This window comes from Sparus aurata, chromosome 21, assembly GCF_900880675.1.
Source record: "Sparus aurata chromosome 21, fSpaAur1.1, whole genome shotgun sequence".
Classification (NCBI taxonomy): Eukaryota; Metazoa; Chordata; class Actinopteri; order Spariformes; family Sparidae; genus Sparus; species Sparus aurata.
The window spans coordinates 32,720,143-32,792,231 of record NC_044207.1 but is presented as its reverse complement, the minus strand read 5'-3'; the positions used below and the strand labels follow the sequence as shown (position 1 = coordinate 32,792,231).

Genomic DNA, 72,089 nt, shown 5'->3' with positions numbered 1-72,089 from the left:
CTCCAACTCACAGCTGTTCTGATTATTCACAACCAGGAAATCATTTTTCTGAGGATGATCGTACCTTTGCTCTATTTTACAACTCCTCTTGTCAATACGGAGAATTCTTTTGAATGTTTCTGTATCTTTCTTCTGGATCCAGTAAACATTATTACTGTTGTCACACTGGTCAGTTCCTCGACAGCTGAAGGAGACGTCTCCATCAACTCTCCTGGTCAATGTTAAATCCTCCTGAATCAGCTGTGCTGCCATGGTAACCAGCGCTGTAGAGAAGCAGACAGATAGATGAAGGTCAGTGTGACAGTGTTTGTTCCAGGTGGACTTTGTTGGCTCCTGATTGGCTGGAAACACTCACCTGAACACAGACAGCACAGAGCAGCAGCTGGGAGGAAAAGCATTTTGTGCAGTGGTGTTTCCTCTGGTGAACCTGGGGAGAAGTGGCGCTCTGACGCAGCTGAGGCCAAACCAGGACGAGCTGCCAGATCAGACGAGGGCCACGTGGTTTCTAACAGGTCCTCAGAGCTCCCATCAGCCCCTGCGGCTCACAGATAAGGCCGCCGCTGCCGATCGACGGCTCGGCTGAAGCTGCCGTGTGATAGAAATAGAAACCCACATTCATGTGAGCAGCAACACATTCAGGTTGGTGGTGAATTTAGTAGCACAGACTGTTATCTGTTGTTGAACAGCTGTGATGAAAAGACAAAAGGACAAATCCACAAAACTCCTCCACTGTGATTTGAAGCCTTAAACGTCCCCTTACATTTCTGTCATTTCACTGAATCATTTCATTTCTATGACACATCAAACCTTTTCCACGCACAGTGTCACATCTTTATTGTGTCTCCTGTTGTTCAGTCTCTTCATTAAAGCTACAGGATGTTTCACTGAGGGAAAGATTCAAAGCCAAGACTCCATCAAATGGAACATTTCAACATGTCTGCTGCATCATTTTACACACATTTCCCCAAAATCCAGCCTGACACATTCTGTATTGTTGTAAACTTTGGGATCTCCAGCAGAACGTCAGATAAAGTTCAGAGGGTCAGTTTGTAAAGACGAAGCCAGCGGAGGCTTCAGAAGAGTTGAAATCCAGCTGTGCTCCTCATATGTGAAGCAGTGGTTCTGGTTCTGTTCCCTGGAAGGAGCTCAGGGCTCTGCTCTCTACTTCCTCCATGTAGAGGTCAGCCACAATGGGAGACACTGGTGAAGCCACCACAGCTGTGCTTCTGCCTGTAAAAACCCTCCTGGGATGTGAAACAGGTGGTATTCAGGCAGAGGTCGGGTCCAAAAAGTGGTCCCAATGAAAAGAGACAATGTGTGGTTTGTAAGTGAGCTTTAAAACGACACATAGAAGTGTTTTCTGATGTGATGAAACTATCAGCAGGACCACATCATTTGTCTCTGTCTGTCAAAAGTGTCCAATAAGAAGACAAATCAAAATAGAAACTATAGAAGAGCAATTCAACTCCAACTTACAAGGCAAGCAGTACAAATACACACAGTACCCACCAGCAGAGATGTACTTCAACTAATACTGCAGTACTGTCTCAAGTGAAGTGACACAGAGCTGTGATTAGTTAGACTTCTATAGTTATAGTTAGTATAGTACATGTCAGAGTAATATGACAGCATCTACTGTAACAGGCAGCAGCAGAATAATATAGTAATAATATAGTTCATAATATAGTTGCAGTAGAAAAAGTATTTGAAGTATTTTTAGAAGTAGTAGCAACAATAATGCCAGTAATACTCCTCATTTACTGCTGTGTGTTTTCTATCCACTAGATGTCACTGTGGGTTTGTCACCAGTAAAATAAGAGGGCGGAGCGTCATGGTGTCGTCATGGCGACCGTCATCAGCATCACGTGGATGTCCCTGCACTTCCCGTGACTGACCACAGGGTGGTGGTGTTTCTCTGTGATGTTTAATGTCAGCACCAGCAGCAAACACAGAAATCCAGCATGTGATCAGCTTTAGTTTGAAATGTGTCACACAGCCGTGGTGGAAGAGCTGATTTATTGGTGTGACAGCGATCTAACAGCGTAAAGACACATGTAATGTCACACATGTGTTGTCTGCTGAGACAGCTGCAACATGTTGTCATTCTTCCAACAGTGTTTCATGGTGAAAATGAACCAAGTGTTCAGAGTTAGAACACACAGAACAGAACAAACATCCCTTCAGATGATATGAAATGTATCATAACTGTTCCTTCAGCTTCTTAAAGGAACACACTGACATTTGTCTGCTTTGGTTTGACGCTGTTATTCCATTTAAAGCAGATTTCAATCAGGAGAGACGAGTGAATGAAGTAAAGATCATGTTTATGACAGCAGATGATATGTGATCAGTGAGTCTGCTCACAAAGTCTTTGTCACTTTGACTCTACAGGGAGATTTTGTGATGGAGGGGCGTCTGAACAGCAGCAAGAAAATCTATTTTAGATAATATAATATGGTGGTAAATATATATTTGTGTCATATTGTGAAAGTGACATTTGTATGATCCAAAATGTATTTATAGTGTAAACAAACTTATTACAAATGGAATGTGTATTTTTATATACGTGGAAATATTGTGGAAAGTAACGTTTAAATGTTTCTAATCGTCATCATATAAAATATATTTGACATCAGGATTTTTACAGTTTGACCACCAAATATTTACCATCATAATTATTAACAAAGTATATTTACTACATGAATGTGTTTTAAAAATCAAACACCACTTTTACACCATATATTTATATATACACACATTTGTATGAAACGTTTGTATGATGGAAAATATAAAAATGAGGAAACAGAAAAATAATGAATATTTTATTTTCACTCTGATTAATTATATGGTGGTAAACACACTTCACCAGATAAAAAATAAAGAAAAAACGTATTTCAGTGTAAAGTATATTTATTCTCCCAGAAAGTAAATTCACATTTTCATATTTGGCAAATAACATTAAAAATATATTGAATATATGATTAATAGTTATGAATTTAACATATGTTTTGCTCTGCGTGTATTTATGTAGTATTATAGAGAATATATATGAAGAACAATTCTCTGATTTATTACAGAAGTTGATATTGTAGGTTTTATCTGATGGATGTTGATTTTATAAATTATTTTTCTTTATATTAAAATATTGACTTTTTAATCTGTTGAGGATTGTTTAGATTAATGAGTTTATTTCATGTGATTCATTTTGAACTGATGTTTATGTCATCAGTACTACGACCAAAAATCAAAATCATTCTTTAAAACGACGTCAATTTTTGTATTTGTGGCGACGCTGATGACGACATCAACCAATCATGCAGAAGGAAACATGTTGCATGTGGACGACATCTTCCTTCATTCTGATCATCGTGGTTCATTGTTGTTCTGATCCTCACTGCTGTCAGCAGTCTGGCCCGTGAGCATGCTCAGTGTGGTCGACCCAACACGGAGCCGCCGTCCAGAGACAGGAAGTGCAGCTGAGTTGTTTCACATTAAACTTGTTCATGTTAACTGTAGTGAAACAACATGTGGTCATTATGGTCATAACAAGGTCATTATACAGCAGGTAACATGTGTAACACAGTCACATATTTATATGTAATTTGTTGCATTATAATCACACAAACTGTGTAAATAGTTAAGAGTTAATAGTTAAGCTGACATGTGAGGCCTCCAGAGTCAACATGAGGAGCGTCTCAGACTCAGGTCCTGAACCGCTTCCTTCATTTCAGAGGGTCGTCCTGTATTTTATGTTTCCCACGTGAGCTTCTCCACTTTCTGCTGTCGTGCTTCACAGGAGAGGTAAGCTGCACTGTTGTCTGACACTTCTGTGTGATCGCCACGCTATTACAGGTGTGTTATCTTAAACTTGTCCTGAATATGCTGAAATATTTCTGTATCATTTCATTTGTGTAGCAGCTGAAGTTTAAGGGAAGAATTGAGGATTTTTGTCATTCACCTGTTGTCAGAATAAACGAAGATCACCTCCAAAGACATCCTGATCTGGACCTCTTCATCCAAACACAACGCCGACAACGCGAGCTACCAGCGGTTACACAGAGAACAAATGCTGATGATACAGATCAGATGAAGGAATGTGTTGTTGCGGTACTGGCAGGAAAAAGACTAAAAACAGCCCAAAACACAAATATACACTCCTCAACATCAGTGAGGATTTTGGGATAAAGGTATTGTAGCGGCAATCTTTCGTCCACTCCGTACTCCACCACATTACCACTAATATTAAGCAGTCATCTTGGCAATAAGCTTGACATGAAATGAATCTCTTGTGAGGCAGTAACTCCGTTCAAAAAGAACTTTACTTAAAACAAAGCAAAAAACAAAGTTACAAGATTCAGTCTTGGCTCAACTCGGCGTATTGTCAAAAACCTGTCTCGCTCATTAGGCTGCTTAACCTGGTCTGAGAGCCAAGTGGCTGTGATGTCATCAGCAGCTTGATTAAAGGAGCAGTTCAACATTTTTAAAGGAAAACTACTAAACTATTGTAAGCAGTATAAATATGGCTCTTACAGGTATATATAGTTTGCACAACAGTATATTTCCAGAGCTGGATGCTGGAATATTGTGTTATTTCTGGGGACCAAAGATATTCACAAAACATAAAATAAAACCTCAGATATGTCACAGAATAAACAGTGAAACATTGAAACATCCCTGACTCATGTTGAGTCGTGTTTATAATTATGGGGATGGCTCATTAATACTTGTTAATGATTAAAAAGTGACAATGAAACTGAAACATACTTCTTTTACTGCCTCTTAAGTCCCTGATGAAATGAAGTGGGACTTGGTGAAGGTGAACAGAGGGGCTCGGATATGAAGGGTCCAGTTCAGACAAACAGAAGAAACCTGCAGGCGCCGGGCTGATGAAAGGCAGCAGCACTCTGCACAAAGAAGCCCGGCCCGGATGCAGGCAACCGAGTGGAGCGCTGACTTTTGATCGTCACTCAGCTCGGATGTAGAACACTCACAATTTCCCTCAACTAGCAAAAAAAGAAGGACAGCAGAGAAATGTGAACAGAACCTCAACAGAGCAGAGGTTCTGACTGACAGTATGTTTGGATGAGGTCTGCACTGAGTCCAGGACAGAATCAGGAGGAGAATCGGACCGGTCTGGGTGTCGCTCCCCACCTCTCTTAAGCTTTCACAAAAGGGCAACGTCTCACCCTGATTGAGGGGAATTCCCCAAGCTGCTCTCCTAGTTAATTAGGAGTCACACCTGCAAAAGGGGATCTGAGTCCATCGTAGGCCACGTTTAGCCGTAGAGACATGTCGCCTGTTTGTGTTGGCGCGGTTTCAGATTTGACTTGACAGCAGCTTGGACATTTTTCAGATCAGGTTTAACCTGAGACGAGGCTCCACAGCTCTCGTTAAAAGTTCTTCAAATTTGATGAAAAAACTCTTTAAGTTGCTGAACATGAACAAGAATCTGTTTGCATGAACGAGCTCCTCCAACCAGAGAGTGTAACAGACACATCATCAGCAGACATGAACCACTGAGGCGTCACATCAGAAAACACTCACATGTGTTGTTGCAGAGGCCGCTGACAAAGAAGCCTGTTGTCAGTTTTTCTACGAGAACTTGTTGGCTCTCATCAACACCAGGTGTGAACTGTAAAGTGAACCTTTGATGGCTGAACTCACCATAAATAAAGTCCATGGATGTGAGCTCCAGGTGGGGGGTCACTGTTGGTCTCTGGGCTCAGTTCAACTTTGTGTGGGTGGAGGGCTCAGTGGAAAAAAGGCTTCCAGACAACAAGAGAAAAGACAAAGCAGTCCAGAGAGGGAGAGGAGTTGATGAGTGTGTACAGCAGCAGATATGAATCTGTTCTCAGTGGTTATTAGGACTCATAAAAAACTGTTGAGAGCCAACCAGCACTTCCTTTCCTGCAGCAGACGGGCTGTGTGGGTTTCTGCTCTGCAGCCTCCTCACCGTTAGCTGCACTTTTTCACATGAACAACACAATGACAGTTACAACAGTTATGTGCTCAGTACTCACTGTCTCAGCTTCCATCTGTCTTATTCACCTGGGAGACAAACCTGGGAGCTGAGAAGCTGAAATAAAAGATGTGTTGATACTGTTTGATGGATTCTGTAAAGGTGACAGTTTACTGACAGTTTCTGCAGCCTGACACCAACTTGGAAGGCGACAGATGAAGCTGCTGTGTGATCATTTTATAGCAGTTGTAGCTTGAAAGCAGCTCGCTCTGCTGTTTGTTCATGTGTGTAAACAACAGTGTCATCAGCGTAGAGTTTGACATCCACACTGACACAATTATAAAAGGGGCTCAGCACTGAACCTGGTGGCACAGCCACACCTACTGACTTGTATATAATAGCTATATGTTTCTGTTTGCTTCTCTTTCTTTAGCTTTGTTGTCCTTGTTTAGCTGTATGCTAATATTCACATCTTCCTCTACATTTGTTCTTGCTGCTGTGTGAAAGTATATTGAGAGCTAATTACAACCAGAGTCAAATGACTTGTAGGCGTCAACATACATGGTCCATGAAGTTGATTCTGTTTCTGATGATTTGCTCTGAAGACAAACTGAAATCCATAAAAACAAGACTGTTTCTAAAACACACACTGTGATTTTTCACTTTATTGAGAATGTTACACTGAAAGAATTGAACAAAGCTGCCACACTCTGCATAATGTATTAAAAAGAAAGACAAGAAGAGAAAAATACTAAAACAATCAAATATCTAGCAGACAGCTAATGATTCAGCTTCATGTTCTATTATTATACAAGTCGCAATTCAAAGTGGAAATAAACTAGAGGATGAAAATAACACTATAGCACAGAATTTATACTCAGTCACTGCAGATATATATGTGTATATATGTATTTATATATGTAGGATGACTGAATCTAATGTGTGCATCAAAAGATACATTTTACAACCAACCACAAAACATGAACATTGACATTTGTGAGTGCTGATCAAAGTGATCAATGAGACGAACTGATGAGATTTGATGGTGAGAAAAGGCGAGCAGAAAACAGTCAGTCAGCATGTGAGCAGTTGGTGGACGGTCCCTTGTTTCAGAGGATCCTCAGCAGAGAGAGTCCACAGCAGTACACCAGACTCTTCACTATCAGCACTGTGTAGAGCACACAGAGCAGCTTCACCCTGCACTGAGACTGGAAGGACACTGACACACACACACACACACACACACACACACACACACACACACACACAAACAGTTAATTTCATCAGAACATCGTCACATTTACATCAGTAGAATTTGGACTTTTCCAGACGGGACAACCATCTTTACATGAAGACAGGGGTCAGCTACAGTTTGAATGAAAGCTCAAAGGCTCTTATTAAATACAACAAGTCAGGGCCCCAACAAGCTTTTTAGGGGCGCTGAACAGGATTTGACTTTGTGGTTTATCAGGATCTTACAGTCAGCTTGCTGCAGAGCTGGCAGGTCTGCTGGCTCTCTCTCTGGAGGACAGGAGGCTGCTGCAGCTGCTGGAACCTCTGAAACAGAAAAGAGGCCAAAAGAAATGTCAGTCCTCTGCTCCTCTGCTCTCTTTGACAGCGTCTCCACATGAAGCTGAATCACTGCTGAACACAGTCACCAAGCCTTCATTACCTTGTTCTGTTTGGGCCTCCACTGTGCCCCCCTCGTGCTGGACGGAGCAGCGGTATTTATACGTGAAGTTAGCGTTCCCCTCAACCAGCAAGATGGAGGCGGTGCGTCCCGACTCTCTGAGCTCCAGCTGCTCTCCCTCAGCAGGGAGCCACTGCTCCTGATCCTCCTTTCGTCTTTTCCAGGAGAAGCGGACCAGAGGAGGAAACATGGCTGAGGCCACACACAGCAGGGAGCTCCTCCCCTCCAGGTGGGCTCTGGATGCTGCTGGGTACACGCTCACCACGGGCTTCACTACCTGCTCATCTGAAACTTGACAGCAGCAACAAGCAGCACAGACACACATTGACACAGTCAACAGCAGCTTCCAGCACTGCACTGCATTCAGTGTGATCCTGGAAACTACATGGACTCTGATCACTAAACTACTCATCAATACAGCACAAAGTTCAACACATAGACTGGATTCACCTGCACATCAAACACACTCATCATGTCATGTCATCATATGTTATATGGGGACAAACAACATCATGTGTTCAGCACTTCTTTCTTTCAATGTGCACATTCATCATTATTATGACTCTTACTAATAATAATATAACATCATATTTTCATACAATGGAAAATCTTCATCTGTATCATGATAAAAGACAGATTATAATAAAGGACATATTTACCCTCAAGTTTAATACACGCTGACATTTAGATGTTTATATTATCCACCAGATGTTATATATATTTACCATTATAACCTATTTGCATCTATTAAAAATGCATCTATAATCTAATATGTTTTTCATTAATATTTACACTTAATACACAATTACAAATGAATAAAGATTTAATTTTATATAAAAGAAGGTAAAACTTTGTTGGTACTTGCAGGAAAATTCATCTATATGTTAAAAAACATAATTTATTCTAATCTGATAAATATCGCAAAGTTTTAGAAAATTCAATATCTTATTAAATATTCTTAACATATATTTTATGATAAAATACTAATTTACCTCACCATAAAATACATTTCTTCAATACAGAATGTTACAGATTCACCAGCGTGTACTTTAGTTCAGACGCTAAAGAAAAACAAATCAGTACTTCAATAATTTCATCACCTTTTCTCTCAATATTTCCAGATTCATACACAATCACAATAAAATGTTCTGATGCGTCTAATATGAATAACGACTGCTTTGTAATATAATATGAAGAAAGTTTAGACTTAATTCATCTTTGAGAGGAACTTCACATATGATTAAATTAAATTTGACAATATAACATAACATGAATCAGTATAATACAATCTGCTCTATAGAAATCATTATATAATATCATCCACTGCAAATACATTTACTTTTAAATAAAATAAATTTAATCCAACTAAGTTCAGCATTGTTCATCTGTTTCTGTTGAAATTATAAGAGAAATGTTTTATTAATATATTTTATCAATTATAGTAAAAAATACATTTTTACATGTGCCGATTCATATCATCCTGTATCATTTTTCTTAATATTATTTTTTCTATATTTTAGTATGATGACTACATTTATATTTATTGTGTTGTCATATTCAGTATCTGTTTGTCTCCATGTATAATATATCTCACACCCAAAGAAAAATGTACCATCATATAAAATAAAATACAATCATCTTCCAGTTTGATAATTTAAATTCATTGTAGTAAATTTAATTTACAATCTAATGACTGTAGTATTATATAATATGACATAATTCAAAAATACAATATGTCTCAATGACATCACAACATGTGCAGTATTAATACACAATATTCACCATCATATGTTTACAAAATATTTTGACTTTGAAATATTTTAAATCATGTTCAACTTCATTTACTATTTCCTTTTATATTTGCGTTAACAGTGTTTTAACAAACAAACACATATACGTGTGTCAAAATCTTAGATCATATATTGAAACATTTAAGTCAGTATCCATACATTATATTTATTGTAACATATTCAGTATGTGTTTGTCTTCATGTATACATTCATCTCCCACTAAAAGACATATGTACCATCATATAAAATACATTTGACAATTTAATTATGAATTATTGATGATCATATAGAACATATTTAAAGTTATATGTTTCTCAAAGACATTTACTGACATATATTAAATGATGTTTAATATCATATATTATGTTGTTTTATAAAAACAAGAGATGGTGCTGAATTACTGAGAGGATCAAATACTGTATATTTGTAACATTGTCAATATCAAACTGTTTCTCTATGAATCAGTTTGATCTCCTGCAGAAATAAAGAATAACTTCAGCTGTGCAGTGAGATTTAAACATCTTTTCAGGAGTTATGAACCTTTTTATGAAACAATAGCTGCACGGCTGCAAGAATTCTCTACTAATAATGAACAAACTAACATGTAAAGCCTGAAGCAGCAGAAACTGATTAAAAACACATTTTACACTTGTTCAATAAAACAACTGAAGGAAAATGAAGCTTTATTCTTACCTGTAACAAACAGTTTAGTTCCAGAGCCGTAGATCGGGTAAGGCAAACTTGACCCCCACAGTGAGAAAGAGTAATACAAAAACCTGTGTGCTGTTGAACGTGTCGGCTGAGGTGAACGAGTCCAAATGATGAAGCAGGATCATGTTTCAGCTCCATGATGTGTTTCTCTAATGTTCATATCAACATGACTGTCTCTTCTTTTATTGTATTTTTAGACATACTAGCAGTGTTGCTCTGTGGATGCTAATGTCTGTCGCTCCACTACTTTAGTCCACATGGATTGGACCTGGACCAAAGGATGGATGGATGGACTGACATGACATTTTCTACACACATTCTTGGTCCCCAGAGGATGAACTTCATTCACTGACTTTGTTGATTCTGACTTGTTATCTAGCTCCACCAGCAGGTCCACCAGTTCCTGGTCCTCAGTCGGCGGCCCAGTCGACACCTGTTCCTGCTTCCTTGTCTGCAGGTCAGCAGACTGGCTCCAGAGCCGGACCGGCGGTCTTTCCTGATCCCCGTCCAGACCTCCAGCTGCCGGCCTCCTGCTCTGCCTTGCAGCAGTCCTCTGTTCCTGTTCTGCAGCAACCTGTCTGAGCTGAGCTGCAGCTGTCTCCAGTTCCTGTGCTGAATCAGTCTCCTGTGGCTGTGGTTCTGTAACCTCTTGTTTTCCTGACTCTGACAGCTCCACCAGCTCCAGTGGCAGCTCCTGCCAAATCTCTCAGGGGGGCAACTGTTGTGATGATGTCTAAGGTGACTCAGGTAAATGAAGGCAGCTGATATTGTCATGTTGAAGTGAACTATTTGTACAGTTTGGATGAACATTACACAGTTATCATCAACAGATGGGTCGACATTCATGAGTTCACCCTCAAGACCCCTTTAGATGTAAAGGTAACTACATGTTAGAGCTAATAAAGGACAGTGGCACTGGACCTGATAATGTGCAATTAATCAAACTATTTACAGTTCAACTGCTGAGGAGATATAAATGCAGTATGGGGATGTTTAATTTTAATTCAGTTGACTCACTTTACTTGAATATTTCCATGTGATGCTACTTTATGCTTCTACCCAGACGAAAATACTTTTTACTCCACTACATTTGTAACTTTAGTTACTTTTAACTTTTCAGATGACAGGTTTTCATCACCTTCCTGTCCCGTGAAAAACATGAATCTCCAGATGTGTTGACATTGAACGTTTGTGATGAACTGAAGGATGAAGTGTTCCTTTAAGTGCTGACTAAATTCTCCTCCTTCTTCAGCTGAATAAACTGTCAGGAACTCAGTACATACTTCCTGACAGTTAAACTTGCTCTGGTGTTTTTAATTGTCAGTCCATCCTGATAACTATGACGACCGAGCCGTATCTCTCTCAACAACACGATGGATTTCCTCCTCTGAGCTGTGGTAACGTTAGCTATGTTGACTTGACCGTGGTGTCAGAATAATCAGAGAAATGAGCCTCTGACTGTAGAGCAATATTTTAGTGGAAATCTCTGTCAACGTGTTGTTGAAACCATCTCAGCAATAACATTCATCACATCTTAGTGGAAATGTTGTTTCCACAATAGGACCTAACCAAGCAAATGAAATCAACAAAGTCAGAAGAAAAACATTCCAGGTTGGAAAGAGGACCATCCAAGTAAACATGTCAGTGCAGCCCCCATGATGCCACAGAGGCTGCACTGCTGTGAAGCTTCAGAATGGAAGTTGATCAGAGCGTCTGGGACATTTTCAACCAGACTGAAATCTCACTAAAGGGACAGACATGGCTTGATGCTGCAGCTCATTCAGAGTTTTAGTTTTTGTTTGTACTTGAATGTATTGTTCCATTTAAAGCTGACTTTGCACTACCCTGTCAGGTTCTGGAGCCACTGTGGTGTTCAGCAGCACAGACAAGAGTTGTTATTCTTAGCCAATAAAGTTTAATCAGGTCAGAACTAGAGATGCACCGATCGATCGGCAACCGATCACAATCGGCCGATAATGCCCCTATCGGTTTTGATCGGAGTTCTCAAAATAGATCAAATCAGGCCGATTAGATGACGTTTCAATATAGAGACAGTGCATTAACTGCATGCAGGGTGGAAATTTCACGGCGGCCATGGCTGCCGTTGCCCCGCACTTTGGCCTTGATGCAGCGTGAAAAAACATAAATAATCGTAGGCTACAGTGGCCTCTGTGCCCCTGGCCCGGTCAGCGTAGCGAGCTTGCCTTTAATTAACAGCCACCTGAGTGCACAGTAGTCACTCACAGTAACTTCAGAGAGTCTGCTGTTCGCACAGGTGGAGTCTCATCATCAAGATGATCTCACATGAAAGCCTCTCAAACAGCAGCAGCAGCTCAAAACAGAAGAACGAAACTTACAGAGCGTACCAAACGAGCGTCTGGACATTAACTCTGGTCTCTATGGTCAGCCGTCTGTGAGACGAGGGCGCAGGGACCGTCTACAAAGTGCAACACTAAAGACAGAAACTACAAAATATTCAATAACTTCACTATTATTCCGAGTGTAGTGTCACCAGAATCACTCCACACATCAGTGGTCTCCTGCTGGTTATTCTACATTTTTTTGTTTGGAAAAAATGTGCTTTGCCATAATTTTGGGGAATTTCTATTGGGAGAAATATTCAATGACACTAATATTCAGTGTGGTGTCACAAAGATCACCTCACCCTAACCCTACTTAACAAAAACTACTTTCTAATGTAACTTTAACTTGATTTTGGTATTAAAAAATATTTTAATACATAATCCATGTCTTATTATAAATTAGGATGTTATGGTATCAGTCTGAAAGGTAAATTAACACATTTTACTCAGTGGCCTTTGTGCCCTGTCATGTGGCCTTGGTGCCCCTGAAATGACAAAATTCCCTCCCTGACTGCATTCCCACTAGTAATCTACAGTTACTCTCTGTAAGCTGAGTCCAAGTTGTCTCTAAGAGTCTCTAGAATGTGAAATATTGCACATTGCCTCAGCCTGCAATAAAACGGTGGTCAATTCATGATACTTTCTCATCTCCTAATTTTTATACTTCATAATACAATGTCAAGGTTGTGTAAGAAGAATCATTAATTAAGTATATGAAAGTTACACAAGACAACAATATAGAAGAATTTATGGATTTGACACTGTGATCGGTGATCGGCAATATCGGGATCGGCAGATACTGCTTTTGGTGATCGACCCCAAAAATCGTGATTGGTGCATCTCTGTCAGAACCACAATCCAGAACCTGCTTTGATAGCACACATCAGAAACACAGCACAGAGTCCCAGGAGGTGTAGAGGGAGGCAGTGGGTGCAGAAGGAGTGGGTTACACAATCATTTTAATGTTGCTGTGATTAGTAACAGAGTGAATGGTGTCTCTGTCTCAGCCACTCCGCCCTCCTATCACTTGTCTCTGCATTATGTAACTGTGGTGAGCGGGTAGCATCACAGTGTGGAACTCAGTACAGCAGCACATCACACACAGCACCATATCACTGACTTTAGTCCAACTGGATCATATTTTATGGAGCAAATGTTTTCTGGTTTTCCCTCTGATGTCCTCCGGCCGCTCTGCCTCCACCTGATGCTAACGTTAGCAACGACTTAGCTCTGCTAGCTGACTCTGCTCGGAGCACCGCCGGGGAGTGTTGGTGTTTACACCGCTGTCACAGCAGCTTCAGACCGCCAGGAGGAGGAGGGGGGGTTTAGGTCCGGGGCCGAAACAGGCAACAGAACCGGGCTCAGCAGCCTCCATGGACATCAGGACAAAGGTGAAGAGACAGAAGAGGACGCTGACAGGAAATTAAGAGAGACAGAGACAGAGAGCGAGTCTCAGACTGGCTTTCAGTGGTCAGAGACAGCTTCACTAAATAAAAGTCTGCAGACAGACACAGAGCTGTGTTGTGTGAAGCACTTGTTCAAACTTTGAGAGCCACACAGCAAAAAAGTCCTGAGAGTTTAGTTTGTAGTCAAAACGTAACAATTCATTACATCTGACAAATTGTTACAGAAACTTGGAATTTGTATTTACACAGTTGTGTTGGCAAATCACACAAAACACAAATGTGTAAATATAGTTGCTATAATGCAGGTTACAAATGATCTTGTGGAGCTTTGATGAAGAAGTTTTCTCTGACTCTCTCTGGACCATTGTTCCTCTGAATCCTGCCATTCTGTCAGTCTGACAGGATTCTGAATGCTTTCTGTTCAAACTCGGGTCGGTCAGTTATTCTAGAAGCATTTTTTTTTTTTTAATAGAAAATCTGTGAACATCCCGACAGCAATCAATAAATCAAACACCCTGACAATAACAGAAAATAAATCCAGTATCTGTGGCTGCTGCAGGCCTCTAATAAGCCGTCCAATGGTTTTATTTGACCCGTATGTAATGATTGGACAGGCTACCTGTCTGTCTACATACGTACCTGTCTGTCTGCTCACACTCTGACCTTTGCACTCTGTATCGTATGACCGGAGTCTTCCACAGGCCAGGTGATGTTTTGCTAAAAGTGTGCCAAAGTGGTCAGTCAGTGCTGAGGATATATCACCACAGGACATCTCACTTAACCTCCTGGCTGTAATAAACTCAGAATATTCATATAAAGACACGATGAGGACTTCAGAACTTTGAGATCTCCTCACGACTGGACGTAGCCTAGAGATCTCCAGTCAGCTCTGTGGATGTGATCAGGACGACTACGCTGGTCTCAGGATCAGATCAAGTGTTTTGGTGGTAAAGAGTTCCTTCATGTCATTAAAAATGAACTACAGCAAAATCTGAAATGAAGAATAGCTGTTATCATTATTCACAATTTCCATTCGTGAGCACAGAACCAACAATCAGTCAATGAGTAATTTCACCTTTTTTTGGCGGAAATCAAATGGCCACAAAGTACACAGACTGACATGTGTCCAAGATTTGTCTTTTAAAATGTCCTAAAGTGAAATGATGTGGTGAAATGTGCTGAAAGGTGTTAAACAACAAGTGCTGCTGGAAGTGTTTTCATTCAGAGCACATTAGTGTTGTGAGGGACGGATGGACTTTATTCAGCAGCAGGACGTTGGGCTGTAAATATTTGATTATGTTTGATATCATTTTATTGAAAGATTCTGAAGTATGTTTGTTGTTTTACTGATTCATCTGGATTATGTTTGAGTTTGTCATTGAATTATTTTCCTCTTTATTTTCTCATTGTGTTTGTGTTTGTCTCCTTTTTCCTCTCTGTGTGAAACAACAATAAACCTGCTGGAATATCTGATGAAAATATAAATAAATAGAATATGAAATAAATCCCTCAGTTCAGTGTGTTTGTGACTGTGGCTGAGATGGAGGTGAAACATGTGAACCTGGGCTGTGGTTTACTGCTCTCTTCCTGTCACAAACACTGTTTGACGTCTGTTCATCTGTTGGTTTTTGTTCAGGCTGCTCGCATCATTTCTCACTGTGGGGATCTCTCTTCACACAGGAGCAGTAGTAGGTGGCTGAATGAAGGAGTGTAACGTTCTGGATCTTCAACTCACAGCCGTTCTGATTATTCACAACTGAGAAATCATTTATCTGAGTATGATTGTACCTCCGCTCTATGTTACAACTGGTCTTGTCCATAACCAGAATAACTGTAAATGTTTCTGTGTCTTTCTTCTGGCGCCACCCTACTTTATCACTGTAGTCACACTGGTCAGTTCCTCGACAGCTGAAGGAGACGTTTCCACCAACTCTCCTGGTCAATGTTAAATCCTGCTGAATCAGCTGTGCTGCCATGGCAACCAGCGCTGTAGAGAAGCAGACAGATAGATGAAGGTCAGTGTGACAGTGTTTGTTCCAGGTGGACTTTGTTGGCTCCTGATTGGCTGGAAACACTCACCTGAACACAGACAGCACAGAGCAGCAGCTGGGAGGAAAAGCATTTTGTGCAGTGGTGTTTCCTCTGGTGAACCTGGGGAGAAGTGGCGCTCTGACGCAGCTGAGGCCAAACCAGGACGAGCTGCCAGATCAGACGAGGGCCACGTGGTTTCTAACAGGTCCTCAGAGCTCCCATCAGCCCCTGCGGCTCACAGATAAGGCCGCCGCTGCCGATCGACGGCTCGGCTGAAGCTGCCGTGTGATAGAAATAGAAACCCACATTCATGTGAGCAGCAACACATTCAGGTTGGTGGTGAATTTAGTAGCACAGACTGTTATCTGTTGTTGAACAGCTGTGATGAAAAGACAAAAGGACAAATCCACAAAACTCCTCCACTGTGATTTGAAGCCTTAAACGTCCCCTTACATTTCTGTCATTTCACTGAATAACTTGTATCAGATTTTCTGTTGATGTAACTTGTAAACTGTGAATTGTTGCTCTTTTCTGTACACGCAACATCTATTGCATGTCTGTCTGTCCTGGAAGAGGGATCCCTCCTCTGTGGCTCTTCCTGAGGTTTCTTCCATTGTTTTTTTTGTTTTTTTTACCCTGTTAAAAGGTTTTTTTTTCCATCAACATGTGAAGTTTTTCCTCACTCGAATCGAGGGTCTAAGGACAGAGGATGTTGTTCACTGTACAGATTGTAAAGCCCACTGAGGCAATGTGATTGTGATTTTGGGCTATATAAATAAAATTGATTTGATTTGATTTGATTTGAATCATTTCATTTCTATGAAAAACAATATAGTAATGATATAGTTCATAATATAGTTGCAGTAGAAAAAGTATTTGAAGTATTTTTAGAAGTAGTACCAACAATACTGCCAGTAATACTCCTCATTTACTGCTGTGTGTTTTCTATCCACTAGATGTCACTGTGGGTTTGTCGCCAGTAAAATAAGAGGGCGGAGCGTCATGGTGTCGTCATGGCAACCGTCATCAGCATCACGTGGATGTCCCTGCACTTCCCGTGACTGACCACAGGGTGGTGGTGTTTCTCTGTGATGTTTAATGTCAGCACCAGCAGCATAAAATAGAGCCGGACACAGAAAAGTGAAGGGATGCACTCTGTGCTCCCCGGACACACATCAGGTGTTGTGGGTTCATCCAAGGCCGTCTGTTCAGCTGGATATCGTTTTGGGAAAATCTCCTTTGCTCAGTGTTTCTCTGGGTGAGCTTTAAACTGACTGCGTCTGTGACTCTGTCAGTCTCTGCCAGGGTATGCTTGGCGGATGAGGCCTTTCAGATGAAATCGGTTACCTCTGTTTACGCTTTGATTTTACCACTTTATTAAATTACACAAAGACAACCTTGTGTGAATCATGTATATTTGTTCACTTCTAAATAAGATTTTCCACCCCAGGGGAGAGCAATGACCTGCTTTCACCGACTGAACTTTCACTAGAGCTTCACCTGAGACAACACTGACAGAAAACATAAAATATTAAATCAGCTGCTGTTTGACTTCATATTCTGAGTTAAAAGAATTAAAAGCAATTTAAAAATGAGTGGCCAGAAGTGATCCATCATCAGTGTAGGTGGAAACACTCAGTCTTTCATTGTACAGCGCCGATTCACAACAGAAGTCTCATGACACTTTCCAAATTGAGCAGGTCTGAACCATATTCCCCTGATTTATGTATTTACAGGGACCGAACATTTCCCCCATCAAAAAGCACCAAATGTGGTGAAAAAATGTGCCTTTTATTAGAAAGATATCCTGAGCAGAACCGGACTCAATGGTGGTTCTGCCTCGACCGGGTGGGGAGAGAGAGTGAGAGAAGGAGTGGGAGAGATGGGAGAGGTTTGTACAACGACTACATTTTTACTAATTAAGATATAAGTATTAATACTGAAAGTATAACAACAACTAAACAACAACAACAACAATGATGATGATGATGATGATGATGATAGTAGAAGTCAAGCAGAATGTTATCCATACATTGGAACCTGCGAGACGAGAGAGGACCAAGACTCTGGTGAAGAAGCCATGTCAGTAACATGTATTAATGAGACATGAATGTGTACAGATAGACAGAAAGAGAGAGGAGCTCAGTGCATCATGGGAAAAATCCCCCATCAGCCTCAACCTATAGCAGCATAGCTAAGAGTCTGTGCAGGCCCTAACTATTGGCTTCATCAAAGAGGGAAGATTTAAGTTTACCCTTAAACGTAGAGAGGATTTCTGCCTCTTACGTCTTTAAGATATGCTGGTTCCAGGCCACTGAAGGCTTTTAATGTAAGGAGGAGGATTTTAAATTCAATTCTGGATTTTACAGGAAGTCAGTACAGAGAGGCTAGTAACGGAGAAATGTGTTCTCTAATATGAGCTCTTGTTAGTATTTGTGCAGCAGCATTCTGGATCAAATGGAGAGTCTTTACATAATTATTAGTGTAGCTGATAGAAGGGAATTACAATAATCTAGCCTTGAGGGAACAACAAGTGTGGACTAACGAATGTTCCTGATTTTAACAATGTTCCATAGGTGGAAGAAGGGAGTCCTTGGCATTTGTTTTATGTGGGAGTTGAAGGACAAATCCTGATCAAAGATAACTTTGAGATTCCGTACTGTGGTGCTGGAGGCCAGAGTGATGCCATCCAGAGTCACTGTATTATCAGATAATGTGTCTCTAAGATGTTTAGGTTCCAGCATGATAATTTCTGTTTTGTCTGAGTTAAGAAGCAGTAAATTGCAGGTCAACTAACCGATTAGTGTCATCTGGCTTAATTAATAGGTATAACTGTGTATCATCTGCATAACAATGGCAATGAATGGAGTGTTTTCTAATGATAATCCCTAAAGGGAGCATATATAAAATGAATAGTATTGGTCTGAGTACAGAACCTTGTTGAACCCCATGACTGACTTTGGTATACATTCATTGTTAACTGAGTGGTCTGAAATCAGTCTGATGAATAGGACTTAAACCAGCTCCATGCAGTTCTTTTAATACCAATTAAATGTTCTGTTTCTTGTAACAGGATGAGATGGTTAATGGTGTCAAATGCTGCACAAAGATCCAACAAGACTAACACAGAGACAAGACCCTCGTCAGATGAAATTAAGAGATCATCTGCAACTTTAACCAATGCTGTTTCTGTGCTTTATGATGCACTCTAAAACCTGACTGTAAATTATGTTCTGTTGACACTGCTGATTGGAAACTGTTTTTCTAAAGAATCTTAGAGAAGAAGGGAAGGTTAGTTACGGGTCTACAGTTGGTTTAAACATCTGGATCAAGTGTCATCTTTTTAAGTGGAGGTTTAAGTATAGAAGTATTGAGTAAATGTAGAACTCCTTTAAGCAATTTAGTCGGAATCAGATTTCACAGACACGTTGATGGCTTAGATGAAGAAAATAAGCCAGTGAAGATTGATGGCAATTCACAGCTGTTTCTGAGGGTTCCGTGTTAGAAGCTAAATTGATAACATCTGAGGTCAGAACATGATGAATTGTGTCTCTAAGAAGTAGAATTTTATCATTTAGAAGCCTTTAAAATCATTACTGTGGACTGTTGTAATACAAGGATCATTAGCGATCAATCAATAGAAGTCAAAGTGCTGTGAAAAGGCCTAGTGTCACACAGCGGCCTTATCTGTGAGCCGCAGGGGCTGATGGGAGCTCTGAGGACCTGTTAGAAACCACGTGGCCCTCGTCTGATCTGGCAGCTCGTCCTGGTTTGGCCTCAGCTGCGTCAGAGCGCCACTTCTCCCCAGGTTCACCAGAGGAAACACCACTGCACAAAATGCTTTTCCTCCCAGCTGCTGCTCTGTGCTGTCTGTGTTCAGGTGAGTGTTTCCAGCCAATCAGGAGCCAACAAAGTCCACCTGGAACAAACACTGTCACACTGACCTTCATCTATCTGTCTGCTTCTCTACAGCGCTGGTTGCCATGGCAGCACAGCTGATTCAGGAGGATTTAACATTGACCAGGAGAGTTGATGGAGACGTCTCCTTCAGCTGTCGAGGAACTGACCAGTGTGACAGTGATGTATATATAGGCTGGTTCCAGAAGAAAGATACAGAAACATTCAAGAGGATTCTGTATTATGACAGGAACAGTTGTGACATAAAGCACAAGGACGATCATCCTCAGAAAGATGATTTCTCAGTTGTGAATAATCAATACGGCTGTGAGTTGGAGATCCAGAAAGTTAAACTCCTTCATTCAGCCACCTACTACTGCGGCTGTTATAAGAAAGTTCCCCACAGTGAGAAATGATGCGAGCAGCCTGAACAAAAACCAACAGATGAACAGACGTCAAACAGTGTTTGTGACAGGAAGAGAGCAGTAAACCACAGCCCAGGTTCACATGTTTCACCTCCATCTCAGCCACAGTCACAAACACACTGAACTGAGGGATTTATTTCATATTCTATTTATTTATATTTTCATCGGATATTCCAGCAGGTTTATTGTTGTTTCACACAGAGAGGAAAAAGGAGACAAACACAAACACAATGAGAAAATAAAGAGGAAAATAATTCAATGACAAACTCAAACATAATCCAGATGAATCAGTAAAACAACAAACATACTTCAGAATATTTCAATAAAATGATATCAAACATAATCAGATATTTACAGCCCAACGTCCTGCTGCTGAATAAAGTCCATCCGTCCCTCACAACACTAATGTGCTCTGAATGAAAACACTTCCAGCAGCACTTGTTGTTTAACACCTTTCAGCACATTTCACCACATCATTTCACTTTAGGACATTTTAAAAGACAAATCTCGGACACATGTCAGCTCAGGACTTTGTCCTTCTAGCAGCGGCTCATTAGGACGCTCATCTTGTTGGACACATTTCATCAGTTTCCTGTGGATGTTTCTGCTTCCCAGAGGATGAACCCTAACATTCATGGTGACCTCCTGACCTTTCCTCTAGCGCCACCATCAGGACAAAAGTGTCTCCAGACCAACACTTCAGCATCTGGAAAGTTAACAACTTGATTTTTAATCAACTGACTGAAAACTTTAAAGAATGAAACACTTAAAGCTGCACAAATCAAGATGTTACATGAACAGAGGCTGAAATGACTTTGTGTCATCGAGGGATGGGTGGTCACTGGAGGACGAGGAGGTTTCCGGTGTCTGTTACACAAACTGATGCAGACAACAAACACACAGACAGACACACCTAGGCTCACCTAGCCCTAGCAACCCACAGGAAGGCCTGTTGGACCAACGACCCACAAGTGGCCCTTAAGACTGAAACTCAGAGCTCACACGTGTCCTTAATGACTTGTGTCTTGTAAGGACACTCCCACACGTTGTAAGGACACTCCCACACATAGTTTAAAAGCCTGCAGCTCCTCCAATTAGAACTGATGAAAGCCTTTTGGATGAGAGGTGAGACGTCTTCAAGGAACTGAAACAAGTTCAATTGACTATGATACAGAACTTCAAATTACCATGACCTGGATGCATCGAGCCATGTCTGTTCCTTTAGGGAGATTTCAGTCTTGTTTAAAATCACCCAGACCATTTTGATCAACTTCCCTTCTAAAGCTTTTTTATCTTTCTACAGCCAGTCAAAAAACACGATTGCAAATTCCAGAAACACAACGACATTAACCAGAAAACACATCAGAATTTTGTTAGAGGGCGAGACTTGTACATATTGAATCTGATTGGCCAGATCAGGGTCAATCACAGTGGGAATGTGAGGAGTTCCGCGTTGACTGGAAATCATACAGTAGAAGAGGACATGTTTGGTCATCACATTCTACATCGACAAAGGAACATTGGTGAGAAAATACGTTTTTCCTTACATACTATTGTAATGTGTAATGTGTCAGTAACATTTAACATGAATACATTATGAAGGATATGAACTGTTGAGAAAGTTGATGTTTGATGATTGTCATTTATTTTACTCTAAGATGTAGTTACCTTTGTTGGGCCTCAATGCCACATGGCTCAAACAAAGAGAAGGCCTGTAGGGGAAATCGAAAGCCTAACTACCAGGACTTGAGGAGTTAAGAACAAAGGAACAGGACCAAGGCCCAAAAGGTGTGAAACACTCAGTGCGTTTACATGCACAGCTTAGTCAGATTACAGCCATAGTTCGACTATGCTACTCAATCAGACAACTGCAATTATCCCAGTATACATGCCGGTGAGAAAATCGGATTATTGGGCCGGAGCCCCGGTACACTAGGTGGCACTGTACCCATTTCAACTAGTGGTAACAGAGTCACCGCCGGCTGACCTCTTTACGTCACCAGCTGCCTCGGCATTCAAGAAAGATGGCGTACGAAGAGCAAAACGAAGCTACATCTTTGTACACTTCGTATATATTGTGTACATGATAATTACACAAACTAGATGCACAATGGTGCTCTTTCTTGCTGTGATTTCCATTGCGGCAAGCCCGGAACATCCACCAGGATCACAATGACGTCACTCCCAGTTAAAAGGCTGGGAGACCCCAAATTGCATTGCATTCCAGGTTAGCGCTAAGTTGTGGAGAGACTACTGCTGTAAGGGTGTAACTTTGAGAAATGTTTTTCATTTTGCTTGACCTAAGCTTCAGTTCCCTCCTCGCTGGACGAGACAGAGACTGCTTTTGTTTTACTTTCGTTTTTGTTTGAATATTTGTCATTATTGTTTTGGATCCATAGAGGAAAGCTGTACAACCCAGTTGTTCCTCACAGCCTGCAGAAGGAGACGAAACCCCCGAGGTCTGGTTCTTCATCAGATCGACTCGCAGCGTGATCGCTGCCTGCCTACTTCAGCTTTTAGCATGCTAAAGCTGACCCCGCGCTTGCGCTCCCAAACGACTTGGAGTTTCGAGTCAGACAGGACACACGCTAGCCACAATGAGCGGCCCAAGTCAGAGGGTTTTGTTTGGGCAGAAACAGATAGCATAGAGCGTGTTTTTCTTTGTTGTGCTTTGGTTTGTTGTTAAAGGACCACCAAGTCCGATTTATGGTTTACTATACTGTGTGCTAACTGTGGAGCTTGCTAGGAGCTCATTCAGGCTAATCCACTCAGCGGATAGTCTGTGTAGTCTTGCCGCTAAACACTGTCGATTATAACTGAGCAGTGTCTGTGATTATTTTGCACAATCCCACGTAAGGGATAATGTATAGAATCAGCAATCATTATCGGTAAAGATTCCAACGAAAAAAAACTTGACACAATGTGTCATTTTACAATGTATTTGTTACCGTTCATAGTGTTTTCCAGCAGAGAAATATCGTTTGCCAAACCGACGCCATTTGGCTTCTCCCTCTTCGATGCTTTCCTCTCTTTTTCTTTTCTTGACTGGTGACAACAACTCAGCCTTTAGCCAAGAGTTGAAATCACCTGATTTTCCAAAAATATTGAAGTCAATGTGAAACTCATCCATACTAGTGGCGTAGGAGTACGTTTTTTCCGAAGTAGGCTACAGATCAGCTGACGTCGCTTAGCGACCGAAGACGCTGGGGTGATAAGTGACTGGACTACTTGTGGGGCAAAGATTCAAGAATGCGGATTTACTCTGGCTGTAAAGAGGAGCACACAACACTCCATCATGTCCCAGCCGCAGAGGACAGAAGAGCGGCATGGATTTATTCATTTTTGAAGGCAACGTCCCAGCTACAGTTAGCAAAAACTGTTCGTGTGTGCTAACCACCTCCAGACTGACTGTTTCTCCAACCTCGGTCAGTACAAGGCAGGAGTAGTCCAGAGACTTTTTCTAAACGGTGGGGAACTTCCAACTTTGTGTGGAATACCTGCAGATGAGGGACATGTAAATATACAAATAATTAGCTGTGTGTCTGTAGATAAGGGTGAACTCTTGAGTGATGTACTGTGTTTTGCCACTGAGAACAAGGTAATGTTAGCAGCTAACCGCTAACGTTAGCTTCTCTCAATTCAATTCAATTCAATTCAAAGAACTTTATTTTTCCGTTAGGAACTTCATTTGTAAAAAGCGTCAGTGCAGTGCAAATTTTAGACAAGATAAATAAGCAAATAAATACATACAGGTGAATACAAAAGAAGTACAAAACAAATGTTAAAAAGAGAAGGACACTCATCCACACGCTCACACACACGAACACACACCCCCACACACAAGCCAGACCGGGTCAGCTGTTCAGTAATCCTATTGATGCTGGGACAAAGCTTGTCATGGCTCTCTTTGTTTTAAAAGTGAGGGATCTGTATCTCAGGACCACACAAGTTAGTGCTTCAGCAGAATCATTGTGTGTAGTACCTTTCTGAACTTGCATACTATGTAATACGTGTCCTAGGGAAATGTCTGCATATACAAATATTACCTGTGTTTATTTAGCAATTTCAAATGAACTAACCAAGCAGTGTCACATAGTACAAGCTAACGCTAATCGCGAGCTTCCAAGCTCATGCTAACCTTGATCCTCTAGTTCGCAATCAACACGGTCTCCACATGCAAACCCAGAGAACCGGTCGGTCAAGCAGTACATACACACACCCTCCACCGGGTCTAAGTTGTCAGGATTTTATGAAATAATGCATTTGAAAATGTTTTCTAAATTGGAATATGTTGGCATAGGCCGGGGCAAAACCAGTGTACTGTTGACTGCTACACAGAGTTTAGATTCTCTGCCTGAGCCCGCCGCTATCCTCGGCCGGGCCGGGCTGGGCCAGGCTGGGCCCTTGACCAAGTATTTGTGCTTTTTTGTTTTTAATAACTCAAAATAATGACCATATTTCCAGCTAGAAAACGCGCATCTTTCTCCTCCCTCCATTTTTGTGTTGCTCCGTGGTGTTACACGTGAGTTATCCTCATGGCTAAAATGTGACTTGAGACGTACGTGACATCACTCCCCGAGACAAGAAGAAAGCAAGAATATATATTTTTACTAAGGAAAATGACCAAAATAATTGTAGAGCACAGTGACTTGAATAAATAACTTTAATCTGATTGCTCGTTTGGAAATATTGACATGTTAGATTACTCGTTACTGAAAAAAAAGTTCTCAGACCAGAGTAACGTAACGCATTGCAGCCTTTAGTGCGCGAATTATACTGTAACAGTGCTGTTGTGTGTTATCCTATCTATAACTGGGAATGCTGTGCAGGTAAATTAAACTGTGATCACTTGAGAACATTTGCCCATTTCTTGAAATTGTTTTCATGTTTGATTGTCTTTTTATTCAAGACTCTACCTGGCTGCACTGCATTACAAAGAGAAGGCTGATAGAGGACAAGCCACCACATCATCAGGAGATCCTCTTTTCAAACTGAGCTTTCCAAAGTCCAGGAAGGAAGGGAGAGTGCAGAGCCAAACCCGTGAAGACAGAGGCGACATTCCATAAGTTTTACAATCTTTTATTTGAACCTCACAAATTTAAATAAACATGGACACACAGACATCACACAAAAGGTTGAAAACAAACACTTAAAATCTGAATTCTTTTAAAATGGTTTTCTAAATAAATAAGGATAATGTATAAATAAGAAGTAATTAGGAGAAATAAGAGAAACTTTACAACACTGCAGCACAAGGCTTTTAGGTTCTACTGCAATTTTCCTGTAAACATACATTTTTGTTTATTGCACTGCAGACTACGGTGATGCACTGTTGGACCTGAGGCCTGTACTGCGAAGGGGGCTCAACATAGCCAGGCTTTGTGCTCATGATGCCGCTCAACAAAGCCCCAAGTCCCCAAACAGAGTTAAACGGTACTGCGACGGTGGTTATCAACTTAATTTGTCAAGTCCGGTTCTCTGCTTTCTGCTCTGCGCGCGTTCACATAAAAGGGGGCGTTTGACGTCATATTATTCTACTTCCGTGCGAAAATGGATCGATCCCGGGCCACATATTTTACTCAAGATGAGCAGATTCTTATTATGCAGGACTATGAAGAATTCAAAGAAACCATCACGGTAAAAAGTAACACTGTCGCCGCCAATAGAGAGAGGGAGGGCTGCTGGCAGAAAAGTGCTGACCGTGTAAATGCGTAAGTTAACAATGATTAATATTATGATCAATATGATATTAAGCCCTTGGTTTTTTAATTTCTGAAAGCTCAACATTGTGCAACTTTTACATATTAACCCTCATCCATTTAAAAAATAAATAAACTGAAGCAACAACTATCTTTTTTCATTTTTGAATGATGTCTATATTGTTTTCACATTTTACTGATCTCAGTTATAGAATGCGCGCGTGTGTTTTATTGAAAGCGAGGTTGAGTGTGCATAGACTATAATTGTTCAGTGTGTTTTTGTTTTTTTTGTTTTTTTGTATTAGTGTGTCGGGATGAACAAGCAAATGTAGCTACTGTCCCTGTACAATGAGAATAAAGACCTTTTTGACAGTGAAAATCGCTCAAGCCTGTAAGATTTGTGTTTGGGCGTACACTGCCCTACAACGGGTGAAACATTGATCAGTTCATCAGTTTATTCATGGCCACATCAAAGAAATAATTAACTTTACTCATTATCTGTGACAAATAAATACCAGGTTGGCCTAATTAATATTTCATATTGCATTTTATTAAGATGTGGAAGCAGCAGTCGGACATGGCAGCAAGTTAGAGCCAAATACAAAAAAAACATTCAAAGTGGTATGTAGCCAAGCTGCCCCATCATTTTGTCAGAGTGTGTTCTTGCTCAGATTTTCTGCATCACCAACTGAATGTAAGAAGGTTCCCGTGGCGAAAAAACGAAGGGCTACACAAACAGTTTGCCCGACAGTGAGCGCACAGCTTCTTCGAGTGGCATTCCTGACACTCGGCTCAATAAGTCAGCAAATGTTCCGTATTCCCTCGGCTGAAAATCTATATCGCTCATAGAGAATTTCATCAGGAAATGCCAGCGGATCAGCGCGATCTCGAAGAAGCCGCTCACGTCGTAGTGCTGCCGGAATTATTCTTGCTCCCAGGTCCACCGGGTTCTCAATGAATGGTGACGCCATCTCCGAATATGTTACACAGTGAAACAGCGGCGCTTTTATAGCCGATTTTAAGCTGAAACTCTGAACAGAACCTGGTCGGGACCAGGTTGTGAGTTAAGCATAAGTTACCATGGTGATCTAGCCGGGTTAAAAGAGAGCCACCTTCGTAGTACAGGGAAGCCTGGCTTTAGACTCAACATACCTCGCTAACCCACTAAACTGGCTTCGCAGTACAGCCCTCTGATCTTCGAGAAGGTTTTCCAGGACCCTGCCCCATATGTGAACGAGGTGCTGAAACTAATAATCCCTGAAGACCTCTTGGACCACGCAGACAGGCAGCACAACTCTCACTCTCCACCCCAGAGAGCCCCAGCACCAGCTAACAAAGCTTCGGTAGGCTATATTGGCTGAACACAAAGTCAGCACTGAATGTTTACACCCATGGCAACTAGATACTTTCTTTGTTATTATTTTCATATTGATATTGAAGTTAATATATAAAGTCAAACTGTTTTACTTCAGATATTTATTTTCTTGTTATTATTTCATTCATGTCAACACATGTTTACAAATGTTTTTACAATAAAACATCTTTCCTAACTGTTCTGTGTTTTCATTTGATAATAAAAAAAAGAGAAGATACTAAAACTATAAGCAACGTAAGATAGAGGACACAGTTATGTACGTTTAATCATAACACTTTTACGATAAATGAATAGTATTTTTGTGACTAAAAGCTTACTGCACTATTCCCCTCAGACGTAAACGTCCATAGACTGTCCGATAAATGTTCAGTGCATTCTGCAGTGCAGATACATTCAGACAGACAGGTTACAGGCCAGGAGGGTCCACCATGCATGATGGTGGCTCAGGATGTTGCTGTTAGTCTTTGTGTAACCTAGAAATTATTAAAGGTAAGTGAGTGACAATAGATTAGAGAAAAGAGAGACTGCAAAATGAATACCATGTTCGCCCAGTGTTCACACTTAATTGTGGTATTTCCATACAGCAGATATTCTTGGGTTCTGTAGGCATTTGTTCACAATTGTCACAGGAACACCTGTTTTTATGCAGAATTTGTATCATTCATTGGAAACTATGATCGCTAATTATGTCGCATTGTTTCTTTGGTAAAATATTTAAAGTTTATAAACCGTTGTAACTGGTTAAAAAACTTCTGATGGTAAAGAGGTGATGGGAGGCAACTGTGGCTTACTGAAAACTAGTTGTTGAAAATTGCTGGCAGTAGCTAATTACAGGTCGTCACTGCAAATAAGAGGTTCTCAATCAACTTACCTGGCTACATAAAGGTAAATAATAATATGGGGTTACGCTTTTCTCTTGTAACGGCTGTTGCTAAATTACATCCCCGTTACTGCAACTGCACAGCAGTAAACACCAGCCAAGGTTTGGCTAAGCTTTATGATGTAAACACTGGAGGCAGGAGAAGGGGGCTGCTATCAGAACAACGCGGGGCAGACGGCCAGTAAGTCCGTAAAACTTTAGTTAGTCTGCAGTAACATAAAAGTAATGTCGAGTTAACAAACTTAACTACTAACCACTGAGAAACATACATGTTCATTCTTGGCTGCTTACTTTCTTGTGGAGCCTCTTGTTCTGGGTCAGACTGTAGTCTGTTGTCCAGCAGCCATTACTCCCACAAACTCCGCCGTTGCCATGGTCACATGATGTCGTCCTCACGTCTTCCGCAGGTAGGAAAAGGTGGGCGGCACCGTGGGCGGTGCACGCATTAGCTCATTAGCATTTAAAGGGAAAGGCACTGAAACCAGCCACCTGGAGCAGGGCTGTGAAACTGGTGTTTCAAGAACCCTGCTGTGCTCAATCCTTCAGCTTATTTCGACCAAAGCATGTTAATAACATTACATTTAGACATCAAGGAACCATGTTAAGATGCAGAAATGACCATAATATGGGACCTTTAAATTAATCAATGATGATAAATTAACTAATAATCAATAATCAATATCGATTCCCAACACCTTTACATCTAAAGGTGTCTTGAGGGTGAACTCATGAATTGCAAATGTTCTGGACAGAGGTCAGATATTCTCCAAGGTCCTGATGTGAACAGAGCTTTCTCCAGATCCAGGTTATGGGTCATCAGCAGCTGTTGGGTTCACCTGCGATGTTCTCCCTCAGCTGGCTGCAGTCTGTCAGCTGGGAGATGATATAAGAGGGCTGCAGTTCCCCTGCTCAGCTGGTTGTGTGTCTTCAGGGAGTCGACACCATCAGTCAGCTTTCTGTGTTTTCTGTTTGAGTGAAAATCTGAGTCGAGGGTGTTTGAGATGTTTTTCTTTCGGCCAGTTTCCATACATTTTGCTTCCCCCCCGTTCAGTGACTCTCAGTTCACCTCTGGTTTTTGGCTCAAATCCTTTTTTTCGTTTATAATTTTGATAGAATCAGTGGATGGCTGTTTGTTTTCTCCCACCACCTCCTTTCAGACACAGAGGGACCAGTTGTCTTTGAACCTTTTGTGATTTGTGCAGTGCTTTGTTAGTTTCAGAACATGTGACTCCTGAGGAAACGTAACAAGACCCATCATCAATCTCAGTTGATGATCACTGTGTAATGTTCATCCAAACTGTACAAATAGTTCACTGCAACATGACAATATCAGCTGCCTTCATTTACCTGAGTCACCTTAGACATCATCACAACAGTTGCCCCCCTGAGAGATTTGGCAGGAGCTGCCACTGGAGCTGGTGGAGCTGTCAGAGTCAGGAAAACAAGAGGTTACAGAACCACAGCCACAGGAGACTGATTCAGCACAGGAACTGGAGACAGCTGCAGCTCAGCTCAGACAGGTTGCTGCAGAACAGGAACAGAGGACTGCTGCAAGGCAGAGCAGGAGGCCGGCAGCTGGAGGTCTGGACGGGGATCAGGAAAGACCGCCGGTCCGGTTCTGGAGTGAGTCCGCTGACCCGACGACAAGGAAGCGGCAACAGGTGTCGACTGGGCCGCCGACTGAGGACCAGGAACTGGTGGACCTGCTGGTGGAGCTAGATAACAAGTCAGAATCAACAAAGTCAATGAATGAAGTTCATCCTCTGGGGACCAAGAATGTCTGTAGAAAATGTCATGTCAGTCCATCCATCCATCCTTTGGTCCAGGTCCAATCCATGTGGACTAAAGTAGTGGAGCGACAGACATTAGCATCCACAGAGCAACACTGCTAGTGTGTCTAAAAAGACAATAAAAGAAGAGACAGTCATGTTGATATGAACATTAGAGAAACACATCATGGAGCTGAAACATGATCCTGCTTCATCATTTGGACTCGTTCACCTCAGCCGACACGTTCAACAGCACACAGGTTTTTGTATTACTCTGTCTCACTGTGGGAGGAACATATGGGTACGACATCTTTTTCTCTGGAACCAAATTACTTGTAACAGGTAAGAATTAAGCGTCATTTTCCTTCAGTTGTTTTCTTGAAAAGTGTAAAATGTGTTTTTGATGAGTTTCTGCTGCTTCAGGCTTTACATGTTAGTTTGTTCATAATTAGTAGAGAATTATTGCAGCCGTGCAGCTATTGTTCCATAAAAAGGTTCATAACTCCTGAAAAGATGTTTAAATCTCACTGCACAGCTGAAGTTCTTCTTTATTTCTGCAGGAGATCAAACTGATTCATAGAGAAAAAGTTTGATATTGACAATGTTACAAATATACAGTATTTGATCCTCTCAGTTAGTGCTGGACAAAACGTTATATCCCGATATAGCTAATTATATACATATATATATATATATATATATATATATATATACATATATATATACATGTACGTATATATATGTATATATATATGTATGTATGTATGTATTTATGTATTTTTTTGTTTACTTATTTATTTATTTATTTATTTATTCATTTATTTATTTATTTATTAATTTTTGATAACCATGTGAATTAAAGGCAAATTAATGGCATTTCTCCTTTTATTCGTGACTTTTAGCAGGACTGTCACAACAAATAAGAATTTGTAAACAAAAACTATTCCAAGCTTTCAGGCTCTTTTGGTGTGTTTTTTTCTTTTCCGTCACTTTGTGGTTTTGAGGTAACGTTGGTGATTTGTCGCATCTTCTCGCTGTCTCTATACTGTTTTTCATGTCAGGTCTTTAAGTGGGAGAAAGGATTAGATGTGTTCGAGTCGTTAGTGAACTCGTTTTGAACTCAAAATGTGAATATCCAACAGTCATTCCGACGTTGAGTTGTGCTTTACACGGCGTATTCATTCACATGTTCAATGTTACAAATATACAGTATTTGATCCTCTCAGTAATTCAACACCAAATCTTGTTTTTATAAAACAACATCATATATGACATTAAACATCATTTGATATATGTCAGTAAATGTATTTGAAAAACATATAACTTTAAATAGGTTGTAAAGGATAATTAATAATTCATAATCAAATGGTCAACTGTATTGTATATGATGGTACATATGTCTTTTAGTGTGAGATATATTTATACATGAAGGAAACACAGACTGAATATGTTGCTACAATAAATATAAAACATACAAATTATACAAAAATATAAAATATATGATAAACAGTGTTCGTTTAACAAACAGTATGATAAGCAATAGCACATGTAACCATGTATATTCTATGTTGATTGAATTTTGAATAATTTGATAACATAATAATAAATACATTCATTAATAATTTCAAGTATAATCAAATCTAATTTCAAATAATTAAAAGTAAATGTATTACAAGCTTGTGATAGTAAATATTGTTTACGACATACCGACATACTAATTTTCATTAGACGTAATTTTTTATATTATACCATAGCTTACCTTTCTTCATATTATATTACAAAGCAGTCTTTATTCATATTTAACATATGTGAACATATTTTTGTAATTGTGTTAAATGTAAAAAAAAAAACTTAAATCATGAAATTATTGATGAACTGATTAGTTTTTCTTTAGCAGATGAACTGCAGTACACGCTGGTAAATCTGTAATATGTTAGGCATAAAGTCATAAGACAATATGTTCTAATGACTTTAAAAAGTATTTTATGTGAATGTAAATATATATTTTATGATAAAATATATATTAACATGATATTTAAAGAGGCTTTTCAATTTTCTCTTTAGTTATATGAAAACATGTATTTGTAATTGTGTGTTAAGTGTAAATTTTTATGAAAAAACTTGAAATTCAAAATGCATTTTGATAAAATATTTATGATGGATAATGTAAACATTAAAATATCAGCGCATATTAAAATTGAGGGTAAATATGTCCTTTATTATAATCTGTCTTTTATCATGATACAGATGAAGATTTTCCATTGTATGAAAATATGATGTTATATTATTATTAGTAAGAGTCATAATAATGATGAATGTGCACATTGAAAGATGCTGAACACATAATGTTGTTTGTCCCCATATAACATATGATGACATGACATGATGAGTGTGTTTGATGTGCAGGTGAATCCAGTCTATGTGTTGAACTTTGTGCTGTATTGATGAGTAGTTTAGTGATCAGAGTCCATGTAGTTTCCAGGATCACACTGAATGCAGTGCAGTGCTGGAAGCTGCTGTTGACTGTGTCAATGTGTGTCTGTGCTGCTTGTTGCTGCTGTCAAGCTTCAGATGAGCAGGTAGTGAAGCCCGTGGTGAGCGTGTACCCAGCAGCATCCAGAGCCCACCTGGAGGGGAGGAGCTCCCTGTTGTGTGTGGCCTCAGCCATGTTTCCTCCTCTGGTCCGCTTCTCCTGGAAAAGACGAAGGCAGGATCAGGAGCAGTGGGTCCCTGCTAAGGGAGAGCAGCTGGAGCTCAGAGAGTCGGGATGCACCGCCACCATCTTGCCGCTTAATCAGGACTCTCCCCACAAGTATAAATACCGCTGCTCCGTCCAGCACGAGGGGGGCACAGTGGAGGCCCAAACAGAACAAGGTAATGAGTGTGTTGTGCTGAAGTAAGAAAGAAAGAATCATTTGACCTGGCCATGACTCTGGCCTGCACTTGGGTTGCCGTTTCACGTGAGCACTGACTGTGCTGCTCATTGAAAGTGGGGGACGGGTTACTGATGTGGATCTCAGGTCAGAGAGAGAGTGACAGACCTGATAATAAAGCTTTGTTAGCTGCTGAGGATGATTATGAATCATCTGAATGTCAAGCCTGTTAACTTATCTGGTCAACTGCTGCTGTTGCTGCTGTTCAGTGTTCCTCCTCATACCTAGACTGTTTGACATTGTGCTGAAATTCACTGACCAATAATTAGACATATTGCCGGGCATGTGTCACTATTTAATTGAAGTGCAACCTCTTTTACTTTTCTAATGTATAATCACAAGTAGTTAATAATGTGTTATGTTGACCCACTGGTGTAAGTAGTAGTGTGCAGGCTGCAGCAGTTGTTTGTCCTTGTCTGTCTGCTGCAGCTACATGTTTCTGTTGTACAGTAATAATCAGGCTAATCGACTCTATAACTGTCCAGATGCTCTCAGGAAAGTGTTGCAGAAGCTGCTGGAGAAGAACCTTCTAATCTGCCATCTACACCTGAAGCATCAGAGAATTTAAAATAATGTGGACTCTGAAACACTGCTGTGTTATTATTATTATCATTTTTACTGTTGTTTATATTATTACTTAATGTTCAGTTAAACCTTGTTGCTAATTAAAAACAGGTCTTAGTCAGATTAAATGAAGCTTATTTGTACAGTGCCTACTTTATATGAAGTAGAATGACACAACAGACTTCATGCAGTGGTGTAACAGTCTGGATGTACTGTATGTTTGAATACAGCTGCAGTTCAAACAACAAGCAGAAGCATCACCACCACATCCAGCGCACCACCTACCTACATCGTAACGCAGCCTGAAGCAGGTGAGTTCTGTTAACTATATGTTACTGTGGGCTTTGTCTCCATTACATAAAACCAATAACAGATTCACAGAATGTAAATAAATCTCTGTACGCAAAGGACAAAGAAGAAGACCAATATTGGAGGGCCGTGATGTTCAGGCCTCAGACGGCACTGCATTAAAAACAGATACAATTCTGTGGTGGAAATCATTACGTCTCTGATCCACTGCTATGTTGTCATTATTATTATTATTATTATTATTATTATTAGTAGTAGTAGTAGTAGTAGTAGTAGCATTAGTAATAATAATGATATTTTTATTGTTGTTGTTGTTGATGTTGATGTTATTATCATTACATAATGTCACAGTTAAACCTACTTACTAATTGAATGCAGGTCTTAGTCAGATTAAATGAAGCATATTTGTACAGTGCCTACTTTATATGAAGTAGAATGACACAACAGACTTCATGCAGTGGTGTAACAGTCTGGATGTTCTGTATGTTTGAATACAGCTGCAGGTCAGACAACAAACAGCAGCAACACCACATCCATCGTAACACAGCCTGAAGCAGGTGAGTTCTTCACGTGCAAAGACAATCACTGACCATAGCACCATTTTGAAAAATTAACACTGTCTGTCTGTCTGTCTGTCTGTGTGTGTGTGTGTGTGTGTGTGTGTGTGTGTGTGTCAGTGTCCTTCCAGTCTCAGTGCAGGGTGAAGCTGCTCTGTGTGCTCTACACAGTGCTGATAGTGAAGAGTCTGGTGTACTGCTGTGGACTCTCTCTGCTGAGGATCCTCTGAAACAAGGGACCGTCCACCAACTGCTCACATGCTGACTGACTGTTTTCTGCTCGCCTTTTCTCACCATCAAATCTCATCAGTTCGTCTCATTGATCACTTTGATCAGCACTCACAAATGTCAATGTTCATGTTTTGTGGTTGGTTGTAAAATGTATCTTTTGATGCACAGGTTAGATTCAGTCATCCTACATATATAAATACATATATACACATATATATATGCAGTGACTGAGTATAAATTCTGTGCTATAGTGTTATTTTCATCCTCTAGTTTATTTCCACTTTGAATTGTGACTTGTATAATAATAGAACATGAAGCTGAATCATTAGCTGTCTGCTAGATATTTGATTGTTTTAGTATTTTTCTCTTCTTGTCTTTCTTTTTAATACATTATGCAGAGTGTGGCAGCTTTGTTAAATTCTTTCAGTGTAACATTCTCAATAAAGTGAAAAATCACAGTGTGTGTTTTAGAAACAGTCTTGTTTTTATGGATTTCAGTTTGTCTTCAGAGCAAATCATCAGAAACAGAATCAACTTCATGGACCATGTATGTTGACGCCTACAAGTCATTTGACTCTGGTTGTAATTAGCTCTCAATATACTTTCACACAGCAGCAAGAACAAATGTAGAGGAAGATGTGAATATTAGCATACAGCTAAACAAGGACAACAAAGCTAAAGAAAGAGAAGCAAACAGAAACATATAGCTATTATATACAAGTCAGTAGGTGTGGCTGTGCCACCAGGTTCAGTGCTGAGCCCCTTTTATAATTGTGTCAGTGTGGATGTCAAACTCTACGCTGATGACACAGCAGTTACACACCTTCACATGAGTGTTTTTGAGTTTGTAATCAGAGGAAAACAGCATTGAAACTTAAAAACAGGCTTCATGCCACAGTAACATGTCACATTTGGAGCTGTGTGAGTGAAGCACAGACAGCTGCACTGATACAAACTGAAGCTAGAAGCTGACTGACAGGAGATCAGTGGCTCAGTGGGGTTAACCAGGTGAACTGTTGGAAACTGACCACTGATTGAGACGGACACACGACTCTGACGGCTCTGACAGCAGCTCTCTGATCAGCTGGAACCTCATTATGAGACCTGAGGTGAACCAACATGGACGCTCCACTTCAGCTTCATTAAACAACAAGACGACTTGTTTGTCTCTGTGGTTTGTGTTTCTGTCTGAGTGGTTTGTGTTCTGTCGCTCTGATCGATGAGAAAAGATGAACCACATGTTCCTGTAAATGCTACAGTCGAGGAGTCACTGCTGCAAATCCTCTCGTGGTCATTTAAACACTTTGAGAAGGTTTTTATTTCTTTAGCTGTAACTTAACATGAGAAAATGTATCATTGCTTATTATTAATGGTGTACAACTCATGTAACATCATACATAATAATGCTATATTACTACACATTATTTTTACATATATCAACAGTTTAATTTAATAGTGTTTTAGTATTATTAAATAAATGAATCAAGTGAAATATGAGAAAATGAACACTTATACACCTAATATACACTTAATATGGACTTTGTTCTTTGTAATGATTTTTCATTTGGTTGATAATTAAACATTTCTTTGCCCCGTTCCTCAAAATAAACTGAAGTATATTTCATGTACACTGGATGTTTCTGTAGTTTTGTGTATATATCACATGATTTTATGTGTTAGCTGTTACATTCACCAAATATTTTAAAATATTGCATTTTTTATGTATGATTAATCTATTATCAGTATTACTTATATAATGGTGTGTTTGTCTCCCAGGTGAATAAGACAGATGGAAGCTGAGACAGTGAGTACTGAGCGCTGTAACTGTTGTAACTGTCATTGTGTTGTTCATGTGAAAAAGTGCAGCTAACGGTGAGGAGGCTGCAGAGCAGAAACCCACACAGCCCATCTGCTGCAGGAAAGGAAGTGCTGGTTGGCTCTCAACAGTTTTTTATGAGTCCTAATAACCACTGAGAACAGATTCATATCTGCTGCTGTACACACTCATCAACTCCTCTCCCTCTCTGGACTGCTTTGTCTTTTCTCTTGTTGTCTGGAAGCCTTTTTTCCACTGAGCCCTCCACCCACACAAAGTTGAACTGAGCCCAGAGACCAACAGTGACCCCCCACCTGGAGCTCACGTCCATGGACTTTATTATGGTGATGTGATTTTAGCCATCAAAGTTTCACTTTACAGTTCACACTTGCTGTTGATGAGAGCCAACAAGTCCTCCTAGAAAACTGACAAAAGGCTTCTTTGTCAGCGGCCTCCACAGCAACACATGTGAGTGTTTCCTGTTCTGACGTCTCAGTGGTTCATGTCTGCTGAGGATGTGTCTGTTACACTGACTGGTTGGAGGAGCTCAATCATGAAAAAAAGATTCTTGTTCATTTTCAGCAACTCAAAGTGCTTTCCCATCAAATTTGAAGAACCTTTAACGAGAGCTGTGGAGCCTCGTCTCAGCTCCAGCCTGATCTGAAAAATGTACAGCTGCTGTCAAGTTAAATACTATGGCTAAGCTTGGCCCATGGTGGATCGTTCTGTATCACATTGTTGAGTGGGTCGGTCCAGTGAATTACAGAACTGTCCTGGTGGACACAGGTAGGGATCTATGGCTGGTTCATGAGTGTAACTTGAAGGAGCTGAGCTGGAGGCTCAGGAGAGGGAAGTGTGAGGGTGTGTGTGTGTGTGTAGTACTTCTCTTTTATTTGGGCTGAACCTCTCACTCCCTCTGGACTGATTGCAGTGTATTCAGATCACTTATTACAGGTGTGGAGACTGGCTCCTAATTAACAAGTGGGAGCAGCTTGAGTCATTCCCCTCACAGGCAATCAGGGTGAGACGTTGCCCTTTTGTGAAGGCTTAGGAGAGGTGGGGTATGACACTCAAATCGGTCCAGTCCTCCTTCTGATTCTGTCCTGGACTCACTGCAGACCTGATCCAAACATACTGTCAGTCAGAACCTCTGCTCTGTTGAACCTTCTTGCTGTCCATTTAATATTGTACAAGAGTGAATGTTGCCAACCTCTACTGTCAAGAACTTCAACAGCTTCCAACCATTACAGCTGTTCTGGTTGTAATTATTAAGTCAATTATTAATCAGAATTACAAATAGTTTAGTACAGTTAGATGATTAGATGACACTGAATTATTGAATTGGTTATCATTTCCCATCTTCAAGGATGGTCTATGTAAATAATAATCCTTTTAATACTCGATCAGTACTAAATAATTGTGCCTTATCTGATGCAGTGCACGGTGTTATGGTGCCCCGAGTGAGGCACTGTACTGTTGGATTTATCAATCACATTCATATATATATTTGAATATCCAAAATCAAATCCACTTCGAGCCAATTTCTCTTTCTGCTATTGATTAAAGTTGAAGTCCTCTTTAGGAATTGTGAGAACTTCCATGGTTTGGACTTGTTTATCCAGCACATCTCACAGATGGTGGTCAACACCTCTAACTCTTTGTTGTGCCCCTCAAACCATCCTGAACCATCCTTGCTGGCACGGCACATTGTCCTGCTGAAAGAGGCCACAGCCATCAGGGAATACCGTTTCAATGAAAGGGTGTACATGGTCTGCAACAATGCTTAGTGTGGCAGGACGGTCTCATCTTTTCCCACATGCCCCCCCCTCCTCCTCGCTCCATCCACATTAGGTGTGGATTGACGCACTGATTGATGGGCGGCGCTGCGTGCTTTTTCTATACTGGCCTGGTCACACCTGCGATCCCTTTCTCCTTTCCGGTTCTGCTCATCCTCCGTGGTGGCTGTGGCCCGGCGTGGCAGAGCTGGTGCAGGTGTTTGAGCCTTTGTGGCGTGTCGGAGTGTGGTGGAGCCCGGTTTGGCGTGGCGGATCATCTTGGCGCACGTTTCCTCTTGTTGCACAACAGGTATGCGCATCGCTGTCCTCCTTCCCACTTAGTGTGCCGCAGGGCGCATCGGTGACACGGTTCTCCTTTTTGTTGCTGTAGTGTGGCAGGCTTCTGTCGCCGTGGGGGCCGCGTTGCTCCGCTGGAAGCCCTCCTGGGTGTGGTTGTGCGTCCTCGTGGTAAGTCGGCGTTGTCTGTCCTCCTCTTTCCCTTCTAACCGCTGCTCGACCCCCGGCTAATTGTTAACATTCTGTGCCACAGTTTGGATCAGGCAGAAGCCGTGTAATAACTCTGCTACCTGGCCTGCTGTGACGCTGTGCCGGTGAGGTCCATTTAAACATTCATTCATCGCCACGGCTCCCTGGACGACGCTGCTGTTTTGTGTGGCTCCATTGATTGGCTGCTGCTGATTTTAGGCAGCTGTTTTGGTGTCATTTAAAAAATAATTTTTGTTGTTTTCTTTTTTTTGGGTTTTTTTTTAATTGAGTTTGCGTCCAGCATCCCCCTCACAGAGCTGTCATCAGAGCCCTAATGCTGGGCTCTCTGGGGGCTGCTGCATGGGTTTATTGATTTGAGGAAAAGCTTGATTTATTAATTTGTTTATTGTTAAGTGTAAATTTGAGTTTCTTTGTATTATTTTTCATCGTTTTTGTTTAATTGTATTTGAAGATTTAATTGGTTATTTTTGGTTCCTTTTTTTATAATACTTTATTGTTGGTGTGTGTGTGTGTGTGTGAGAGAGAGAGAGATACCAGCCAGACAGTGAGGCCATTTTAATTCTCCCTCTCTCCTTGTGGACAGGTGCTGGAGCTCAGAGCGGCGACCCAATCCCTGGTGGCGGGTTCTTCACTTCTCAGTTGCGTGGGTGTGCAGTGTCACGGGTGATATTATGATATTTTGGTTTGTTTCTACCTCCTCTTTGGTTTCAGCCCGCCGTGGCAAGCCCAGCTCTGTCCATCCCTTTTTTTTGGCCCAGTGATTAATGTGAGATGGCTTGGTAAATTTTGAAACTAAAAAAAAACCCATTGTACAATAAAAGTATTTCTATATTTTGAAAACTGTCTCCTGCCCAGTGGTGATTTACGAACCTGTGTGATCTTATAGTCTCCTAGCAAAACAGTAACTACTTCCTGTGGCGAAATTCCCCAGGTGGCGTTGTTCGGCAACACTCACCCCTAGCTTCCACCTCGCCACATTAGGTAGGTGGTACGTGTTAAAGTAACATCTACATGGTTGGCAGGACCCAAGGTTTCCCTGCAGAACATTGCCCAAAGCATCACACGCCTCTGCTGGCTTGCCTTCTTCCCATAGTGGATCTTGGTGCCATGTGTTCCCCAGGTAAGCAACGCACTCAGCCATCCATGTGATGTAAAAGAGATGGGATTCATTAGACCAGGCCACCTTCTTCCATTCCTCTGTGGTCCAGTTCTGATGCTCACGTGCCAATTGTTGGCCCATTCGGTGGTGGACAGGGGTCAGCATGGGCACCCTGACTGGTCTGTGGCTTTGCAGCCCCATACGCAAAAAACTGCAATGCACTGTGTATTCTGACACCTTTCTATCAGAACCAGCATTAACTTCTTCAGCAATTATAGCAACAGCAGCTCGTCTGTTGGATCAAACGACATGGGCAAATCCTTCGCTCCCCATGTGCATCAATGAGCCTTGGCCGACAATGACCCTGTCGCCGGTTCACCACTGTGCCTTCCTTGGGCCACTGCAGAATGGGAACACCCCACTAGAGCTGCAGTTTTAGAGAAGCTCTGACCCAGTCGTCTAGCCATCACAATTTGGCCCTCGCCAAATTCTCATACAAACTACTATTTTAATATATGACACAAATATATATGTAACACCATATCATATTATTTAAAATAAATTTTCTTGCTGCTGTTCAGACGCCACTTGATCCCAAAATCTCCCTGTAGAGTCAAAGTTACAAAGACTTTGTGAGCAGACTCACTGATCACATATCATCTGCTGTCATAAACATGATCTTTACTTCATTCACTCGTCTCTCCTGATTGAAATCTGCTTTAAATGGAATAACAGCGTCAAACCAAAGCAGGCAAATGTCAGTGTGTTCCTTTAAGAAGCTGAAGGAACAGTTATGATACATTTCATATTATCTGAAGGGATGTTTGTTCTGTTCTGTGTGTTCTAACTCTGAACACTTGGATCATTTTCACCATGAAACACTGTTGGAAGAATGACAACATGTTGCAGCTGTCTCAGCAGACAACACATGTGTGACATTACATGTGTCTTTACGCTGTTAGATCGCTGTCACACCAATAAATCAGCTCTTCCACCACGGCTGTGTGACACATTTCAAACTAAAGCTGATCACATGCTGGATTTCTGTGTTTGCTGCTGGTGCTGACATTAAACATCACAGAGAAACACCACCACCCTGTGGTCAGTCACGGGAAGTGCAGGAACATCCACGTGATGCTGATGACGGTCGCCATGACGACACCATGACGCTTCGCCCTCTTATTTTACTGGCGACAAACCCACAGTGACATCTAGTGGATAAAAAACACACAGCAGTAGATGAGGAGTATTACTGGCATTATTGTTGGGACTACTTCTAAAAATACTTCACATACTTTTTCTGCTGCAACTATATTATGAACTATATTATTACTATATTATTCTTCACAGAAATGAAATGATTCAGTGAAATGACAGAAATGTAAGGGGACGTTTAAGGCTTCAAATCACAGTGGAGGAGTTTTGTGGATTTGTCCTTTTGTCTTTCCATCACAGCTGTTCAACAACAGATAACAGTCTGTGCTACTAAATTCACCACCAACCTGAATGTGTTGCTGCTCACATGAATGTGGGTTTCTATTTCTATCACACGGCAGCTTCAGCCGAGCCGTCGATCGGCAGCGGCGGCCTTATCTGTGAGCCGCAGGGGCTGATGGGAGCTCTGAGGACCTGTTAGAAACCACGTGGCCCTCGTCTGATCTGGCAGCTCGTCCTGGTTTGGCCTCAGCTGCGTCAGAGCGCCACTTCTCCCCAGGTTCACCAGAGGAAACACCACTGCACAAAATGCTTTTCCTCCCAGCTGCTGCTCTGTGCTGTCTGTGTTCAGGTGAGTGTTTCCAGCCAATCAGGAGCCAACAAAGTCCACCTGGAACAAACACTGTCACACTGACCTTCACCTATCTGTCTGCTTCTCTACAGCGCTGGTTGCCATGGCAGCACAGCTGATTCAGGAGGATTTAACATTGACCAGGAGAGTTGATGGAGACGTCTCCTTCAGCTGTCGAGGAACAGACCAGTGTGACAGCAGTAATAATGTTTACTGGTACCAGAAGAAAGACACAGAATCTTTCAGAAGGATTCTGCGTATTGACAAGACCAGTTGTAACACAGAGCGCAGGTACAATCATCCTCAGCAGGATGATTTCTCAGCTGTGAATAATCAGAACGGCTGTGAGTTGAAGATCCAGAAAGTAAAACTCCTTCATTCAGCCACCTACTACTGTGAGTGTTGGAAAAGATCCCCACAGTGAGAAATGATGCGAGCAGCCTGAACAAAAACCAACAGATGAACAGACGTCAAACAGTGTTTGTGACAGGAAGAGAGCAGTAAACCACAGCCCAGGTTCACATGTTTCACCTCCATCTCAGCCACAGTCACAAACACACTGAACTGAGGGATTTATTTCATATTCTATTTATTTATATTTTCATCAGATATTCCAGCAGGTTTATTGTTGTTTCACACAGAGAGGAAAAAGGAGACAAACACAAACACAGTGAGAAAATAAAGAGGAAAATAATGAAGTTACAAACTCAAACATAATCCAGATGACTCAGTAAAACAACAAACATATTTCAGAATATTTCAAAAAAATGATCTCAAACATTATCAAATATTTACAGCCCAACGTCCTGCTGCTGAATAAAGTCCATCCGTCCCTCACAACACTAATGTGCTCTGAATGAAAACACTTCCAGCAGCACTTGTTGTTTAACACCTTTCAGCACATTTCACCACAGCATTACACTTTAGGACATTTCAAAAGACTGACCAATTCACACATTGGACACATGTCAGCTCAGGACTTTGTCCTTCTAGCAGCGGCTCATTAGGACGCTCATCTTGTTGGACACATTTCCATCAATTTCCTGTGGATGTTTATGCTTCCAAGAGGATGAACCCTAACATTCATGGTGACCTCCTGACCTTTCCTCTAGCGCCATCATCAGGACAAAAGTGTCTCCGACTGACACTTTAGCATCTGGAAGGTTAACAACTTGATTTGTAATCAACAGACTGAAAACTTTAAAGAATGAAACACTTTGTAACATTGAAAGCTGCACAAATCAATATTTTATTTGAACGGAGGAAATGAATAAAATAACTTTGTGTCATTAAGGGCTGACTGGTCACTGGGTGGACCAGGAGGTTTCGTTAGCCCCATTCACGCTTCCCTTTGAGTGCAGGAATCATGCGCAGATTTTCTGCATCGTCCTCTGTGTGAAGGTTTCAGATGTGGAGAAAGGAGACAGTTTTACTTGTCTTTGATCTGCCTCCTGAGGTAGAATCAGAGGTAGTATCAGAGCAGCAGCAGAGGAGAGCCAGCATCTGTGAGAATGGATAAGCAGGAGTTGCGGAGAGGTGGCATGTCAGTCTGATTGTGTTCACAGTCTGATAACTAAACAGATAACTCATCAAATAAAAGAGAAATAGCACGCATAGCAATGTTACAGGACATAACAACAGTAACATAGTCACTGGTCGTGTCTTTGGTAACTTACATGAGTAAAAAATACAGCAGTTGTACATGGAAACGTGTCTTTCCTCCAGTCTGTCCTCATGTCTGTCGAACCAACTTTTTGTCACATTTCTGCCAGAAGAACAACGTATGTCTTTAACTCACCATGTGTTTGTCTCTTTCAATGTTGTGTTGTTGTAATTACTCTTGTCACGGTGACAGTCAGCCCTCTAGATAGAGACTTCAGGGAAACTTCCCCCAGAAAACAGCCTCCCTCCCCACAAGTGACAGTGTCAGAGAGGGTCCTGTTTACTGATGGCGATTATATAATTATGCAATTAAGGGTAAAAAAAACTAACTCTAACTAACTATCTTTCCAGGATGTTTGGTGGGCCAGGATCGCAATCAAACCACATTATAACATCATCCATATGATTGTAAACAGTCAGCTGGTTTAGAGTGACAGAAGGACACCAGGGGAAACACACAGGTCTGTACGTCATGTCGTGTACTGTCGCGCCTCTTTTTCATATGCAGCGGCAGAGTGCTGTATGAATTTACACACTGGTGCTGCTTCACGCCGGAGCTGCTTGGTTCAGTGTGAACAAACAAATGTGAGGAAAAAGCGAGAAGAGGGCTTCTGCGAGGTGGGCAGGGCTTGGTTTTCGCTCATTTGTTTTGAAACAGGAAACAAAATGGTGTCGTGCTGGTAACAAAGGATCTTGGTCTAAAATGTGTTTGTGAAAAAATTTGAGGTGAGAAACAGTTGATGTAGCAACAGAATTTGTTTAGATGTGATCCGCATCGTCTTGTTTGACAGATAAACAGAGAGACTCAATCCACATCTGTGCTCTTTGTGCTAACGTTAGCTGGTACAGGAGCATGTTGCTGCCGCAGCAGCTCTCTCATTGGCTCGTCTGTGTGTGTGCTTTGTGCTACTTGTTTAGTGGCTGAACGAAAGTCTGTCACTGCCGCTGCTGCTCGTCGTTCTGTGGCTCAGGGCCTGTGGATAGTGACCACAGCACATGGTTATCGCTAACCAAACCCAACCACCTCATGTTTCAGTCACATAAGAGAATAGCTGACATCATCATCATGAACATGAACAACAAACACGGCTATTGGCTGCACTTCCTCTGCCAGGGCATGTGAGCGGAGCGGAGCGAGCGGGGAGCGGAGCGTGCAAAATATAGTCGGAGCGCAGAGCGGGTTTTAATCCAAAGGCCATGGTTCCGTTTTGCTCCAGTTCCGTTCCGATATCGCTCTCCACGAGTCTAGGGCATGCACAAGTCCACACAGACTCACGTGTGCCTTCAAGGGTTAGCCTATATCAGAGGTCATTCGTTGAGAGATGAAGTTTCTTAAAATATTTCGAAAAGCAAGCAGACAGGTCATATGGGTGCAATGTCAGGAATTGCTCCCTCTTTTAAATTTGAGTGAGCATGGAGCGATTTCACCAGAGCTGAATGAAATTTTAGGTGAGCGGAGAGCGGTCTGTGAGCGGAGCTGTCTGGTATGACTTTGAGCGATGAAGCGAAGGAGCAAACAGCCACGTAAGCGGGGAGCGGAAATTCTCGCCGCTCAGTTCCGCTCACATGCTTTGTTCTCTGCCATTCTTATTCCACTAGCTCGCTAACAGATTTAGCAAAACATCACTTGGCCCTGTGGAAGACTCCGGTCTTCCACAGGGATGCAGTGATGCAGAGTGCAAAGGTCAGAGTTTGAGCAGACAGACAGTTACGTATGTAGAGAGACAGGAAGTCTGTCCAATCATCACATACAGGTGTAGGAACACAAGCTTTTGTCTCTGCATCTTAAAGTGGTCTAATTTCGGCCATGATTACCTTTAACCCAATTTGACTCCTTTTTCCAGCATATGGGACTGAAAGCCCCCATATCCTGGCCTGGGAAATTCCTCTCCTCTCCACAGAGTGGGAAGATGTTGTTTATCTTGCTATAAACAGATCACCAGAGATCTACTTTAGTAATTTACAACGACTAAGCACATCTCGTCTGTTCCTCTTCCTCCAAAGAAGATGAACCCCTGTTCCTCAGGTCAAACAAGGTCAAGCCCGATGGAGTTTTCTTTGGTCACACCAAAAGGAAGAAGGACTGGTTTCTAACATAGATGTGGTGATTTAAGATGTTTTACTAATCTACGTTTCTCTTCCTCTGGAACATTCTCCAGTGGGGGAAGGCTTAATGGGAAACCTAATCTATGTGTTCTTCTCCTCACATGTCCAACTGTTATTTACGACCGTTGTTGTTCCTGGGTCTGACATACCAATCCCCCTTTCAGCCTTCTGTTCTCACCCAAATTCAAATATGTCCTAAATAACTGATAAACTACAATTCCAACTTCTTAATTTTAGCAGATTCCAAAATTAGAGTAAGAAGGTCATTCAGCAGATCTTTCTTATGTTATTGTGAAGCCCAGATGAAGTTTATTACTCAATAAGTTTGAGGTCAACAGAAACCCCCTCCCCTTTGTCGATGGAGGAGAGATTTGAAGATCATCATTCCTTGTGTAATACTTGTATTATTTACCAGTTAAATGTCTGATATGTTTTGTTAAAGATAGAACTACACGGAATATGTATATGTCCTTGGTTCTACTGTGTATTGTATACCTTATTGTCATATGTTGTATACTTAAGTGCTTCATGTCTTAATCAGGTTACAATTCTTTTGAATGACAAATGATCATTATCATGTTGCATCTTTTCACGAAGGCAAAAATTCGACTTTTAAGATGGTGAAGTTTTGGGAAGGTTAAAACACGATTTCAAAACATTAATTCCAAAAGTATAGTTAGATTAACTTCTTGGGAGCCTCAACTCAGATCACAGGAGGTGTGACACTGTCAGCCGGGCCCCCCTGCTGCAGGTCATAAAAACAGACACTCTCCTCTTCTCCCTCTCCTTCTTCTCCTTCTTCTCTCTTCTCTTCTCTGTTTTTCATTTTTATTTTATTTTATTTTTAAAGTAATCTTTACTTTTATTTTTGCAACAAGCTCTAAGACAAGCGAACTGAATCCCTACTTTAAGTGTTTTACTTTAATTCAAGTTTTTAATAGAACAAATTATTTTCTTTTTGATTTTATACTGTTAAAGTATCACCGCCTGATTCAGAAGAAGTTGAATTAGTTTCAGAATCAGAACTTGAGTACCACTATTTGAAACCACCAAGAAAAGTCTTTTTCAAGACTGTGATCATCTGACGAAGAACGTTGCAGTCCATCGTCTGCCTCAGAAGCCGTGCAAAGAGTCAAGAGACTTTGTGTGTTCCTAGCCGAGATCAACTCTGCCCCCAGCGCTCCCAAGGCGAAAAACCCGTTGGGCCTTCGGACCAAGAGTCCCTCAACAGAGTACCGGCCTTCCCTCTGGCTACTGGACAGACGTGCCGTGCCGTGGTCCAACCCAGAACTCTCAAAGAGACCAAGCTTCAGTGACTCCTGACTCCCAGACAAAACAGGCTGAACGTCTTCATACAGCTGGATCCACACACGTGAGAATGAGTGGTGTCTAAAGTTCTGACTTCTGTCAAAGTTCTAACTTCTATCTTATGAACTTAAGAGAATTAATATTAGGGTCTCATAGTATTAAAAATTACTCCCGTAATATTTAATATATATATAACCCGACCCTTAACTTTACCATCTGCCGACGGTCACACGACTTTATTACTTTCCTAATTACAGTCTTTACCTTTTCCGTTATCTGTTGTTCGTCTAAAATTGTCATGTCCTTTATTTTACCCCAAATTATTTAGTCAATAAACATATAATCGTTTGTCTTTGTCTGGAACTTAATTTTAATATGGAGAACCGATGGATACGTGCAAAGAATTCACTACTTCAGAATATTGAGACTGAATAAATTGATTTTGAATGGACTCTAACTGTCCAAGCCAACTGGTGCAGTTAGGTGTTTGAAATAATGTCCTCTGGATTATTCCAATAACTAAACACGGAGGTGGTGCCCCTTTACGAGTATAATATTAATTGCCAGTGATTAATAATCATATATGTATCAAAGTAGTGTGTGAGCAGTGTCTCCTACATTATGTATTTATGGTGCTGCCCATGTCAGGACCACCATACTATCCTACACAGGTCAAATAAACCATTGGAAGGGCTTATTAGAGGCCTGCCGCAGCCGCATTTGTCAGAGCGTTTGATTTATTGATTTCTGTCAGGATGTTCACAGATTTTCTGTAAATATAACAAAAACATTTTCAAGAATAACTGATCGACCCATGTTTGAACAGGAAGCATTCAGAATCCTGTCAAACTGACAGAATGGCAGGATTCAGAGGAACAATGGTCCAGAGAGAGTCAAAGAAAACAATCAAAGGTCAAGAAGATCGTTGTAACCTGGGTTATAGCAACAATATTTAGACATTTGTATTTTGTGTGATTTGCCAACACAACTGTGTGAATACATGTTGTTTCTGGGCTGTCGTTATCAAAAGCGTCAGCATGTAGCTTGGTGATGAAAGTATTCTGCGGAGGCAAGGCTGGGTGGAATGATACAGCAATCTTTATTGAAACAGATCTCAAACCTGCGTCCGAACCAGTGTGGCCACACCCTGGTGTTCACCAATAGCTGGCAAAGTTCTGCCCAAAGCTGCCAGAAATCCTTGCGTGCCTTCGATCTTAGGAAGTCTACAAGTAACCACCCCACTTTCTCTGCCTGTATGGGCCTTTTTAAAGTCCCTTTGCAGCTGAATAATGACTCCGGGGTCCCCTGAACCTGGAAACCCAACACTGTCCACATTCCTTAACTCAAAAAGGAGAGGCAACTGGTCATAGTTAAATCTTAACTAAGTTAAATCATAGTTTGGAATGTGTTGCTGTCTGACACCTCAAACAAATTCCAGATTTTTATAACAATTTGTCAGATATAATGAAACGTTACGTTTTAACTACAAACTAAACTCTCAGGCCTTTTTTCCGAAAAGTATATTGGTGAGAAAATAAGTTTTTCCTTATATACTACTACACACTATACTATACATAGCATACTTCTATTTTACATGTCATCAACATTTAACATTACTGAAAAGATTATAAGTGATGTGACCTGTTGAGAAAGTTAATCAATTATTTTTTTTTATGTATTATTGCACATTATCAGGCCCAGTGCCACTGTCCTTTATTAGCTCTAACATGTAGTTACCTTTACATCTAAAGGTGTCTTGAGGGTGAACTCATGAATGTCGACCCGTCTGTTGATGATCACTGTGTAATGTTCATCCAAACTGTACAAATAGTTCACTGCAACATGACAATATCAGCTGCCTTCATTTACCTGAGTCACCTTAGACATCATCACAACAGTTGCCCCCCTGAGAGATTTGGCAGGAGCTGCCACTGGAGCTGGTGGAGCTGTCAGAGTCAGGAAAACAAGAGGTTACAGAACCACAGCCACAGGAGGCTGATTCAGCACAGGAACTGGAGACAGCTGCAGCTCAGCTCAGACAGGTTGCTGCAGAACAGGAACAGAGGACTGCTGCAAGGCAGAGCAGGAGGCCGGCAGCTGGAGGTCTGGACGGGGATCAGGAAAGACCGACGGTCCGGCTCTGGAGCCAGTCTGCTGACCCGCAGACAAGGAAGCAGGAACAGGTGTCGACTGGGCCGCCGACTGAGGACCAGGAACTGGTGGACCTGCTGGTGGAGCTAGATAACAAGTCAGAATCAACAAAGTCAATGAAATGAAGTTCATCCTCTGGGGACCAAGAATGTCTGTAGGAAATGTCATGTCAGTCCATCCATCCATCCTTTGGTCCAGGTCCAATCCATGTGGACTAAAGTAGTGGAGCGACAGACATCAGCATCCACAGAGCAACACTGCTAGTGTGTCTAAAAAGACAATAAAAGAAGAGACAGTCATGTTGATATGAACATTAGAGAAAAACATCATGGAGCTGAAACATGATCCTGCTTCATCATTTGGACTCGTTCATCTCAGCCGACACGTTCAACAGCACACAGGTTTTTGTATTACTCTTTCTCACTGTGGGGGGATACGAGGTATAACTACCCGATCTATGGCTCTGGAACTAAACTGTTTGTAACAGGTAAGAATAAAGCTTCATTTTCCTTCAGTTGTTTTATTGAACAAGTGTAAAATGTGTTTTAATGAGTTTCTGCTGCTTCAGGCTTTACATGTTAGTTTGTTCATAATTAGTAGAGAATTCCTGCAGCCGTGCAGCTATTGTTCCATAAAAAAGTTCATAACTCCTGAAAAGATGTTTAAATCTCACTGCACAGCTGAAGTTCTTCTTTATGTCTGCAGGAGATCAAACTGATTCATAGAGAAAAAGTTTGATATTGACAATGTTACAAATATACAGTATTTGATCCTCTCAGTAATTCAGCTCCATCTCTTGTTTTTATAAAACAACATCATATATGATATCAAACATCATTTAATATATGTCAGTAAATGTATTTGAAAAACATATAACTTTAAATATGTTGTAAAGGATCATTAATAATTCATTATTAAATGGTCAAATTTTTTTTTATATGATGGTACATATGTCTTTTAGTGTGAGATATATTTATACATGAAGACAAACACAACATGATATTACAATAAATATAAAATGTGGATACTAACTTACATGTTTTAACAGATGATGTGTTTGTAAGTTTAAACACCTTTAATGTTAATATAAAGATAAATCGTAAATGAAGTCAAACATGATTTAAAAAATTTCAGTCAAAATATTTTGTAAACATATGATGATAAATATTGTCTATTAATACTGCACATATTGTGATGTCATTGAGACATATTTTATTTCTTTAACATTATATTACAGTAATTAGATTATAAATTAAATTCACTATGATAAATTTAAATGGTAAAACTGCAACATGACAGTTTTACTTTATATGATGGTACATTTTTCAATGTAAAATATATTTATACATGAAGACACAAAGATACTGAATATGACAACAAAATAAATATGAAATATACTCATCATACTAAAATATAGGAAACATTTTTTTTAAAAGGATGATATAAAATGGAACATGAAAAAATATGGTTTTAAAATAATTTAAATAATATATTCATAAATAATTTCAAAAGGTAAGAGTAAATGTTTTTGCAGTGTGTGATATAATATAGTGATTTCAATGGAGCATATTATAATATACTGATTTATGTCATATTATGTAAATTTTGTATGTCAGATTTAGATAATCCATACGTGAAGTTCCTGTCAGAGATAAATAAAGTCTCAACCTTCTTAATATTATATTACAAAGCAGTAGTTGTTCATATTTGACGTATCTGAACATTTGAATCTAAAAAAAATGAGAGAAAAGTTTCTGAAATTATTTAAGTACTGATTTGTTTTTCTTTAGTGGCTGAACTAAAGTACATGCTGGTACATCTGTAAAATGTATGAATTAACCACGTCACATTAAATATGTTTTTATTACAACATGTGTAACACATGTAATAAAAACATATATTTAATGTGACGTGGTAAATTGATACTTTATTATGAAACATTCCTTTTTTTTATCAAATTATAATAAGTTATGTTTTGTGATGTTTTTTTCATATAAAAATGAATTTTCCTGCAGGTACCAACAAAGTTTTACCTTCTTTTTCAAATTAGACATATAAAAAGATGTATTTGTAATTGTGTGTAGATATTAATGAAAAACATTAAATTATAGATATTTTTTTTCAAATACCTTATGGTGGTGAATATTTATAATATGTGGTGGATAATGTAAACATTAAAATGTCAGCGCGTATTAAACTTGAGGGTAAATATGTCCTTTATTATAATCTGTCTTTTATCATGACACAGATGAAGATTTTCCATTGTATGAAAATATGATGTTATATTATTATTAGTAAGAGTCATAATAATGATGAATGTGCACATTGAAAGAAAGAAGTGCTAAACACATAATGTTGTTTGTCCCCATATAACATATGATGACATGACATGATGAGTGTGTTTGATGTGCAGGTGAATCCAGTCTATGTGTTGAACTTTGTGCTGTATTGATGAGTAGTTTAGTGATCCATGTAGTTTCCAGGATCACACTGAATGCAGTGCAGTGCTGGAAGCTGCTGTTGACTGTGTCAATGTGTGTCTGCGCTGCTTGTTGCTGCTGTCAAGCTTCAGATGAGCAGGTAGTGAAGCCCGTGGTGAGCGTGTACCCAGCAGCATCCAGAGCCCACATGGAGGGGAGGAGCTCCCTGCTGTGTGTGGCCTCAGCCATGTTTCCTCCTCTGGTCAAGTTCTCCTGGATAAGACAAAAGGAGGATCAGGTGGAGTGGCTCCCTGCTGAGGGAGAGCAGCTGGAGCTCAGTGAGTCGGGATGTGCCGCCACCATCTTGCAGCTTGATCAGGACGCTCTCGACACGTATAAATACCGCTGCTCCGTCCAGCACGAGGGAGGCACAGAACAAGGTAATGGGTGTGTTGCACCGAAGAAAGATGGAAAGAATCATTTGACCTGGCCATGACTCTGACCTGCACTTGGGTTGCCGAGTCACGTGAGCACTGACTGTGCTGCAAATTGAAAGTGGGGGATGGTTACTGATGTGGATCTCAGGTCAGAGAGAGAGTGACAGACCTGATAATAAAGCTTTGTTAGCTGCTGAGGATGTTCATAAATTATCTTAATGTCAAGTCTGGTAATTTATCTGATCAACCGCTGCTGTTGCTGCTGTTCAGTGTTCCTCCTCATACCTAGACTGTTTGACATTGTGCTGAAATTCACTGACCAATAATTAGACATATTTTCGGGCATGTGTCACTATTTAATTGAAGTGTAACCTCTTTTACTTTTCTAATGCATAATCACAAGTAGGTAATAATGTGTCATGTTGACCTGCTGCTGTAAGTAGTAGTGTGCAGGCTGCAGCAGGTGTTTGTCCTTCTCTGTCTGCTGCAGCTACATGTTTCAGTTGTACAGGGGCGGCTGTGGCTCAGTGGGTAGAGCGGGTCGTCTAGTGATCGGAAGGTCACGAGTTTGAATCCCGGCTCCCCCTAGTTGAATGTCGAAGTGTCCTTGAGCAAGATACTGAACCCCAAATTGATGAGCAGTTGGCGCCTTGCATGGCAGCCTAAAGCATCAGAGAATTTAGAATAATGTATCTGATACACTGCTGTGTTATTAATACTGTTGTTTTTATTATTACTTAATGTTCACTTAAACCTTGTTGCTAATTAAAAACAGGTCTTAGTCAGATTAAATGAAGCTTATTTGTACAGTGCCTACTTTATATGAGGTAGAATGACACAACAGACTTCATGCAGTGGTGTAACAGTCTGGATGTACTGTATGTTTGAATACAGCTGCAGTTCAAACAACAAGCAGAAGCATCACATCCAGCGCACCACCTACCTCCATCGTAACACAGCCTGCAGCAGGTGAGTTCTGCTAATTATATGTTACTGTGTTCTTTGTCTCCATTACATAAAACCATTGTAAGATTCACAGAATGTCAGGAAATCTCTGTACGCAAGGGACAAGAAAGAAAACCAAAATTGGAGGGCCGTGATGTTCAGACCTCAGACAGCACTGCATTAAAAACAGATACAATTCTGTGGTTGAAATCATACGTCTCTGATCTACTGCTGTGATGTCATTATTGTTATTGTTATTATTGTTATTACTATCATTATTACTTAATGTTACAGTTATACCTTGTTACTAATTAAATACAGGTCTTAGTCAGATTAAATGAAGCTTATTTGTACAGTGCCTACTTTATATGAAGTAGAATGACACAACAGACTTCATGCAGTGGTGTAACAGTCTGGATGTACTGTATGTTTGAATACAGCTGCAGTTCAGACAACAAGCAGAAGCATCACCACCACATCCAGCAAAGTGCCCACCTCCATCGTAACACGGCGTCAAGCAGGTGAGTTCTTGAATTACATAGACAATCACTGACAATAGCACCATTCTGAAGAGACGTACTCTGTGTGTGTGTGTGTGTGTGTGTGTGTGTGTGTCAGTGTCCTTCCAGTCTCAGTGCAGGGTGAAGCTGCTCTGTGTGCTCTACACAGTGCTGATAGTGAAGAGTCTGGTGTACTGCTGTGGACTCTCTCTGCTGAGGATCCTCTGAAACAAGGGACCGTCCACCAACTGCTCACATGCTGACTGACTGTTTTCTGCTCGCCTTTTCTCACCATCAAATCTCATCAGTTCGTCTCATTGATCACTTTGATCAGCACTCACAAATGTCAATGTTCATCTTTTGTGGTTGGTTGTAAAATGTATCTTTTGATGCACAGGTTAGATTTAGTCATCCTACATATATAAATACATATATACCAGAGGGGAACCCTCAGGGCCTTCTAGGTATTCAGTGAAGGCCTAAGAAAAAATATTGAAATAATTTTGTGTACTCAAAATAAATGTATTGAATTATATATTATTTACTTATTTATTTGTTTTTATTCACTAAAATAATATGAATAATGTGTAGATTAGGCTATTTTAAACTTGGATTCACTTGTCTTGGCACACAGTGGGTTAATATAACAGAACGAGAAATGGACCAATCACAATTTTTCTTCTGTTGGTATCTGGGTAAATTACTCTCCTCGCAGGGCCTTCGGTAGCAGCACTGAAGGCCCGTGTAATTCAAGTGAATGTGACATGAATTTGACATTGACAGGTGTCTTAGCCAATCATATTTCGCTGAGGTGGGGGCGGGACCATTTCACGGCATCTTCCGGGCATTCGCGAATACCTAGCATGAACGTATATAAGCAGGACGACCCGCGAAGGTTTTCAGCGAGGGAGTGAAGAGAAGAACGAGCAGGAGACAAATAGAGCGTATGAAATGGCGGCAGTTAGTAGTGAGGAAAGCTGTATGATTACTGGATTTATTGAAACTCCATTTTCAAGATTGCCTTGTCAGGATAAACTTGAAATTGTCCGGAAAGTTCGACCATCACCCGCCTTGCCAGGGTTGGTGCAATCTAGCAAGAGCTACCAGAGGCATTTTCAAGCTAGCAGCTAACGTTACAGCCGCTAACGTTTCCCCTGGCTAACGGGCAGCCCGCGCACCAACAAGCTGTGCTGCTGGGACTTTCTGCTTTTCAATCCCGTCAACGGGCCCGGTGCAGCGCAGGATTCAATAATTTGAGTTGCTTGACCAAAGCAGCTCAAAAACATCCCAGCTGGGCTGTATGACCAGTCATTGCACACATTGTTAAAAAGGATCGCAGGATGGACTTCATATTCATTTGGTGAGTAACTTTTTCAATAACGTTAACCATAATAACAGGCCCTGCTTTATCTAGCCTTTTATTTCTTACTGTAAAGGTGCCACAGCTGTGCATCAAATTAGATAGACCATGAATATTATTGGTTTGTTAAAGCAACAAAAAATAGATATTCAAAATATTCAATACACATGTACCTCTTACTAATATTTTAAGTTTGACGGAATATAAGCATGTTGTGCTTAGAGCATAAGCTGAACCGAACAGGATGAATTAATGTGTGTGTGCATTTTCCAGGGGGCTGAATGTGATGTTTGAAGACCAGCAGAGGACCTTACTGTGGAAAGCAGGTAGGGAAGAAATTACTGTCTGCACCTTGTTGCTTTGCATTTGTTCAGTTGCCAGGTCAAAGGAAATGGACTCTTAGTTAGACTGTGATTAGCTCTACAGGCTGTGTTGCTTCTTGAAGCAGTTTGGAGATAATGTATCATAATAGAAACATTAAAATGGCTGTGACTGCAACTGTGAGCATCTGTATGTGTGAGTGGTCAAGGTTTCAAAGGAATGTCGAAGCCCAACCTGTCGAAGCAGGAGACCAGTGGTCTGACATGTGGCCTGCGCATCCTGTTTCGTATGAACACAAACAAGATTCGCCAGAACGCCTGGGAGGAGGTCCAGAGACGACTGCTCAAGTAAGGAACAAATGGGACGTGTTCATATCCCACTGCAGCATCACTGCGACTGTTGACCCTTAAGTGGTAGTGGATTGGTAGTTAGTGGATATGAGAATTTCACCTTTTCAGCTACCTCCATTGATATCTAATACAATTTCTAAGTAGATGCAACACTCTTCTCATATTGTTCTGACACTCATCATTGCAGTTAACTTTCAGTCCTCCTGTGACGTATAACAATCTGCCCACAGACGATGACTGATATAAATGAGATTTAAGTGCCTAAAATTGTTTTTTTTCTGTCTCACTCTCTCTCTCTCTGTCTTTTCCCACCTCTACTCTCAGGTCAAAGCTCATGTGTCCAGATACTACCCTCTGCTGTGTGAGATCATGCAGTTCGACCTGATCCCTGAGCGCTGGGCTGTTCTAAGAAAGTTTTATCTGCACGTCGGCCTCGTGATTCACATCGCACAGCTACCTGAGCCCAAACCAGAACCTCAACTGCCACATACTTTCATTCCAGCTAAACATACAGTACCAGTCAAAAGTTTGGACACACCTTCTCATTCCATGGTTTTTCTTTATTTTTATTATGTTAATATTGAAGACATCAAAACTATGAAGGAACACGTGGAATTATGTAGTAAACGATAAAGTGTTAAACAAACCACAATATATTTTATATTTTAGATTCTTCAAAGTAGCCACCTTTTGCTTTGATGATAGCTTTGCACACTCTTGATATTCTCTCAATCAGCTTCAAGAGGTAGTCACCTGGAATGGTTTTCAATTAACATATGTCAAGAGTAATTTGTGGAATTTCTTGCCTTCTTAATGTGTTTGAGACCATCAGTTGTCGTTTCTCTTTACTAAGTTGAGTGGTTCTTGCCATAATATGGATTAGAATCGTAGTCAAATAGGGCTATTCACTGTATATTATCTTTATTGACAGACTCAGGGTCCATGTATAGAACCTGAGTTCTATACAGGGTCCATGTATAGAACTGTGTACCAACAGTACCTCTGCACAACACAACTGATGGTCTCAAACACATTAAGAAGGCAAGAAATAACACAAATTTACTCTTGGCAAGACACACCTGTTAATTAAAAACCATTCCAGGTGACTACTAAAATATAAAACATATTCTGGTTTGTTTTACACTTTTTTTGTTTACTACATAATTCCATAAGTGTTCCATCATAGTTTTGATGCCTTCAATATTAATCTACAATGTAGAAAATAATAAAAATGAAGAAAAAACGGAATGAGACGGTGTGTCCAAACTTTTGGCTGGTTCTGTAAATGCAAAATAAGTCAATATGATTTGCTTGTATCATTTGTTTTCACAAAATCATCCAATTGTTTTAGATGTCATAATTAGATGTAGTGATGTCATATAGCCAGCTTTGTGTGCCTTGTTTTACTGAATGGCCTTTGTGTGTTGTGAAGTTATTTAGGGCAAAGAAACCTTTAAGACCCGGCAATTAATTTTTGTCCACTGTGGTTAACATGACACTGGGGCTTTTATTTCAAAAACCATGCATGCGGTTTATTTGAGTCCTACTGTCCTGTGTAAAGCACATCCTGGGCTTTCTAGTGATGTAACACACAAGGAGGTGTGGTCAACAGAGCTCATCTTCTGTCTTTTCAAAATGGTGGGAATTGCAACCAACACATTTTATGCCAGTAAGAGAGTTAAGTGATCAAATTTATACAGAAATAATGTTTGTTTATCCTGAGGATGTTGTTCTTTATTTATGAGAGTCTTAACTATACTATATTAAGATAGAAGATTAGAAGTGTATGTTAATGTTAAGCCTTCCAAAATACTTTTTTGGGGGGACAGTGGGACTTGCTTCTTCTCATTTCCAACCATTTTCCATACTTCAGGAAACAGATTCTTTAGGGAGAGTAAGACATTGAGCTGTCAGTGAATGAGGAGGAAGAGAGCAAGGCAGTAGAGCAGATTTTGAAAGGAAAATGCATTATTTTATCATTACCAAATCGTGCCTTGTAATGTACTTTTTGTGGAAAAAAATGACCCTGATGTCCTCTACAAGGGACAGGTTATAAACAATAAATCAATAACATTTTTGAGAAAATCATCTTCGTGATATGTTTATTACAACAATTAATTAAATTATGTAAAAAAAAATGATTTTCTTCCCGGTCTCAGGAGGATATGCTGACCTTGCATGTCACATGTAGGGCTCTGGCTATTATTTTTATTGCTTTGTTTGATTGTTTATTGCCAAGTGTGGCCCGATGGTCCTAGTGAAGGCCCAGGGTCCAGGGCCACGGTTCGCCACTGATATATACACATATATATCTGCAGTGACTGAGTATAAATTCTGTGCTATAGTGTTATTTTCATCCTCTAGTTTATTTCCACTTTGAATTGTGACTTGTATAATAATAGAACATGAAGCTGAATCATTAGCTGTCTGCTAGATATTTGATTGTTTTAGTATTTTTCTCTTCTTGTCTTTCTTTTTAATACATTATGCAGAGTGTGGCAGCTTTGTTCAATTCTTTCAGTGTAACATTCTCAATAAAGTGTAAAATCACAGCGTGTGTTTTGGAAACAGTCTTGTTTTTATGGATTTCAGTTTGTCTTCAGAGCAAATCATCAGAAACAGAATCAACTTCATGGACCATGTATGTTGACGCCTACAAGTCATTTGAGTCTGGTTGTAATTAGCTCTCAATATACTTTCACACAGCAGCAAGAACAAATGTAGAGGAAGATGTGAATATTAGCATACAGCTAAACAAGGACAACAAAGCTAAAGAAAGAGAAGCAAACAGAAACATATAGCTATTATATACAAGTCAGTAGGTGTGGCTGTGCCACCAGGTTCAGTGCTGAGCCCCTTTTATAATTGTGTCAGTGTGGATGTCAAACTCTACGCTGATGACACTGTTGTTTACACACATGAACAAACAGCAGAGCGAGCTGCTTTCAAGCTACAACTGCTATAAAATGATCACACAGCAGCTTCATCAGTCGCCTCCAGTTTGAATGTTGGCTGAATGAAGGCTGTGTTTATTTTTCATCAACCGATAAAATGTAATTTAACTCTTCTCAGCTTTTACACCAGAATCATTCAGTGTGTTTTGACAGCAGTTTCACACCTTCACACAATACCTGAGTGTTTTTGAGTTTGTAAGTCAAAGAAAAACAGCATTGAAACTTAAAAACAGGCGTCATGCCACAATCACATGTCACATTTGGAGCTGTGTGAGTGAAGCACAGACAGCTGCACTGATACAATCTGAAGCTAGAAGCTGACTGACAGGAGATCAGTGGCTCAGTGGGGTTAACCAGGTGAACTGTTGGAAACTGACCACTGATTGAGACGGACACACGACTCTGACGGCTCTGACAGCAGCTCTCTGATCAGCTGGAACCTCATCATGAGACCTGAGCTGAACCAACATGGACGCTCCACTTCAGCTTCACTAAACAACAAGACAACTTGTTTGTTTCTGTGGTTTGTGTTTCTGTCTGAGTGGTTTGTGTTCTGTCGCTCTTATCGATGAGAACAGATGAACAACATGTTCCTGTAAATGTTACAGTCGAGGAGTCACTGCTGCAAATCCTCTCGTGGTCATTTAAACACTTTGAGGGAGAAAAGTCTGAATTTATCTGATGTTTTATTTTTTAAAGGAGAAATTTATGAGAGTATGGAAGATTTCAGAAACACCAACAATTAACAATTGTTTTGGGGGTTTTTTCCTGAGAATAATTATCATTGCTTTTTAATCATGGTGTACAACTCATGTATCATCATACATAATAAGGATATATCACTATACATTATTTTTACATATATCAACAGTTTGATTAAATTCTGTTTTAGATTATTAAATAAATGAATCGAGTGAAATATGATAAAATTAACCCTTATACACACACTAATATACAGTAAATGTGGACTTTGTTCTTTTTAATGATTCTTTCTTTTGTTTGAAAATTAAACATTTCTTTGCCCCGTTCCTCAAAATAAACTGAAGTAGATTTCATGCACACTGGATATTTCTGTATTTTTGTAAGTAGATCACATGTTTTTATGTGGGTTAGCTGTTACATTCACTAAATATTTTATGCATCATTGATCTATTATCATGATTGTGTGTCTGTCTCCCAGGTGAATCAGACAGATGGAAGCTGAGACAGTGAGTACTGAGCGCTGTAACTGTTGTAACTGTCATTGTGTTGTTCATGTGAAAAAGTGCAGCTAACGGTGAGGAGGCTGCAGAGCAGAAACCCACACAGCCCGTCTGCTGCAGGAAAGGAAGTGCTGGTTGGCTCTCAACAGTTTTTTATGAGTCCTAATAACCACTGAGAACAGATTCATATCTGCTGCTGTACACACTCATCAACTCCTCTCCCTCTCTGGACTGCTTTGTCTTTTCTCTTGTTGTCTGGAAGCCTTTTTTCCACTGAGCCCTCCACCCACACAAAGTTGAACCGAGCCCAGAGACCAACAGTGACCCCCCACCTGGAGCTCACGTCCATGGACTTTATTTATGATGATTTCAGCCATCAAATGTTCACTTCTGGTGTTGATGAGAGCCAACAAGTCCTCATAGAAAACTGACAATAGGCTTTTTTGTCAGCGGCACATGTGAGTGTTTTCTGTTCTGATGCCTCAGTGGTTCATGTCTGCTGAGGATGTGTCTGTTACACTGACTGGTTGGAGGAGCTCAATCATAAAAAAAGATTCTTGTTCATTTTCAGCAACTCAAAGTTCTTCTCCATCAAATTTGAAGGGACCTTTAACGAGAGCTGTGGAGCGTGAGTGTAACTTGAAGGAACTGAGGTGAAGGCTCAGGAGAATTAAGTGTGTGTGTGTGTGTGTGGTACTTTTCTTTTATTTGGGTTGAACCTCTCACTCCTTCTGGACTGATTACAGTGTATTTAGATCACCTGTTGCAGGTGTGGAGACTGGCTCCTAATTGACAAGGGAGAGCAGCTTGGGTCATTCCCCTCTCAGCCAATCAGGGTGAGACGTTGCCCTTTTGTGAAGACTTAGGAGAGGTGGGCAATGACACTCAGATCGGTCCGATCCTCCTTCTGATTCTGTCCTGGACTCACTGCAGACCTGATCCAAACATACTGTCAGTCAGAACCTCTGCTCTTTTGAACCTTCTTGCTGTCCATTTAATATTGTACAAGAGTGAATGTTGCCAACCTCTACTGTCAAAAACTTCAACATCCTTCAACCATTACAGCTGTTATGGTAGTAATTATTAAGTCAATTATTAATCAGAATTACAAATACTTTAGTGCCGTTTGATGACACTGAATTAATGAATTAGTTATCATTTCCCATCTTCAAGGGTGGTCATTGTAAATGATAATCCTTCAAATGCTAGATCAGTACTAAATAATTGTGCCTGGTCTGATGCAGTGCACGGTGTTATGGTGCCCCGTGTGAGACAGTGTACTGTTGGATTTATCAATCAAATTCATAACCCATTTGAATATCCAAAATAGAATCCACTTTGAGCCAATTTCTCTCTCTGCTATTGATTAGAGTTGAGGTCCTCTTCAGGAATTGTGAGAACTTCCATGGTTTGGACTTGTTTATCCAGCACATCTCACAGATTGTGGTCAACACCTCTAACTCATTGTTGTGCCCCTCAAACCATCCTGAACCATTCTTGCTTTGTGGCACAGCACATTGTCCTGCTGGAAGAGGCCACAGCCATCAGGGAATATCGTGTCCATGAAAGGGTATACATGGTCTGGAACAATGCTTAGGTAGTACATGTTAAATTAACATCCACATGGATGGCAGGACCCAAGGTTTCCCAGCAGAACATCGCACAAAGCATCACACTGCCTCTGCTGGCTTGCCTTCTTCCCATAGTGCATCCTGGTGCCATGTGTTCCCCAGGTAAGCAACGCACACATACCCGGCCATCCACGTGATGTAAAAGAGATGTGATTCATTAGACCAGGCCACCTTCTTCCATTCCTCTGTGATCCAGTTCTGATGCTCACATGCCAATTGTTGGCCCATTCGGCGGTGGACAGGGGTCAGCATGGCCACCCTGACTGGTCTGTGGCTATGCAGCCCCATACGCAACAAACTGCAATGCACTGTGTATTCTAACATCTTTCTATCAGAACCAGCATCATCTTCTTCAGTAATTATAGCAACAGCAGCTCGTCTGTTGGATCAAACGACATGGGCAAAACCTTCACTCCCCATGTGCATCAATGAGCCTTGGCCGACAATGAACCTGTCGCCGGTTCACCACTGTGCCTTCCTTGGACCACTGCAGAATGGGACCACCCCACAAGAGCTGTAGTTTTAGAGAAGCTCTGACCCAGTCGTCTAGCCATCACAATTTGGCCCACGTCAAATGTGCATACAAACTACTATTTTAGTAAATGACACAAATATAGATTTAACACCATATCATGTTATTTAAAATATATTTTCTTGCTGCTGTTCAGACTCCCCTTGATCACAATATCTCCCTGTACAGTCAAAGTGACAAAGACTTTGTGAGCAGACTCACTGATCACATATCATCTGCTGTCATAAACATGATCTTTACTTCATTCACTGGTCTCTCCTGATTGAAATCTGCTTCAAATGGAATAAAAGCGTCAAACCAAAGCAGACAAATGTCAGTGTGTTCCTTTAAGAAGCTGAAGGAACAGTTATGATACATTTCATATTATCTGAAGGGATGTTTGTTCTGTTCTGTGTGTTCTAACTCTGAACACTTGGATCATTTTCACCATGAAACACTGTTGGAAGAATGACAACATGTTGCAGCTGTCTCAGCAGACAACACATGTGTGACATTACATGTGTCTTTACGCTGTTAGATCGCTGTCACACCAATAAATCAGCTCTTCCACCACGGCTGTGTGACACATTTCAAACTAAAGCTGATCACATGCTGGATTTCTGTGTTTGCTGCTGGTGCTGACATTAAACATCACAGAGAAACACCACCACCCTGTGGTCAGTCACGGGAAGTGCAGGGACATCCACGTGATGCTGATGACGGTCGCCATGACGACACCATGACGCTCCGCCTCTTATTTTACTGGCCACAAACCCACAGTGACATCTAGTGGATAAAAAACACACAGCAGTAAATGAGGAGTATTACTGGCATTATTGTTGGTACTACTTCTAAAAATACTTCAAATACTTTTTCTACTGCAACTATATTATGAACTATATTATTACTATATTATTCTGCTGCTGCCTGTTACAGTAGATGGTGTCATATTACTCTGACATGTACTATACTAACTATAACTATAGAAGTCTAACTAATCACAGCACTGTGCCACTTCACTTGAGACAGTACTGCAGTATTAGTTGAAGTACATCTCTGCTGGTGGGTACTGTGTGTATTTGTACTGCTTGCCTTGTAAGTTGGAGTTGAATTGCTCTTCTATAGTTTCTATTTTGATTTGTCTTCTTATTGGACACTTTTGACAGACAGAGACAAATGATGTGGTCCTGCTGAGTTTCATCACATCAGAAAACACTTCTATGTGTCGTTTTAAAGCTCACTTACAAACCACACATTGTCTCTTTTCATTGGGACCACTTTTTGGACCCGACCTCTGCCTGAATACCACCTGTTTCACATCCCAGGAGGGGTTTTACAGGCAGAAGCACAGCTGTGGTGGCTTCACCAGTGTCTCCCATTGTGGCTGACCTCTACATGGAGGAAGTAGAGAGCAGAGCCCTGAGCTCCTTCCAGGGAACAGAACCAGAACCACTGCTTCACATATGAGGAGCACAGCTGGATTTCAACTCTTCTGAAGCCTCCGCTGGCTTTTTCGTCTTTACAAACTGACCCTCTGAACTTTATCTGATGTTCTGCTGGAGATCCCAAGCTTTACAACAATACCAAATGTGTCAGGCTGGATTTGGGGGAAATGTGTGTAAAATGATGCAGCAGACATGTTGAAATGTTCCATTTGATGGAGTCTCGGCTTTGAATCTTTCCCTCAGTGAAACATCCTGTAGCTTTAATGAAGAGACTGAACAACAGGAGACACAATAAAGATGTGACACTGTGTGTGGAAAAGGTTTGATGTGTCATAGAAATGAAATGATTCAGTGAAATGACAGAAATGTAAGGGGACGTTTAAGGCTTCAAATCACAGTGGAGGAGTTTTGTGGATTTGTCCTTTTGTCTTTCCATCACAGCTGTTCAACAACAGATAACAGTCTGTGCTACTAAATTCACCACCAACCTGAATGTGTTGCTGCTCACATGAATGTGGGTTTCTATTTCTATCACACGGCAGCTTCAGCCGAGCCGTCGATCGGCAGCGGCGGCCTTATCTGTGAGCCGCAGGGGCTGATGGGAGCTCTGAGGACCTGTTAGAAACCACGTGGCCCTCGTCTGATCTGGCAGCTCGTCCTGGTTTGGCCTCAGCTGCGTCAGAGCGCCACTTCTCCCCAGGTTCACCAGAGGAAACACCACTGCACAAAATGCTTTTCCTCCCAGCTGCTGCTCTGTGCTGTCTGTGTTCAGGTGAGTGTTTCCAGCCAATCAGGAGCCAACAAAGTCCACCTGGAACAAACACTGTCACACTGACCTTCATCTATCTGTCTGCTTCTCTACAGCGCTGGTTGCCATGGCAGCACAGCTGATTCAGGAGGATTCAACACTGACCAGGAGAGTTGATGGAGACGTCTCCTTCAGCTGTCAAGTAACTGAACAGTGTAACAGAGATAATGATATAGGCTGGTACCAGAAGAAAGACACAGAAACATTCAAAAGAATTTTGTATTATGACAGGACCAGTTGTAACATAGAGCACAGTGACGATCATCCTCAGATAAAAGATTTCTCAGTTGTGAATAGTCAGAATGGCTGTGAGTTGAAGATCCAGAACGTTACACTCCTTCATTCAGCCACCTACTACTGCTTCTGTTGGACGAGTGATCCCCACAATGAGAAATGATGCGAGCAGCCTGAACAAAAACCAACAGATGAACAGACGTCAAACAGTGTTTGTGACAGGAAGAGAGCAGTAAACCACAGCCCAGGTTCACATGTTTCACCTCCATCTCAGCCACAGTCACAAACACACTGAACTGAGGGATTTATTTCATATTCTATTTATTCATATTTTGATCAGATATTCCAACAGGTTTATTGTTGTTTCACACAGAGAGGAAAAAGGAGACAAACACAAACACAATGATAAAATAAAGAGGAAAATAATTCAATGACAAACTCAAACATAATCCAGATGAATCAGTAAAACAACAAACATACTTCAGAATATTTCAATAAAATGATATCAAACATCATCAAATATTTACAGCCCAACGTCCTGCTGCTGAATAAAGTCCATCCGTCCCTCACAACACTAATGTGCTCTGAATGAAAACACTTCTATGGGCACTGATTGTAACATTAGCAAAAAACCAAGTTTAAAAAACACATGAATTTCTTTATATTATATTTGTGAACTTTGTGATAGTTATTTCTCTTTTAAAATGTAATTTCAATGTTGAATCTAAATCTAAATGTTTAATATTAAATATGAATGTTCAATTTAAATATGAATGTTAAATCTAAATATAAATGTTAAAGGAGAACTTCGGTCGATTTAAACATGCAGCTTCATTGCTCAAGCTACCCTTGACTTGCCAGCACCGAAGACGCGAACAAATTTGGTCCAGCCATTACAGAGCTCTGTGAATGGAGATTTAGCATTGAATGCTAACAGCATGGGGTCAGAACTTTACACTGTGTTTTAAGCATCTTAACATGCTCCACATCTCACACCAAAAGTTATGCAACATCAGCAGACACCTTAGCACACAGCACTGTAGCGTGTGTGACTCAAAATGAATAAAAAAGTAGTTAAAACGGTGTCTTTGTGCAAGGAGCTACTTACCTGTCTACAGGACCATGATCAGTAATAACAATGATACCAATAGAAGTCTGCTTCACCATTGGAACAAGTTGCTTCGATATCAAAAAGTAATCAATCCTAGAATATGATGTATGGGGATTGGAAAAAAATATATATTCCCTCTCCTGAGGATGCATGAGCCTCCATACATCAACAAGACCAAGTTCCTCTGAAATTGTATCGATAGCTATCTGGGATTTCTGAATATTCCTAGATCTACCCACATTGCCTGATCTATCTAATGTATCATGCCTTACTTGATTGAAACCGCCTCCAATTATAATATCCGTATTTCCCATGCTCTGTATCACTGCATGTAGGTTATAGAAAAACTGGAGAGTCTGTGTTAGGGGCGTATAAATCTACTAATGAGCATCTCCTGCCCATTATATCCACATCAATTGCAACCCACCTTCCCTCTGTATCTGATCTCTGGTCATACACTTTAATGGTCACAGTTTTGCGAATTAAAATAATAACCCCTCTCTTACTGGATGAGAATGTACTGTAAAAAATGTGACCAACCCAGTCCCTCTGTAGTTTTTTTTATTCTGTTGTATCTAGTTGCGTCTCCTGTAGAAGGGCTATGTCTGCCCTCTTTTGTTTAAGATATATCATGAGTTTTGTCCTTTTCGTGGCCAAGTTAGCTCCCTGTACATTCCAAGTGACTATTTTTAATGTTCCTGTCATGTTATAGATTGTTCTGTGTTTACAGTGTAAGTTGGCTGTGATGTATAACCAATGAAATGAGAATTTGCTAGACAGTCATGAAAACAAACAGAAAAAACAATTAAAAAAATAGGACAAAAAACACCAGCAACCGACAGACCAAAGCAGCCAACCGGCCCAGGTTTACTGTCATTTGGAACCTTTCAAAACACCAACAAAAACAACCGACCATAATAGGTCTGTGAGACTATGAGTGCCCAACTGCTAAGCACTCCATCACCCCTCCTCTGAGATGTGTTTTATACCCTTATGTTTGGGGTTCTCAAGCAGCCACTTTAAAATAGCTTAGATCCATCAATATCTTCTTTACCTCAACATTACTCATTACCCCTTTCCTGCATAGGTCAAATAGACTACTTTGTTATTCAGTTATCATGTCAACCCTACTCCAATAACCAAATATAGTGGCAATAAACAAACATAATAATGAACAAAAATAATCCAGTTATATACAAGTCTGCACTGTGCTGCTAGCAGTCACAAAAATGCCTAAATAACACAAGCCTGTTTCATCCCACTTTTGAATATAAAGAATATTTTCCATACTAAACGTGAGTAAAACTTAAAAACATTATACTATGCAGACATTATAAAACTCTGAACAGTCCTGTGGGATACTGTGTCCTCGGGTAATTATGGAGAAAACCTGCGGGTGTGAGGATAACCACTTTTCACCTATAACTTTTGTCTTTTGGTCCATAAGTCAGTTCTACACCTTATACGTTAAAATCCAATACGCCAGGGGGTTGTGTTACCTTCAATCTCGCTCTAGTGGCAGCTTGATGGCCCAACACAATGTCAGTGTAATGTGGAGATGAAAGCGTTTGCCTCCGCAGGTGTAGTGAAAAGATGACGCTTGTTATTTACTGTGATCCTCAGTGTATCTGGATACAGCATTGCATAGGACACATCCTTCATACTCCGGAGTTGGCGTTTGACTTCATCATATTTTTTGCGCTTCTGTATTGTGTCTCTGGATAAGTCCTGGTTGAAGTAGATGCGCTGACCTTTCCACTCGGTGTTTCCCTTCTCCCGTGCAGCACGCAGCACCACCTCTCTCGCGCTGAACCGGAGGAATTTAACCAGGATGTGCCGGCTGAATCTCAAGTCTGTGTTCAGCTTGGGTCCGCACCTGTGCGCTCTTTAAATTTCAAAGCCTCTGCCAAGATCCATGCCCAGGCAGCCCTCCAACAGTGTGCACACAAACGTCTTCATATCTCCCGCCTCGGAGTTTTCCATGACGCCAACTATGCGAACGTTGTTCCGGCGTCCTGCGCAGATAATTGACTCTCTCCTGAAGTTGTTCCACAGTTTTCGCAACTTGGCTAGCTGTTTTCTCCCTCGCATTACATTCGTCTTCCAAGTTGGAGATGCGAGTTTCAGTCTCTGTGATTCTTCCTCCAAGCTGTTGAACCGTGTTCTGCAGACCAGCCAAACTCCCCTTCACTCCACCTATATCGGTCGCGATACCTTGCAGCATGGTCTTGATGCTAGCTAGCTCAGTGGCTACATCAGGCTGTTCCTCCGATAAAGCTGCCTCTTTTCCATCTTTCCTCTCCCCCTGCCCGGTTGGCAGTGTTGGGGAGTAACGAATTACATGTAACGACGTTACGTAATTTAATTACAAAATGTACGTAATTGTAATCCGTTACATTACTGGGAGAAAATTTGTAATTAAATTACAGTTGCTTTTGGAAATTTCAATGATTACAACTTAAGTTACATTTGAAAAATCACAGCAAAAGCTCGGATTTATCAAATAGTTTTTCGCCCCCCTGGATTCATGTTCGTTTTTAGTTATTTTCATATCAACATCCTCCTTCCAAAACTGACGCTTGTGATTGGCTCTCTCTGGTCATGTGCCATTCGACTCAACCGACAAACCGTACGGCGGCAGTCAGACTCAGCAGCAACAGTGTCGGCGGCGCACATGATGTTCCTGGGCTGGAAATACAAAAACACTTTATACAGACAGAGGCCAGGCTTCCCTGTATTTAATATTACAAAGGTGGCTCTCTTTTAACCCGGCTAGATCACCATGGTAACTTATGCTTAGCTCATAACCTGGTCCCGACCAGGTTCTGTTCAGAGTTTAATAATAAAATCGGCTATAAAAGCGCCGCTGTTTCACTATTTAACTCATTTACAGCTGGCGTCACCTTTACTTTGAAAGTCCAGTGGAGCTGGATCAGAACGGAGCATTTGTACGGAGGGAGAGATCGCGCTGATCCGCTGCTGTTGACTTTCTCTCTGAGCGTCTCCGCCTACAGATGTTCAGCTGAGGGGATACGCTGCTCAGCTGATGATCCGACTCGAGTCAGGAGGTCATTTATTTACTTTTATACACAGTCAGTCACCACTGAAAGAAGTCGTGCGCTCGCAGCAGGACAGATACTTTAACTTTATGTGGCCGTGAATAAATTAATTGTTTCGCCTGTTATGTGTTGCCCAAACGCAAATCTTGAGTAGGTGTACTGTGTTTTCTCACATTTAAAAAGGTCTTTGTACAGAGACAACATGAGATTTGCTTGTAGTTACAGCACCTAAAAAACCCACTGTAACCTAGTTTCATACGCACACCCTGCCTCGCTTTCAATAAAACACACACTGGCATTTTATAATTGCGATCAGTGAAATATATGAAAACAATATTTAACACAGTTTAAAACAACAGTTGTTGTTCCTCTAAAGCTTCATATTTAATAGCAGCTCAATGTAGAGCTGTCAGAAATTAAAATCAGCCTCCTCTTGTCATATTTGCAGCAAACCTGTTGCTTCAGGCTGTGATCAGGCTTTTTTGTATTGCTCATACTCTCTCCATTAAAACAACCTGCTCCTCTTGGCTGAAATCAGCCCGTTGTCGCTCTATTTAGTGAGGAAGTGAGCCTCCTTCGCAGTACAGGCCTAAGGTCAGACTCATATGGTTAAACCTTTGAACTGAAAGGTTTATCACACTATAGGTCTTAAAATGTGAAAATGGTTAGCAGTTGAGAGATTTCATTCAAAATTAAGAAAAGTAATCATAATGTAATCAAATGTAATTAGTTACATTACTTTGAGAAAGTAATTGAAATAGTTACACTACTATTACATTTTCAACAGGGTAACTTGTAATTGTAACCAACTACATTTCCAAAGTAATCTTCCCAACACTGCCGGTTGGCTTTCTGTCAGGCATGTTCCGGAGTTACTTCAGTTAGTGTTAGCCTTCTATTTGGGTATTTTATGACAACAATTAATACTATTAGAGGGGTACATGGCGCCCAGCCCTGCGGAGCTCTCTGCTACACAGCCATACCGGACAGCGTCCCACGTGACTCCCAAATGTGCACATTTTTAATGAGATAAGGCCTCATTTGTATATTTAAACATTAAAATACAAAAAACTTGCAATACTTTATTTCTTAGCTCAACATGAGTAATCAACTGAGAAAGTTTCATGGTGATATCTATTATCTAATTTTTTAACCTATTTACCTGTAGTGTCTCACCTTAAGCCACTCACATTCCTAGTAACCTTCACTGCACTTAATGATGTTGACCTCTTAGAGTGCTATCAATGGCATAAATAAGTTCCCCGTGCCCAGAAGCTTGGAAACACATATTTCGTTCACATTTCTATCACATTTAGATCCTACCATACACACATCAATTTTGTGCATGAAAATGTCATATTACAGAGGTCATGACCTCTAGCTGACCTCAGGAGTCAAACTGAGAATGCCTCCACATCTTAAATTAAAGCTTAGGTCATCAAGAACAAACCCTGAAAGGTTCATGCTTCTTTTACAAAAAGCAAGATTGTCCATATTTCAAGACCTTAACAGCCCCACTACAAGAAGTGTCACAAAAAACAGAAAATCAGTTTACAAACAGTCGCACTGCACGTGATGTTAATTTCCCCTCAACTTGCCCCTTAAGTGCCAAATCGGAAGCTAGCTAATCGGAGGCTAACTTCAGCGTCGTGCTGTCACTCACGGTGGCAGACATTTGTTTCTCCATCGCCCTGATCATTTTGCGGGACACTCTCTCGTGGCGTGCCCGTTTGCTGATAACTCATCCCCGCATGTTTATCTCAGGCTCCTCTAGCCTTCTTCCTTCCTGCACCAGGCAGCCTGGTCCTGCTGCTGTCCTCCTCGGACAGACGCTGAAGCTCAGTTTGATTTTTTCACCAATCTCTCACTCTCTTGGTGTCGACAGAGAAACGTCTAGCGGCTGCTTCTCCCAAGTTTTCCTCTGCATATTGCACCGGAGCCATGGCGATCCTCAGTGTGATACTGACTGACAGAAAGCAGCACAATATGTGAAGAAGGTGAAGAAGAAAAACGCCCAGTGTAGGTGGTCGCGTCTTCTTCCTTGATTTAAAATAAATAAATGAATTACACACAGCATTTATTTATAAAACTATACACCTGCACCCGGTGTTTAAAGGGACCCTGCGGTTAATTGAAACCCGGCTATTATTTGGTAATATAAGGTACATTTACATCCCGCTCTGTGTGCCAGGGCGGGGACGCGGCGGCCATGCACATCCTGGACACAGAGTGCTGTGTGTCTCCTCTCTGCTCTGACTTTAGGCTGGACTGCTGCGTGAGGTACTAGCCCTTTTTAGATAGAAAAGGCGCACATTTGCTCCAAGGTAAGGGCGGCAATGTGCCAGCCTGTCTTTCTAAAACGGAGGCGTAATATTCCTCCTTCTCCAAAAGCCGCCTCTGAGGTAGGCGTAAACATGTGACGTGACGTGAAGCTCGAAGTTGGGCTGTGAACGATGACATAGAATTTGTCTTCAAAATAAGAGCTTTACATTGCACCCCATTAGAGTAAAAATGGGTGGTGGCCCAGCACCGCCACCTCTAACAGAGGCAGAGGAGCTAAAAAAGATAAAGATGGGTAGTAGCCGTTTCAGGGCGAGGCACACTTTTCTGACCGCTCTGCATACAGTTGCCTTGCTCAAGTGCTCTGCATCTCCGACGTTGTATAAAAAAACTCTCATTTGCTAAAAAAGCAGCGCAACACACAATATCTGCTGGGATGTGAGAGCATGACTTCGGATAATCATCTCCCGATGAATATTTAATTCTCTGCGCAGTAATGCTGCACCTTCATCCACGGGATCATTATCAAAAGGACATGCCATGGTAGGGAAAATAGTTGCCACCTAATATAACTTCTAATGTAACGTTAGGCCTACTGACTGATTTTTGCAATGATTTTCTCAAAAAAACAGACGGCAGAACTTAACTACACCAAAACTCGCCTGCTGACTGAATGAATGAGGAAATCAAACACCGTGTGTGGCTGAAAGAGGGCGGAGACAGAGAGAAACTCGAGGTTTGTTGAGAAAAATCTGGTCCCGACCAGGTTAGGTTCATAGAGTATGTTACCATGGTAACTGACCGAGATCTTAAGTTACCTCTCTGTGAAACAGGCTAGAGTTACCCCTCTTTCTCTGGTTTGAGTTACCTCCCTTTGTGAAACGGAAAACTCAGATTTTTTTTTCCTCCCATCCTGTAGCCTACTCACGTCCCCCTGGTTGAGAACCGATGAACTAAAGGGTCTGTTGTGAATTAATGAGACTGAACGAGTCCGGACCGAGTCTGGAAAACAACCAGACTGATGTAGCCGCTCTACAGGACGACCCTTAAGGCCTGTGGTACTGGTTGGGACCACTGGAAGGCCTTGGTGGGAACTCTGTGAGACCTGCGCCAATAGATGGATCCCTTCTGGAGGTCAGGCTGGAGGCTGGCAGTGAAGACTGAAACCATCCTGAGACTGGCTGAAGGTATAGATCTGGACAGGATTCTAGCAGCTGTGAAAGAAAGTAACGGAACCAGCGACATGGCTGCAGAACTGGAGCCTGCATACTGAGAGGCTAACAGGGAGCTGGTGGAGCTGTCAGAGTCAGGAAAACAAGAGGTTACAGAACCACAGCCACAGGAGACTGATTCAGCACAGGAACTGGAGACAGCTGCAGCTCAGCTCAGACAGGTTGCTGCAGAACAGGAACAGAGGACTGCTGCAAGGCAGAGCAGGAGGCCGGCAGCTGGAGGTCTGGACGGGGATCAGGAAAGACCGCCGGTCCGGCTCTGGAGCCAGTCTGCTGACCCGCAGACAAGGAAGCAGGAACAGGTGTCGACTGGGCCGCCGACTGAGGACCAGGAACTGGTGGACCTGCTGGTGGAGCTAGATAACAAGTCAGAATCAACAAAGTTAATGAATGAAGTTCATCCTCTGGGGACCAAGAATGTCTGTAGAAAATGTCATGTCAGTCCATCCATCCATCCTTTGGTCCAGGTCCAATCCATGAGGACTAAAGT

General features: G+C 41.0%; 3 protein-coding genes across 3 annotated transcripts in view; 2 read left to right on the top strand and 1 right to left on the bottom strand.

Annotated features, from left to right (window-relative positions):
• Positions 1–398, bottom strand: part of LOC115572105 (uncharacterized) — an 11,655-nt gene extending 11,257 nt beyond the window's left edge. Inside the window, exons 1-2 of the mRNA XM_030401921.1 lie at positions 356–398; positions 1–263 (exon numbers count right to left, since the gene is read on the bottom strand). The exon at positions 1–263 is cut by the window's left edge and continues 59 nt beyond it. Coding sequence (XP_030257781.1) covers positions 1–263; positions 356–398 — 306 coding nt within the window. The remainder of the gene's footprint in view (positions 264–355) is intronic.
• A 19,389-nt stretch (positions 399–19,787) lies between these two features.
• Positions 19,788–57,695, top strand: LOC115572075 (uncharacterized). Its single transcript, XM_030401872.1, has 9 exons — positions 19,788–19,830; positions 19,923–20,252; positions 30,287–30,337; positions 32,567–32,869; positions 33,723–33,803; positions 52,551–52,625; positions 53,042–53,122; positions 53,220–53,532; positions 57,429–57,695. Exons 1-8 carry the CDS (start codon positions 19,788–19,790, stop codon positions 53,327–53,329), a joined length of 1,074 nt encoding a protein of 357 aa, XP_030257732.1. The 3' UTR covers positions 53,330–53,532; positions 57,429–57,695.
• Positions 57,696–71,484: 13,789 nt separating this feature from the next.
• LOC115572841 (uncharacterized) overlaps positions 71,485–72,089 on the top strand; it is a 4,352-nt gene continuing 3,747 nt past the window's right edge. Inside the window, exon 1 of the mRNA XM_030403296.1 lies at positions 71,485–71,593. Within this exon, the coding sequence (XP_030259156.1) occupies positions 71,485–71,593 (109 nt within the window). The remainder of the gene's footprint in view (positions 71,594–72,089) is intronic.

Excerpts from the sequence above, each read along its gene's own strand:
- LOC115572075 (XM_030401872.1), top strand. The coding sequence starts at position 19,788 with ATGCTTTTCCTCCCAGCTGCTGCTCTGTGCTGTCTGTGTTCAG. Across the intron at positions 30,338-32,566 it reads AACCAAATTACTTGTAACAG|ATGAGCAGGTAGTGAAGCCC; the intron begins GTAAGAATTAAG and ends GTCAAGCTTCAG. Across the intron at positions 32,870-33,722 it reads GGAGGCCCAAACAGAACAAG|CTGCAGTTCAAACAACAAGC; the intron begins GTAATGAGTGTG and ends GTTTGAATACAG.